This window comes from Ascidiella aspersa, chromosome 1 (genome assembly GCF_963924565.1).
Source record: "Ascidiella aspersa chromosome 1, kaAscAspe10.2, whole genome shotgun sequence".
NCBI classification, from domain to species: domain Eukaryota; kingdom Metazoa; phylum Chordata; class Ascidiacea; order Phlebobranchia; family Ascidiidae; genus Ascidiella; species Ascidiella aspersa.
The window spans coordinates 16,883,268-16,937,159 of record NC_139447.1 but is presented as its reverse complement, the minus strand read 5'-3'; the positions used below and the strand labels follow the sequence as shown (position 1 = coordinate 16,937,159).

Below are 53,892 nucleotides of genomic sequence, written 5' to 3'. Positions count from 1 at the left end.
GCGGCTGCTCTCGTACTGACGTAGGCGTTCCTGCAAAACCTTCCTTTACCGTCACGTACTCTGTGTTTCCTGACACCTCGTCCCAGACTTTCTCTTCCACCTCAGCTGCTTGTAGTTGATGTTGCAGTTTTAACATCTCCATCGCGTTCTTTTTTACGTCGTTCGTCTTCTTCGTGCTGCTGCTCCTGTTCTTGTCGTTGCACAGTTTGTTGAATCGCAAGACGCGCAAGTCGTGTTGTCGCTTTAACACGGACTCTACTGCTAATAGTAGAACTAGAACGCACGCTGCGACCGCAAACTGATTCGCTTTCCTTTGGACCCCCACTTTGGTTTCCATCGGGGGCTCCAGGGCTGGCTGTGTGCCAAGGTAAAACAACATTTGGCTTCAAACTAATGCGACGAACCCAAGTAGAAACTCGGTCGTCGAACTAATTTTTCTTTTTCTTTACGCTTGCTAAATCATCAGAAAGTTCAGGATAGGGTTGATACGCTTCTACCGTGGCCACAAAGAGCTGCTCCAGAGTAACTAACGCAACCTCAAGAGCTTCCTTGTTGCGGCTATCCTTCATCAAGCACTTTTCGACTAGGTATTGACTACTTGGTCGTTGTCGACAGTCGGCGACCACATCAGGAATTGTCAGTTTGGACAGTTTTGAATTATCCATAGTAAGGTGTTGGACTTGTATATTTCAACAGGTGAGACATGACCACCGTGCTATCTGAACTCCACTAAATCGAAACTAAACAAACTGTCATAGCATTTCAAAGTGCATACTGTCCGGTCGCTTATAGATTTATTGTACATTCACATAATTTAGCATAGCTCGCTTTCAATAAAAGAGCTTACAGCGCAGTAAAAACGGGTCTCGCAAGTAAGGCATGCATCAGTTGACTGTAGTGTTTAATCCAACAGCAGCGTGACACTATATAGCACAAGAGCGACTGCGATGGAGATTAGCTGAGTCGAATGTCGGCTAGATTTGCCAGAACGGCCACGAAAGGAAATGAGTATCTAGGTGAAATATTTAACACTTTACCAGGCGAACACGCTATAATTACAAGCACAAACAGACATGCGTCGTTTCTCTACATCATTTCCTTCCTCCCTGGAAAACGAAAAAGGTCTCGAGAAGTTCGTTGGGCCGCGCTTCTTCTTTAAAATCTTTCCAGGATCCGATCACGAGTCGACCAGCAAACGCAGAATGTGTGACATTTGTGCAATATCGATCCAGCACGTATTGGAAATCGTGGTGTTCAATAGAGCGAAAAATGTTCATGAATTCCTTGTCTGGGCGGCAAACGGACAATTCCAGGGGTAGCTGATCGTACGACACGATGCAAGTCTGAAATGGTACTTAAAAGGCACAATAAACAACAATGCAAAACACTTTTGAATAGCCTATAATGCAGAAAATGATCGTCTTAAAACGCAATTCGAATTTCAAATCGCAAAACTGAAGTTAGTTGCTTAGAGTCTTTTGCTCTAGAATACCAATTAAAAGGGGGTAAGGTGCTAATCTCAAAAACGCGAAAACAAATTACATCACCTAGTCCACATTTGATGGGTTCCCTAAATAGCAGACATTATAACCTTGGCGCAAAAGGTCATTCTAGAAAGTTACTCTCTGCATGCTAGTAACTTCATGTGGACTACATGACGGTTATCTCACACCGTCTGAAAAGTAAATGAGGCATCAAAGGCCTTAAAAATCATGGGCTTATAATACCCAGAGCATTTTCGCTTGCAGTCACAAATGAGATAAATCTCGCGTTATGTTGGGAATTGGCAACAAGGTTTGGCCTTCTGCTCTGTTTTCCTTCTTTAAATCATAACGGTTGAGTGACGCAGGAATTTCAGACAAAGTGATCAGGTTATTTTGGGTGAGATATAAAACATCAATCACCATAACACGTGACCAGAGACAGTAGCCGCAGTGGCTTTGACACTTTAGAAGTAACGACTTCTGTAAGTGTTGGTTGAGATAGAATCTATCCGTTTATTGGTTTCGAGATTAGATATCACGAGAGGTGTTCGCAGTCAACCTCGATCGTAATATTTTCACCTTAAAAACTTTACCAAAAAAGGGCCATAATTTCGCAACAATAACTATAACAGTCTTGCGTAACCACTAATTTAAAGCGTCAAACGATTTTTCTCTGCATTACGGCTAATCAAATATCAAATTGACAAGCAATAACGCTGGCCTAAACTTGTTAACAAACGTTTCAACAAATCATAACTGATCGGCGTAGCTTAAAAATACTTACAAGCGAGAAACTGCGCTAGCAAACCAAATGAATACATACTTTCTATGCAACCTGACAGTATGCGTAAAATTTAAATCAGAAGGGTTTAATTGCGTGTCCATATCTCAGTCGGGGTCTCCAATGTATATTTCTACAGGTGAGACATGACCACCGTGCTATCTGACTCCACTAAATCGAAACTGAACAAACTGTCATAGCATTTCAAAGTGCATACTGTCCGGTCGCTTATAGATTGATTGTACATTCACATAATTTAGCATAGCTCGCTTTCAATAAAAGAGCTTACAGCGCAGTAAAAACGGGTCTCGCAAGTAAGGCATGCATCAGTTGACTGTAGTGTTTAATCCAACAGCAGCGTGACACTATATAGCACAAGAGCGACTGCGATGGAGATTAGCTGAGTCGAATGTCGGCTAGATTTGCCAGAACGGCAACGAAAGGAAATGAGTATCTAGGTGAAATATTTAACACTTTACCAGGCGAACCCGCTATAATTACAAGCACAAACATACATGCGTCGTTTCTCTACACTGCCAAAAGTGCGTCGCGGACAAACGAAAAACGTATTCACAATATTGTACATATAATTTTAACATTTTTTTATTTTCGACAATGTAATAAAAACTTGCAAGAAATTTAAAAGAAATGCCGGTATACCCCTAAAAGAAATGCCAGATTCTTAAAATTACTACACACTGAGTTAATGTTTACATGGCAACACACAATTAGACCTAAAAAGCAATAAGATAATAACTTAATCGCCTGAATAAGACATAAACCTGTCGAAATATGTGCTATTTTTTTCCGAAGAGGGCCTAATAGGCAAATAACGCCTCAAACTGTAGGGAGAGGGTATGGGACGATCGGGGGCCATGGGCTTGGCATCGACCGATCTGGTGTAGACGTTTGGGCGCCCTAATTTGAATGGCGCCGTTAGGGCGCCGCTGTTTTGGCACCAGATTTTTGTTCTCTGTTTGGGGTTGTTGGTTGGTAATGGGTGGGGTTATAAAATGGGTTGGGGTTGAAATTAATAGGGGAGTTAGTGATGTACTTAGGGATGGGTTTTGGGGCTAGCAAAAATGTTGTATAGGCCTGATTCTGACCATATAGGTGTTATTCCGATGGGTTTAGGTTTTAATCAGATTTTTTTGTATTACGACTATTAGGTATTAGTGCTATTTTGATGTTATTCCGAAGGGTGTTTTATTCCGACGTTGATGCTTTCTTATTTTGGTCTTATGGCTGGAGTCCGTTTACATGTTCATCTACAACAATCCAGGGCTGCATAGTCGGCGTCGGGACTCGGCGGAGTCGATTTGTTTTGCAGGAGTCGGACTCGGGACTCGAGTAAGACCACGTAAAACTACCCCAGTCCCGAGTCCGACGTCCGCATGCCCAGTACCAAATTTTGAAACTGATATTACGACAAACTGTAAATGTTAAAGGTGGTATAGCATATGGTGAATATTTTCCAACCATGTATTGTGAGTGGATGAATTATATGACATTTCTAGAAGTGGATTGCTGAATATATCCATCGTATTTAACTACGTTAATTGGCGAAATACAGGCGTAGAGTCTGAGCCGGACTCAGGACTCGACGAAATCGCACATTTGGCCGGAGTCGGACTCGGGACTCGGGGGTCGGACATGGGTTTATATTTTTGGCTGGAGTCGGACTCGGGTTAGTTTTAACCGACTCCGCAGACGGCGAGACGAGGATGCCAGCTTTTTTTGCACAATGCGCACGCGAAAGTGTGCAATAAATGTGCGCACATTTCAAATTGCCTTGAAAAATTTGCACATTTTTGCAGAATGTGCATACATTTTATAATGTCTTTAGAAATGTGCTCACTTTTTCAGAATGTGAGATGAACGTTAAAAAAAATGTGCGCACATTTTGCGACTCCAACTCTAATTTTAACTCCAACTCAAAAATGTGCGCACAGTTTTTAAGGCAGTTTAAAATGTGTGCACATTCTGAAAAAGTGCGCACTTTATAAAACCATTATAAAACAGGGAGTCGAACCGGAACCGAACCGAAACTTTATGTACCGGTTTTGGGTCAATTTTTTTCCGAACCGTAACCGAACCTGAACCGTTTTATGTAAGATTTTTAGGAGCCGAACCGGAACTGAACCGAATAAATTGAAAGAACCTGAATCTTAAATTGTGGGCGTTGGCGAGTTACAAGGGGGCGTTTTGGGTCTTTTTTTCATTTGGGGGGTGCTGTACGCACATAAGGGGGCGTTACGTAAAAGTACTTGTCGCAAAATTTAAAAGTTCACATAAAAATAGTAACAAACAGCAGTGTGAGTAACAGTTCAGCTTAAATGGCAACTTTCCTACTGCGGCTTGTAGTAGTTCTCCGCCTATTGGTAACTTCTGGCGTAACAATTGGCTTTATTATGTAAAGTTACTGATTGTTGTTGTGTTTCACCATTTTATACGCGGCAAAATGTTTGTATATTTACGGCAGGGCTCGCCAACCGACGACCCGCGGGCCGGATTCGACAACTAGATACGAGTCCATTTCAAATACTTTTTGACTATTTTCAACTAAATACGTACGCGAAACATTTTCGAATCACCTTTCTACGTCCGATTTGTTTACGTTTTGATGCTGTATTTTGCCTATATCAGCTCTTCTTCAGCGTTGTGCCGTTGAAGGCTGCCAAGTGCGTCGCGGACAAACGGAAAACATAAAAATATTGCACATATATTTTTTAACATTTTTTTTGTGTTTTTCGTCAATGTAATAAAAACTAACAAGAAATTTAAAAGAATTGCCGGTATTTCCCAAAAAAATCGCGCTCGTTTCGCTCGCCAGTTGTGCCCCAACTTAAAAAGGTTAACAAACACTGAACCAGATTAACTATTAAAGTTATCGCGTTGTCTCGAAGTAGTTTTATTACACTTTTCACTAATAGTATGGATGACGACGTATGGACTCGAATTTTAAACCGAACAAACGTTTTTTATCGCGCTTCGCGCCAACACTTTGGTACTGCCCCCTTAAATGCAATTAAAAACGTTTTTAAGTGCAAAAAAATCCGAGGCCAGCTTGATTCACAGTTGTTCGAACATTTCAATAACACAATTCTTAGTTAACATTTTGTGCTGCCCACAGAGACCTTTTTGAGTTTGGTTGGTGCCCGCGACTAGAAAAGGTTGCCGATGCCTGATTAAAAGTCTCGGTGCAGAAAGTTTAGTTTTTCCTGGTAATGACATAACCTCGGGAAATAATGTATGTATATTAGGAATTAATCTTTTATGTTGAGCTAACAACAAAACTGGATTTCATTATGAAACTATATAGGCTATTGAATCATCAGATATATTAATTGCAGTAGCGCAAAGTACTTTGTACAAGTGTGTTTAAACCTTAACGCAATTATTGTTGTATGTAAATTATATGTTCTGTTACCTATACATGCCTTAGTTTTTTAATAGGTTACGACGTCATTAATTTAGTTCCAATTGATACACATGTTCATGTAAATTCATATAGTGAATGTTTGTTAGACAACCTAAAATATGACCAATGTGATGTTAGACAATAATTAATATAATACTTTACTGTAAAGCAATGAGGGGGCGATATGAAATATTATGGAGCCCGAGGGGGCACTAGTGTAAAAAAGGTTGGGAAACCCTGCTCTAAATAAAAGCGGTTCACTCCAGCATGACGTCACATATATAAATATTGATTAAATAAAACGCTAATTTTTTATTTTTTAGATGTTTCAACAATAAGTTGCTGTTTTTTAATACGTCACGTAACTTAGATTTAAATGACTTTACAATTCAAAGATTATTCTCTATATTTATTCACCCACATTTTTAGATTTACCGCAACTTATATTGTATCCGAACCGGAACTTTATGAACCGGTTTTGAAATAACGATGATCGAACCGGAGCTGAACCGGACTTAAAAATTTCTTGAAACCGAAGCCGGAACTGAACAGTATTTCGAAAAAATCTTTGAACCCGACTCGAACCTGAACCGGAAAAGTCAAACGGTTCGACTCCCTGTAAAATGTGCGCACGTTTCTTGCAAATTTTTGCGCACATTATGCAAAACAACGCCACGTCCCCTGTTGACCGTAGTTATCTAAACAAAACGAGTATTATTCGAACAGTGTTTTATGATGATTACACAGATTACATACCTAGCACAACATACACAAACATAAGTAATGCTAATGGTATTATTATACTTCTGGGTTAACGCGTCACTGCCAAAAATAAAATACGATTTAGGGAGATTCCCAATACTGAGAATTTTTTTATCATACCAATGCTAAAAAAAACACCAAAAGCTAGCCAGCACACTAGCTAAACGAAGAAATTTCAAAGGCAAAAAAACATATTTAACCTCATTTTTTTAGAAAAAAAATTTTACCACAACAATAAGAATGTTCTATATTTACAAAATAAAAATTAAAAAATTAAAAATTAAAAAAAATATTAATATTCAAAATTAATATTCGCAATAATTTTTAATAAAAAATAATTTACGCAACTAGAGACCAACAAAATCGCATAGCGCTTGATAATACCTTTCCAACGATGCCACACATGACTCGGTGATAGTTGAGGCCATACGCTTTTATCGTCGATAACCGATCCTAAAATTCATAAGCGATCGCGGTAATTTTTAAACGCCCGTCACTTGCCCAATTCAAAGTGCAAGTGAACGAAATTTTATCAAGACATTTCTACAAGCCTTATAATGCCATAGAAAAAAAAAAAAAAAAAAAGCACTTTGAATTGGGCAAGTGACGGGCGTTTAAAAATTACCGCGATCGCTTATGAATTTTAGGATCGGTTATCGACGATAAAAGCGTATGGCCTCAACTATCACCGAGTCATGTGTGGCATCGTTGGAAAGGTATTATCAAGCGCTATGCGATTTTGTTGGTCTCTAGTTGCGTAAATTGATTTTTGGGTCTTTTTTGGTCGGATGTTGGTGGGATGAAAAAACTCGATATTACGCATAACAAATGCTAAATTTGAAATATTTTCAACATTAAAATTTTTTACTTTTTTCTCTTTCTATGGCATTATAAGGCTTGTAGAAATGACTTGATAAAATTTCGTTCACTTGCACTTTGAATTGGGCAAGTGACGGGCGTTTAAAAATTACCGCGATCGCTTACGAATTTTAGGATCGGTTATCGACGATAAAAGCGTATGGCCTCAACTATCACCAAGTCATGTGTGGCATCGTTGGAAAGGTATTATCAATCGCTATGCGATTTTGTTGGTCTCTAGTTGCGTAAATTATTTTTTATTAAAAATTATTGCGAATATTAATTTTGAATATTAATATTTTTTTTATTTTTTTATTTTTTAATTTTTATTTTGTAAATATAGAACATTCTTATTGTTGTGGTAAAATTTTTTTTCTAAAAAAATGAGGTTAAATATGTTTTTTTTGCCTTTGAAATTTCTTCGTTTAGCTAGTGTGCTGGCTAGCTTTTGGTGGTTTATAGCTATGCTGGTTTTATAATTTTTTTTCAATACAAATTGAAGTATTTGGCGCTGGTCTAGAATCCTACCACTTTTTTTTTTAAGCGGCAGAAGGTACAGTAGCAAAATTTAGATTTTAAAATTTAAATTCCAAAGGTTACAATAAAGCTGGTTAGGCTGGCCACATTTTTCCCAAAGGTGACAGCATTTTCCCAATAAATTTGTACAGGGGGGTATTATCTTGCAAGTGACGACACCTGGTGTATTTTATTGCAGGTTTACGGTCATTTATGTTTGCATTTTGCCCGAATTTAGAATTGTGTAGTTGCCCTTGTGCTGGGTCTACCGTCTACCCTAATGATGAACACGCCGTCAGAAAAAACCAACCCTCTTCTGTACAGCGAGAGCAAAAATAAACCCCTATATGCATATATGCATGGTGCGACGCCTAGTGGAACTCTTAGCGTACCCTATATTATAAAATACTTGTCACTAGGTGGCAGCACAGAAACTCTGGTCGAGACTTGGGGTAGCCTTATTCTATTCCCAAAACGTAACTATGGGTGCTTAGAGCATTAGCCATTCTTTACAGAGTCCATTCTTTGAGGGTAATTTTGCTGGAATATATACGGCCGCTTAGCATACGAAATTGCATTGACGTGCGCAAGTCTAGAATCCTACCACAATATTTCGGCTTTTTGCCCTAATTTAGAATTGTGTAGTTGCCCTTGTGCTGGGTCTACCCTAATGATGAACACACCGTCAGAAAGAGGATTCTAGACCAGCGCCAAGTATTTAAATATAACAAAATTTCATCTTTTATTTGTGAAATCCTTTGACCAAGGTGATATGTGGAAGTAGGTGATATCTATAGAAAGAAATTCGAACTACTTTAATCCAAAGGAATGTCTCGAGCTTCAAAAGTAAGTGTTTAAGAGGTGTTTAATGTCTTATAAAATTAATTTTACTAAGTTGTGTGTTTAGAAAGTGCCATAGTAAAACATTTTTTTTAACTATTTGTTTTGAATTGATCATGACGTATATATATATATATATATATAATTTTGATTTCAAATATTATTCAGAACACTTTAAATAATTCAATTTTAGGTTTTTAAAAAGTTTACTTGAAATACAAGGTAAAAAGAATGACGAACATTAACAAAGACCTAGCATATTATTAAAATAGGAAAGAAGTTAAAACATAAGCATCCTTATCAGCGAAAAACCTTTTGCAAAACTAACTGAACATCGTACAAAAGCTCTTTTTACTAAAGTTTTAATTGGCTTGTTAAAAACTTAAAATGAATTCAATTGCTTTCAGTGCCCAAGCCACTGGTTTTATAATATAATATAACTTTAAGCCACTGCTGTAAATATTACACTTGTGTTTATTTTTACAACTTCAATTAATTTTAGACTATATTACTAATATTTTACTTACTTAAAATCCATGAAGCCAGATAAATACTTAGCGACAAGCCTTTTATTACATATTATGTTAAGTGTGTAAGCAAACTATTATTTTTAATACCAAGTTACCTGGACTGGCGATCACTTTTTAACTTTATAGGATTTGTTGTGACTTTTGGCTTGTTGAAATGCTTAAATGAAATTATCTGCCTGATAGGCAGTTTAAAAAATAATAAATAATTTATTTTGTGTGGGCAATGTCAATAGTCAGGTTCAGGTATATTGTATATTATTGTAAGGAAAACTGTTCTTAGTATCAAAACCTTTTATTTAATTTAAAAAATGAGAATTTATGAGAAAATTGTAGTGTTTTATGCAAACAACAAACTTTAAATTATTCATTTTTTTAGTTTAGTCATACTTGTTTTCATCAGTGCCAATGAAGTAGTGCTTGACAGGTGAAAACATCTTGCCAAAGTATTCAAATTATTAAGGAAACACCATATAACCTTAAAAATATATAAATATAACAGTTTTTGTTACTTAGGAAGCTGTTGTCTTTTGCATTGATGTTGGCATTGGAATGCTAGATTCTCCAGTTCCAGATACTTCTTCCCTTGCATTAGCTTTTAAGGTGGCTTCAATGCTAATTCAACGCAAAGTAAGTGTGTATAGATTATATTTTTCATATGATTTCAAGATGTATAATTTGTCCAACCTTACTGTATTGACGGGTTGTTTTTTGGGGGCAAGACCTCCCATACTGGTTTAATTAGAAAAAAGTCATAACTCGTTTTTTAAAAGTCATCATACTTGAGCTAGAGCATACATTACTAATCTTTTTAACTTTGCTGTCCTTAAAGTTCCAAAAAATAAGACTTCATTTGCAATACTAAATAAAACAATACTTTGTTTAAAAGAATCACTACTAGATAAAAAGCAATGGTTGTTTACCAGTTTTTACACTATATGACAATTGGTTAGCTTGGTCGGCTTTACCTCCAAATTTTCTCTGGTACTTATGCCATAATTGTATACCAAAGGTATTTTGCCAACTCACGATTTGACAACAGTATATTCACAGTAGATATTTGAATAAACTGTTTTTTAAATTGTTTTATTTATATATTAGATATTTGCTCAATCGAAAGATGAAATAGCAGTGGTTTTATTTGGGACCCCAGATACGTCAAATCAACTGGCTGACAATGATAGTGAATCTTACTGCAATATAAGTGTTGTTTTTCCACTTGGAGTGCCAAATTTTGACTTGCTTGAATATTTTTCTAAAGGAATTCCAGAATTAAACTCATCTGCAGATTGTATCCTTTATCTTTTAATATTAGTAGCCTAGGTCAGTAACAATCAAGGAAGAATATTACGAATCTTATTGACTTTATTACCAAAGCTTTTAAAACCATATGTTTGGTACAGCACAGGGCCTTATTTTTTAAATATATATATATTTTTTTTTTATATATATGCGTGGTACATATGCCTTATTTTTTATATTGAATGTATATTTTTTTATACACAAGCACATGTACTACAAGTTGTTTACATGCTAAAAATGCAGTATGTTCACCAATTTAAGTGCTTACGCCCACAAAAAGTTCTTAAAACTGTACACGTCTTAGCACCTGACAGTGTGTGAGATGTTGCCACTTCATAATAATCTGAGTTGCTTTTAAGACTACACACTTTGTCAATGGTAAGCATGGTCGCAATAACAGTGCAACCAATAGGTGTTTTGTCCTTAATTAACATTTTTATATAGTTTTGCCATTGTTAACTCAACAGCTGAACATAATATACCTAATTTAATATTCTTGTCAAAATTGAATATTCTAGAATTTAAAGGATTTTATTGTGAACTTTTTTTAAACCAGATACATACATCTGTTTAACTTTCTTTTATGGTCTTATATGTATTTGTAGAAACACCTGAGATTAAGTAAAACACCTGAGATTCTAGAATCTAGGGTTTCTTGGCTAAACAAGTTTGATTACATTTGTATTTTGTAATAAAAAACAAAAAGATTTAAATGTAAGACAATGGCTGTTTAAAGCCATTTCGCAAGATCGATAATAATACATAACTATATTACAAATTATATAACAAATATATATATATATATAATATATATATCAATTAAAAATAGCAAGCATTGCCAAAACATTTTCCAGATAAGCAGGGATGTGCTTGCAGAGTAAAAATATTTTGCAAGCGACTTGCTTTAGTTTTTTTTTCAGTTACACAAATGTGACAATTAATTTTTTGGATTCGTCACACTTTATTTCGAAATAAAAGATTTATACTTAAAAAAACACAACTTGATGCACTTGGTGTGGTTGGCTGAGTCTATGATGTCATCTCCTAAAAAAAACATGTCATTACAAACAAATATCCTGATCCATTCCTGCTTACAGATAGTTTATGAAAATATTCAAGTTTAGCCTTTTGATCTAATCCAGATACGTATATTTGGCCAGTCAGTTTAAAGGTTGCAAAAAACTTGAACTGACTGGCCAAATATACGTATCTGGATAAGATCAAAGGCTAAACTTGAATTTTTCATAAACTATCTGTAAGCAGGTGCAACCTTTAAACTGACTGGCCAAATATCTGGATTAGATCAAAGGCCAAACTTGAATTTTTTTTCACCCATGCTATAAAAAATACCCTGTTACTACTGCAAGTACTGAACAAATATTACCAGACAATTCTGCTGTTTATCCATTGCAATATTGGTTAAAGTTGGCCTTAGCCTAGTGCTGAAAAGTAGTAGCCAGACTCAGACTTGGTTTATTTGACTCAACTCAGAGTCCTCGGTGCGCCTGTGCAGTGGTAAGTTCAAAATCTGATATAAATGGCACAATTTGATTTCTAATACCGCAATATAAATGACAGAATTGGATTGCTATACCTTTGGATTAGAATTCTAAAGATTGTATATTTTGCTTTCCAAATTACATCTAACTGATCTTCTACTTCCTACTTGTTGATCTTTAACTTGTTGATCTTTAGTTTTGGATGCACTCACTGTATCTTTGGACATTCTGTATAACAATACCAGGTAACTATGGTTCAAAACAATTTTTTTAGTTTTATACTTTTTCACTATAAAAAATTGTTAATTTTATAACATATTTACAAGCTTGACAACAATTATATATTTTTTACCAAATTCAAGCTGTACTACCAAAGAAATAGTAAATTGTATAGTTTTTTCCCCTCAGATCTATTTTTTCCCCCTTTAATCGACAATGTTTTATGTGTCATGACATACCAATGAAAAGTAGACATAAATGCAGAAAGAAACTCGTACAGAAGAATTGATTTACAGGTTGATCTTAATATACATAAGGAAAATATTATAGCAGTATTTTTTCTGTATGTTGTTAAATAAACTAGTTTTACTCTAAAATATTCAAGTTGGCAAAACTGTTATGAACTGTTTTGAAAATGAGAGTAATTGGGATGTTTTGAAACATGACTTGTTCACTAAGGCAAATGTCATTATCACTGTTGTTAGACTGATGGTGGTTCTCGCTCCTTCTACTGCTAAATTTTTTAGTTTTAATTATTGTTTATTCTGGTCAGTTTTTCATTTGAAATATAATACACTGCTACATGCCAGACAACCTCTTCCGACCCTTGGAGGTCGCCACCGTCCATTTGGAAACCATAGGTAATGTTTGTTTTTTTTCTACCAGGGAAAAAGTTTTTTCAAAAAGGCGAATTGCTCTATTTACCAATTTTGCTCACAACTTCAGTGATGATAATGTATCTGGGATAATTAATGGATTTAAGTCGGATGATATGGATGTTGAGTTGAGTGTTATGTAAGTAATTTAAAACAATTTTTTTTGGAAACAGAACTATAAAACTGAGAGCTTATTAGAAAGTTTAGTACATTAACAGTGTGATACGTTTTGATGCTATTTGGTGTTTGACAATGGTTTTAATGAAAAACTAAAGAATGATGATAATCCTATTGATTCTAATTTTTCTAAACCAATACTATTTTTTATAAAAGTGGTCCAGATTTGTCAAATTCTGGAATGTGTGTAAACAGAAGTATTGAAAATAATCAAGAACAAAATCTGTCGCCTGGCTGTTCATCTGATATTGGTCGACATCAGTCAATAACTCATTTAAAAAAAAAGCCCAAAACAGAACAACAACTACATGGACAGCAAGTTGTAACGCTTATGTTGTCCAGAGGTGTAGTTGGTACAATTTATTCTTTCAAGTGAGTTTTGCATTCAAATTTATGAAAATAATATTTTATAATATTTTAACATGATAACATTTGAAACAGTGATATTTTAAAGACAAATATTGGTTTTGAAAAGCGATCTGTTTCATCAGCTGCTTGGAAATGTCAGTTATCATTGGGATATTGTTTGTCAATACCTTGTGTAGCATATGCCAAAACCAAAGAAGCCAAACCTACACAAACATGGAAAAAGTAATAAACTATTACGTCCCTTGATTACCTTCCAATTATGTACAAAAGGAATAATATTACATTTAAATAAATCAGTTTGTTACATAACAGATCTCTAACACAAAACTTAATTAAATGGCGTTCAACATTTTATATGTAAAAGTTTGTAAAGCTTTTTTTATTTTCTTAGATGCCATGCCCAAACTGTAAAATCAGAGGATGTTATGAGAAACCATTATTATTTTCTAGACAATGAACAAAGAACAGAAATCCCTAAACAAGATTTAGCAAAGGGTGTGTGTTTACATTAATTAGATTTAAAAAAATATAAAGTAGTGTACCTATAAGTTATCTATTTTAGGTTATAAATATGGCAAAGACATTGTACCATTCAGTGCTGAAGATGAGAAGCAATTGAAATTTATATCTGGTGAAAAGCGTTTGGCTATTCTTGGCTTTACAGACATTGGCAATGTTCCTGCATATGTTCATGTGGATGACCAAGCTCACTATGTTATACCAGAGACTGGGGATAAGGTAGAATTTTTTTGTAACTCAAAGTCCATTAAAGTTTTCTCATGGATTAAAAGATTTTGTAAAAAAACATGCAATTTGCCAAATACGATATACACCAATTTTCAAAAATAAAACCTACATTAAGCTCTTTTTGGGGTTGTCATCAATGAACGATTTTACTTACAAACGGTTCACAGTTTTTTTCCTACGTTGGATTAGCGCCTCTTTATTAAACCTGCTCAAGTTTTGGGTATGGATTGCATATTTGTTTTGAATATCACACTTAAATTCCGCTTTCGTACAGACGTATCTTTATAATGTGTTCTTCTTGTTGTAGGAAAGTATTTACAGACACAATCTGCGACAAAGCGCATAAGAACAAGCGCCTTTTTGTTTTTCAATGTAGGCTACAAGTTTTATCCAATCACAATAAACTGCAAAAAGAACAGATCACATGACATTAACTTATAATTTGTTGAACATGTTGTGTTTCATAGTGCAAGTTTCAGGGCGATCATTTTTTCAAATGCACCGGCTAAACTACAAGGCTTCAACAAACAACATTAACAACATAATATGCAATAGTTATTAATAGGCTGTTGCTCAATGGATTCTTACATTTTGTTTAACCACCAAAATTTCTGGTAAATTTAAAAAGTTATCACGTTTATTGAAAATATGATACTAGTTGTTTTCTGACATGGGCTAAAATAGGGTTGATTTATTTTACAGTCAAATGTACAACATATTTTTCGACTATAAATAATTTTACTTAGAGATCAAGGGACTTAATGTCAGTTTTCTTTTAGTCACGCCTAGCCATAAAATATAAAAAAATAGATGTCAACAAATTTATATTTTTGTTAGGATGCGGCAGTCGCTTTGTCAGCTTTAGTCTCTGGATTGAAAAACCAAAACCTTTGTGCAATTGCCAGTTATGTCTATAGAAAGGGTTCTAATCCAAAGTTGGTTGCCCTTTTTCCACGTCCAGAGGTGGATCATCATTTCATGATAATGGTGGGAATTCCATTTTCAGAGGATATCAGGTAACAACAACATGCAGATTAAAACGGAACTTATTATGTTTATAGTGGTTAGTTTCGTTTAGAAATATATATTTTAGTTCTTGTTATGCTCCATATAACTTAAACATTTGCAATAACATATCTAAGAGTACAACATATGGTTTCTTTAAATTTTCCCTCGCCGTTTGGGTAAAGAATACTACTATCACTGTTGGATTTAAACAAATGTAGGATTTCTCATTAGTCAGTTTCATTAACTACTTTGAATTTGGTTTATACATATATGCATTTATAAATATATTCAGCTTAGCTTGTAAGCCGGGGCACCCATCGTGCTGTTATCAAATTTTAAACTAGTTTGTTTCGAATTACTTACAAACAAAAAAGTGCCCAAATTAGTTTTTTGTTCAAACAAAATAGTGCCCAATTTAGGTTTTTTTTAAACTACGTTTATGAACAAAAAAGTGCCCAAATGAGTGTTTTTCAACCTAACTACGAACAAACGGTGCCAAAATGAGTTTTTTGAGCTGTGTACGAAAAAAAATGTGCCCAAATTAGTTTTGTTTGAGATATGTGGGAACAAAAATAACAAGGAAGTCTTTTCATATATTAACATTGTTTTATCGAAACAGTAAACTTAAAATTTGTAACTTCGCCAATTGCACAATGTGTCTGCCAAAGAGTTATTCTAAGTCCTGACTGCGTAAAGAGTCAATGTATTTTAGACATAAAACCAAAACTGGCTTTTTCAAAAAACATGTCGTAAATAATAAATACAATAATTTTGTTTTAAAGAGTTTTACGCTGTTACACTAAGTGATTCATTGGAACTTTTATAATTGTGGTAATTTATAATATGCAGCGACATGTTATTATACTACTAAACACCCTAATAAGCCTGGTCAATACCCAGTATTTCGTATATTGATACATACGAATTATTTTGTTATATTAAAGACTTCACCTATACATACATTCTCCCAAGATATAGTATAAGATTTTAGACTGCTAAATTAATGTTTATTATTTTAATGATCCTGGTTAAATGAAAGAATGCTCCAATTTTCATCTTTGTTACAAAACAATCAAAACCACAGCAACCAAAGCAATGGAAACCTTCTTCAAAAGTTTATAAACGAAGCCAATTTAGAAGAAAAGTTAGTTGCATAAAATTATTTAGAATTTAAAGTACATAATACTTTCATACCATTTTTATAAATAAACTCATTTGTTATTAGTTTATTACCAATAATTTTTCTTGTTAAACATGTAGTGCAATTGCTATGTACATATTATTACAATTTAAAATATTCATTTTAGCGAACAACATGATGAACTATTTAAGCCAGAAAACATGCCTAATCCGCATTTTCAACACACATTTGATTGTCTCTCTCGACGCATAAGTGAGCAAAGTGAGATGTCAAGCTTGAACACTGCTCATTTACAATGTGCATCATACAGTAATCCGACTACACGGATGCTCACTCAACAACTAAAAGCATGCTATAAACTTGAGAAACAAATAGCTGAAAATAATTCAAAACCTAAACCATCCTGGAAAAATGTGTATGTTTGTTTTCTTGCACTACATTTGACTACCCATTTTTATTTGTTTTGTTTTTGTTGCTTTTAAGATGCTGTTCTAAATTTCAATGAAATAATTTGAACTGTTTCTGAGACAGACTTCCTTAAAATTTCCGTATTAGAATATTTACATTGTCGTCACTAATTTATCTGCAACAGATACGATTTTTAAGAACTATGTGTTTTACTTCAGTGAAGCTGACCCTACATTACAAGCTGAAAAAGTTGTTGCCAGTATAATTCCACTTTCAGAAATGGTTAAAGAGGACATTCATGCTGTTGGATCTGTCTCACCACACACGGATTTTGAAATCATGTTAAGTCGAAACTTGCCAACATCCATTGTCACTAGTGGTAAACATAAAAAACACTTAAATGTTGTGAAAAAATATCGGACAATATTTAATCTTACCATTATTAGTATTTCAGCAACTGCAAGAGCAAATAGAAAAATTTGTCAAAGATCCATTTGCAAATCAGTTAAAGGAAAAGATTGTATTGTGTCTGCAATCTCTTGTTAAACATGCACAGGTTATACAATTATACATGTTTAACAAGAATCGTTTTGTAAAAATGCATATTGAATTTTTTAAATTAAACTTTATGAATTGGTTTAAAGGAAAATGAGCAAGTTAATATTGTCAATTTATTTCTGTGGAAAATAAGAAGTATTGTATTGTCTTCAAATCGAGGGTTGTGGAGTTTTATTGTGAAGAGTAACATTAAGCTTGCAGGTAAGAAAGTATAGATAACCATCATTTTTTGCTTAAATGAATGTTTTGTAACTTTATCTAAGGTAACATAGAAAACATGCCGACTGAAGCAGAACAAAACAAGTTTTGTAATTTTCAACTCGACAAAGATTTTATTGCCTCACCGTGTGCAAAGGAGCCAACAACTGATGAAGCAGATGATTTGCTTGATATGTTAGAATAATCCAAGTATAACACACTTGTAAGCAACTTTATTTTTCAACATCTTGGCTGGTGCGGATTCGGGATTTTGGTGTTTTGGGGCAAGTTACGTTGTAACGAGATGTATAAAACAAAAACAAGTGGAGCAGTAGAAAGCTGCTGATTTACTTGGAGTTGATATTATATCGATTTGCTGGGTATTAATTTGGCAATAAAGGTAATTTTCCTCAGTGTTATGATTTTGAAGTTCAATACCCAGTAAAAATTACTTTGCGTTCTAATTAGTTTTGAAAGGCTAGCCTTCGCCCAGCGCATGTATTTTTGTAATGATTTTAGGAATTGGATGTCAGAAAGAGTAATATTAAGTTTAACTAACCCATTTTTGTTGTAGAACCGGCTGCAGAATAGCTTTACGTAAGATTCAGAAAAATTCGGACTCGGTTTTAAAAAATGGGTTAGTTAAATTTAATATTACTCATTCTGACAACCAATTCCTAAAGTTTTGAGATGGTTAAAAAATAAATACATGTTCTGGGTGAAAACACCATCCTAGTGGAAACGAAAAACTAGCCTCTCAAAACTAACGATATGCGTTGCTTGTTGCACTTGAAGTAATTTTTACTCGGTATCGAACTTCGAAATTTGCACTTCTGTCCACAGTTGAGCAAAATTACCTTATTGCCAAGACGTTTTCGTTCATCGATAAACCTAGCATCTTCATATGATAGGATTAAAATATAGCTTAAAAACACCTGGGCATACTACGGCCCAGCCCACCATGTAGGCATTTGCGATAATTTGACAAACGAATCTGCGACTCTTTCCTATAGCGTGTTCTTTTTTTAAAGAAAATAAAAAAGGCGCATGTGTACTGTGGCAGTGCTTCTTTATCTCCAGATTCCATTCACCCTTGTCTCGTGATATGATAAAACTATCTCGTCTATATATAACAGCTCAAATTACTAAAATTTTCAAATTACAGGTTGTTTCGCAAGCTATCATTGATTTCTGACGGTTCACCCTTATTCACTCCTGCAAAAATTTTATTCACCTTGGGGTGAACCATTCACCTGTTTAAGAAACACTGTACTATGGCACTGCAGTAAACCAAAGTGCCGCAAAATTACTTTTATTTAATGCGTTTTGCACTTCGATCGAAAGTATTTCGTCTTTGAAATATAAATAAACCATTAGTAAAGTCTAATAACAGTGGTTCTTAACCTTTTTTGCCTACGGACTAATTTCATTTTAGCATACGTTTTCGCGGACTCCAGTATTAGGGATAATAAATAAGTTTTACGGCACTATAACAAAAATGTAAAATCCTAAGCAATTTATTTACGTAAAACCTTGCAATTTTATTTTAGCTTGAAATACGTCAAATCGTCAATATCTGTTTGGGTAAAGTTTAAACATCAATTTGTCTGTTACCTGCAAAGGACCATTTAGTTGTTTGGTATTGCTGAAAAATACAGTAGGCCTAGTAACTTTAGCAATCCAATATGTTTTCTCAGATGCTGGTATTTTGTAAACAAAAGAGTTTTTTTTACAATTTTTATTGTTTCTTTTGTAGGTATAGCGATAAACAATTATGCTTTTCTCATAGCTCTAATGTTAGCCTAAATCAGGGGCGGGCAACATACGGCCCGCGGGCCGGATCCGGCCCGCGATAGGATTTTGAGCGGCACGCAGACAGTTTCCGGTTTTACATGATAATGTTGCCCGCGGCCAAAGTCTACCGCAATCCCCAATTACTTTCTTAATACGTCAAATAATAGCGATTGTTAGTTATTCGTTAGTTTTTGTTTTGGGTTAAAATTAGAGGACTCCAGCATCGAAATAAGGACAACATCAACATCACACAGTTCTGAAATAAAACTAACACGCAGTACGAAATAAGACCAAAATAGGACTAATATCAAATAGTCGTAATACCGTCTAAATCGGAATAAGTCATAAACCCGTAGTAATAAGACCTAATTGACCAGAATCAGGCCTATAAAACATTTTACCTAGCCCCAAACCTCACCCCTAAGTACATCACTAACTCCACTCATAATTTCATTCGTAACCCATTTTCTAACCCCACCCATTACCCACCGGCCACCAATAACCCCAAACAGGTCCAGAAAATCAGGAGCCAAAACAGCGACTTTAAACCAGGGCGCCCAACATTAAAAAGCGGCCAATGCCATGGCCCCCACAGTTTCAGGCGTTTTTTTGGTCATATATAGGCCTTATTCCGAAGAATTTAGGACTTTTCCGACAGATTTGTGTCTTATTTAGACGATGTTATTATTCTGTCGTAGATATTACTGCATGTTTGGCTTTATTATATCGTTGGTGTTAATACTATGGTATTATTGATTTTTCTGCTTTAGGTATTGTTGATTTTTAGGTCTGATTGGCGATCCAAATTTAGATTTAGAGTTTACATCAATATAATTCCTTGGATTTTGCTGAGAAACGTAAAGTTTAACAAAGATTGGATGCCGAAGTACTTTTTCAAGTCGGCAAGAAAGAAAAATCAGTTGTTTACAGGGCAATAAAAGTGTTGCCGTGTTTAAAGAGTAGAACATTAGCCGCCATTATGCGACAAAACATGTAGGCCATTGCAGTATTAATATATCGATCAGGAATCCGGCCCGCCAAGTAGTTTAGTTTCCTATCCGACTGGAGAAGTTGCCCGCCCCTGGCCTAAAGCTTTATTTTCTTTCCCATATACTTTAGCCGAAGTAAATAAAAAACCATTGATCATTTACCCATAGTGAATATTGAACCAACTTGTTGAATATTTTAACGTAGCTTAATTATAATTAATGTAATTTTGCCAAACTAATTTAAACGAATACACTTTAAAATCATCCATATCAACACCAAAATGTTTCATTGTCTGATCGACAGCACATTTTTAAGGAGGGCGTCTATAAGGTTTTACTTTTGGCATCATGATACTCAAATGGTAAACTCGGTACCGTGAAGAGGCTGCAAAAAATACCAAAATATTGGAATCTGGTTTGATAGCCTAGCTATGGGCGTAGGACTGCAGTTAGTTAAAAATACCCCGAGTCCAATTCTGGACAAGTATAAAAAAAGAGGCAGCCTTTATTTAATCCATTTACGCAGCTAATCTAAAGTGGATTAGCAATCCACTCATAGGGAGACCGGGCGACAGGGATGTTCAAATTTACCTTTTTTGAAAATTCATGTTTCCTGCTTGATTCCCCATTATGTGTCACATAAAAGTCAGTTTCATGAGTTTTCAAAACAATCGGACCACATTTAGGGGATCCGCAGACACCCCGAGGTTACCAACTTCCGCTAAAATTGCTAAGCAGAGGAATCTTAAAGCCCTAAAGTTTAACAAATGTCACAGTTAAATAAATGTAGTAAGCAAAAGTTAATCAATAGATTACCTCATTTTTTAGCTAAGTTTTTTTTAGAAAATATGGGTATGGTCGCCTGTGATCCTCAACAGCCTGCAGCAAGCTTGCACGTTACTGAGGATTGTCGGTTAATATAGCAGCATAATCAGTGTTTAATTTCCCCCCTCTTTTTGCGGCATCATTCACAACTTTAACAGAACAGTACGTACAAACGACCATAATTCGTACTACTCACAATATGAGTACCATGAATCGGGAGAATGCTTCAGCCAATCACATTCCTGAGTGACTAGCGTATAAATAAACCAGGAATCAAGGCCAACCAAATCCTCTAAAGTGGTATAACTGTTGATTTTATGATGCCTAACCGGAATGCCTTGGTGAAAGTCTTCAGGTTTTGCAGGGGCAAAAAGTTTTTGGGCAATTGCTGCCTCCTTGTCGTTGGTCATTTGTGGGTGATTACCAAACAAGGAAAATATGACATTTTTTTCAACAAGATACCCAAGGTGGCGATGAAGCTTATTAAAGGCAGCCTTACCGACTTTCGTTTAATTGTAATGTGTTTCAGCATTCAATGGAGAAACTTTCGGCCATTGATTGGTGCATCACTTCCAATCCTAGCTTTAAGCCAAAATGAAACATAGAATAACGCTAAAAATGTGTTTGAACCTTAGTTTTTCTAGAACTTTACATTGTGTTGTGGCGCCTAGTATAGCCAAAGTATTTCCTGCACATTCTTTGTAGTCTTCTCTTGATAGAATAAGGTGTGTTTTTTCTTATCAATTATATCATGATTTACCTATCCTTGACAACTTCCGGAACTCTTTCTTTTACCCAGTCAATGGAAAAATTGTGTAAGGTTTTAAATTGCTTCGTTTTGTCTACGTTTTTTTTCCCGAAAGATGATTTTCCGAACTGCATTAACAACCAGTTCATAAATGTGATGCCGGCATGCAAGAAGTTTTCTCCCAATGTTATCTTCCAATACTTTTGCAGCACCATTTTACATCCACTATTGCTTGCTGTAATGTCAAACACCAATGATCGCACATTTTTAGTGAGTTTCCATAACATTATCATATCCTGTGGCTTCTGCTTAACACATAACTTTCCATTGGTTTAGCGGGTTGTCGATCTTGAGTCAACTTCCCATCCCAATGAATTACAACATGCTTTGGTGGATTTGCAAAATTTTGAATCTGTTCGCAAGGTTGAACCTATATGTGTTGTTGATCTAGAATAGATAAAACAAAATCATTTAAAGTCACCCAATATGATTTGATGAACGATGACAGCAGCATTGTCGCAGAGATGTCTGTAATTTTCAGCCTGTCTAATACTTTTGTTATTTCACCACTGTCAAGTATATTCCTTAGTGCTCTTAATGTCACATGTGCACTCAGAGGTTATGTGTGTTGCATTAGAGGTCCCAGCACCACTGAAAAAACGTTCAGCACTTTCTGTTTCAGTTTCTGTAGAAAATAAAAGCCTTTCATCGGAATTGCTGCCTTCCTCTTTTGCCAGTCTTTCCAAAACCCGCTCTCGCTGCACACAAATTGAATGATGTTGTAGGGCAGGGTTGGGCAACGTGCGGGCCTCTTGATGTGCGGCCCTCCTGTAAGCATTACATTTCCTAACTGGCCCTTGTGTTAAAAAGGTTGCCCACCCCTGTTGTAGGCTACTTGAGCACGAAGAACTTTCGTATTTCGGTGCCAAAACAGTGGCGCCCTTACGGCGCCGGTCAGACTAGGGAGTCCAAACGTAGTCGCCAAAAAGGCCGATGCCAGATCGATGGCTCCCGATCGTCCCATACTCTCTACCCACAGGTTCAGACGTTATTTGGGCCATTTAAGCCTTCTTTCGGTGAATTTAGGACTTATTCCGATAAATTTAGTCCTTATTCCAAAAAATTTAGGGCTAATTCCGATGAATTTAGGACTAATTCCAATGAATTTAGGCCTTATAAAAATTTCGATGAATTTAGGCCTTACGATTTTGAGCTTATGCTGTACTGGATATTACTGCGTATTTGGCTGTATTATGTCGTTGGTCTTAATACTATGGTTTTATAGATGTTTTTGCTGTGTTCCCATCTTATAGGGGTGCCGCAATCTATTTTTTATTTTTGAGGGGTGCCGATATAGTCATATAAGGCTGAGAAACGCTGATCTAAAGTCTACCACAGTTTTTCTAGCCTAATCTATTCTATATAACCGTGTTGCCATAAAGAAGTAGGCCTATTTAAGAACACTACACAGTGCGTCTATTTCGTTAAAGCTTTAGGTTGGAAAGGTGTTACTTACAATACAAAGACGTTAAGAATTTATCGAAATATATTGCTAAACTGGATAAATTTGGAGCCTTTGTTTAAAAGATCACATAAAATGCGGACAAAAATACTTTCGGAAACGCAATATAATTACCGTTTATCTAGTTTAAAGTGTCGTGTCGTCCTAAAAACTACTTTTTTAGTTGGCAGAGCGAATTACGTCCACATTTCGTTTAAATTGAGTGCGATGAGACGAATTTTAACATCTTCTATAAAAGTAGAACGGTTCGACTACAAAAAACTCCAGGGTCAGCCCCTGGCTATTTAATATATAATTGAAAGCATATATATACTTTTTAGACAAAATGCATAAGAGTTTTTACCAGTTTTCTACATGTTAAGTAATTACCACTGCAAAAAGCGCGATAGTTTGCGAAATCAAGCTAAATTTGGAGTGCAAAATGTAAAAGGGCTCTTTGTTGCACATGTCCGTGAAAATTTGCTAACCTCATCTTATAGCCGATGATTATAAACACTAAACGTTGCAATTAATATCTAACCAAAAATACTGCTAGGGATAGCATAACATTTTCGTCAGGTAGGCTAAAAAATAGATTTTTTTCTTAATTTTGAATAGTGGGGGGAAAATGTACAGTATATACATCAAATGTTTGTTGTAACTGCCAAACAAGTCTTAAGTTACCCTACTTCGAAGAAATCATTTTTTTTGTGTGATGAATCTACAAAAGTTTGTGTTCGGCATCTGCATTACAAGTGGGAAAGATAGAGCATGGGAAAAATGGTTACCCACCCGGTAATATTAAGACCAAGGTTGTTTTTTCTCTTCATTTTAACTAAATGTCATTACAAAACTTTTAGAATGGTAAAAACTGTAAAAAATTAGGTTGGCAATTGATGTCAATTTACTGCACTGTGTTTTGGTCCTTGAGAATTTTGTGCTTTCATCAACTTGGTAATTACTGTAAATGATACATCACTATGAACTATATTTTTAGTATTGACTAAACAAAGAGTTTTAAGCAGTCATTGAAATGAAAAGTAACAGCATAATATATTAGCAAAACAAATTCACATAGTTAACAAGTCTATCAACCAGGAAACTCAAATGATTATGCCTTATTATTTTTACACTTACAAACGTCAAAGCTTGAATATAATAGCACATATTGAAACAACATCTCTAGGTATTTGACTTTAAGTTTTGTAATTAGCTTATTTTAATCTTTTCTTAAAGGAAATTTATGAGTTTTCACACCATCTTTATCTATAATTTCAATAAGTACACAATCTCCAGTAGTTATATCACGTTCAGCAGCTGAAATAAAACAGTCAATACATAGTTGCATTGCCCTTTGTTTCGATAATGGTGGAGAAACCTGGTTTTCCATATTCTTGTTACCGATTTGGTTATCTAGGAGAGGTTGAAGTAATTCATTAGCTGCACCAGCTGCTCGGTATTGCTCCCTTTCATAACTTCCGACTGGATCATAGCTGTACACACAACCTTTTCCATCAGCATCCAAGCCAGCAACAATGTTGTACACGTAGTAGGGGAAAAATCTTTTGTTGTAAAGCATCTTTGAAATCATAGCAGCAATTGCTGGAGTGCTAGTTAACTTTCCATGTTCATGTTCATACATCTCAATGCGTGACTTGATTCTTTTTTTCAAAGTTAGGATATCACCCTCGAATCCAGATTGGGCCAACACAGTGGATTGTGTTAACTGAATAGATTTCGGATGATCCCGTGTGTGAATCATAAATCCTTGACTAAGTCTGGTATCTGAAGCTACGATTGCAAAGTCATCACCAGATATTGCCAATATATTACCTCCATTAAAGGCATATGGATCAAATCGATTTTCCTTAGGTTGTACTAATAAATTTGCACAGCTAGTCATGACGAGATTCTTTTATATTTAATTGAAAATTCTAAAAATATTTTTGTGTTTGAATAATGAAAATCAAAACATAGTTTTTGTTTAGTTAATACAAAATGTATTACAAAAACTATAAAGTCAACATGTGGGGATTTAGAATTTAAATATTAAAAAAATCTTGAAACATCTAACTGAACACCAGTTCGAGATCGTCCAGTTTGGTTTGGTCAGGCCAAGGTGTTTCCATTGAGAAAATAAAAAAATAACAGTAATTTTTTTTACCCACTGTTTTTTAAATTATTAAACACTCCACTTTTTGCGATAATGGTTAAGATTAGTTGTAGATCCCTGCAAACTTCTGAGATGGTTTATAGTAATTATCATATTAAATTCTCCTAGTTTTGAATTTTGTAATGTATACTGGATATGGATTTTTTTTTAGTATACATGACTATCTAATCCAGTAATACTAAAGTTTAGGAACCACAAACATGCTGATTAAGGAGGGGGATTTTTAATTTTTAAGAATGTGAAGAAAATGTGAAACTTTTCCACAAGTTTTTGTTAAAAATCATCACAAAATTGCACTAATTTGTTTATTTTCGCACCATTTTCCAAAGTTCAAGGTAATTTGCCTGTACCTCCGGTTAATAATTATATATGGATTTAAACTACTTTTTAGGGCTGGTCTAGAATCCTACCACATGTTCGTCCAGGGATTTATTTTACTAACATTATTTGGGTTAGGGTGCGAGTTAGCGTTTGGGTGCAACTAGGTCAAGTATTATTATATACATTATTTAATATTAATACTTAACCCACCAAAAACCCAAACCATTCCCCTAAACCAAATAATATGCCTTGTGGTAGGATTCTGAACAAGCGCCGTTTTTCTTGGTAAACAGCCTTTTCTAGTTTTTTGTGCATATTCAGTGCGGGGCAATTAGATTAATTGTTCCTCTATTTTGTTTGTGTCACAAAATTTTCAGTTTTAGAAACTTGCGACTGGTATGCCCATATTGTGTACCACGAAAGCGTGGTTAGATGTGCGAATTTGGAAGTTCGGTTGGTGCCTTGTGGACGAGCCGGCTAAAGTACCATAATTATCCAAAAGTTTGCCGTGCATTTTCTACAAAACAATAGTGTCATAAATTGACAATCGCTAGTAATGCACATAAAAAGCGGACAAAAATACTTTCGGAAACGCAATATAATTACCGTTTATCAAGTTTAAAAGTGTCGTGTTGTTCTAAAAACTACTTTTTTAGTTGGCAGAGCGAATTACGTCCATATTTCGTTTAAATTGAGTGCGATGAGACGAATTTTAACATCATCTTTAAAAGTAAAATGGTTCGACTACAAAAAACTCCAGGGTCAGCCACTGCACTGGGCACTAGGGTTCCTCTTCGGGAATGTTTCAACGGGAAATTCCCGGGATTTCCCGCGAATTAGCAATCCCGAATCCCGGGAAATTTTTTTTATAATCCCGGGTATTCGGCAACCTAGCAAAACTTTAAAAATATTGCCGTTTTTGACTAATATAAAGAAAAAAATAGTACCAACCATGTTAACGTCGTTGCCTGAGTTGTTTTATTTGCGCTTACCAGCGAAAAAACGAATTAAATTTATTCTAACTAAAAAATGCGTCATGCATGCACAAATAAGGGTCCTGGACTCGTATTAGAGAAGGTCTGGCGCTCCTTCAGTTATGAACGTATAAATTAATAAAAAAAAACGGTCTTTAAATACCGCTTACCACAAAGCAAATGTTTTGGGTTAGAATGCGGGTTAGCGTTTGGGTGAGGGTGGGTCAAGCGTTATTATTAATAATAAACATGATAATACTTGACCCACCCTCACCCAAACGCTAACCCGCACCTTAACCCAAACAATATGCGTTGTGGTATGCGGTATTTCTTTCTTTTGTTTTTTTTGCATAACTTTCCACGTACATAAGTGAAAGAACGCATAAAAATGAGCTTAATTAAATGTTTGAAGCTAAAATAAAAAAAATACAAACCTCAAAATGACGTAATTTTATGTATAATTTTTTCGTCGGGATCCCGGGATTCCCGGGAAGTTTCATTTTTCAATCCCGTTTCCCGGGAGTGAAAAAATCCGGGAAAAAGAGGAACCCTACTGGGCACTGGCTATCTAATATATAAATGTATATACTTTTTAGACAAAATGCTTAAGAGTTTTCACCAGTTTGCTTCATGTTAAGTAATTACCACTGCAAAAAGCGCGATAGTTTGCGAAATCAAGCTAAATTTTGAGTGCAAAATGTAAAAGGGCTCTTTGCCGGCTAAAGTACCATAATTATCCAAAAGTTTGCCGTGCATTTTCTACAAAACAATAGTGTCATAAATTGACAATCGCTGGTAATGCACCACAAGACAATAGGAAAATACCATTGGACTACCACTTTTTAAATGGATACTGGATAGTTGAACTGTAGGATTTAGTTTAAGAATCACTGGTCTGACATGACCATGACAAGCATCTGCTTCACGGTGACCATTTTTGGTCTGAAGAAAACCCAAATTTATTTATCTTTCGAAGAGTAAAAAGTTTAATTAGTTGCAAAAATATAATAAAAACAAAATAAGGTATAATTTTGTATTAACCTTTTTTTTTTTATGAATGTCGCCTATAATATATATATATCAAATTTCGTATATACAATTAGTCAATTACTCTTGCATTGCATTTGATTCTTATAAAAAACTATATTAAAATCGTGAGTGGCAATTATTCCTGCGGTACTTTTTAGCATAACCTGTACTTTTTAGCTGGGCTGTGGAGTCGGAGTCGGTTTGTTTTGCTGGAGTCGGACTCGGGACTCGAGACTCGAGTTAGACCACGTAAAACTACCCGAGTCCCAAGTCCGACATAAGCATGCGCAGTACCAAATTTAAAAACTGATATGACCGCCAACTGAAAATTGTAAAGGTGGAATAGAATATGGTGGAACATTTTCCAACCATGTATTGTGAGTAAAAGTTATATGACACCCCTATAAGTGGATTACTGAATATCCAAGTTGTTTTAGTTACGTAAATTAGCGGAATACAGGCTGGCTGTATAGTCAGGGTCGGACTCGGGACTCGACGAAATCGCACATTTGACCGGAGTCGGACTTGGGACTCAGGAGTCGGGTCTTTTTAACCGACTCCGCAGCACTGCTTTTCACACTGTAAAATGCACATTATGACTGTTTAGTCGACCAATTAAATACAGACTTTCTACACTTATTTTACAGTTGTGCGCGCCGTTGTGCACTTTCGTCATACAGTAGGTAAACGCAAGAAGGTGGGTGTCGATGCTCGAAAATCATTACATCAGGCTTTAAATTTGCATGGTTTTCTTTTACAGCGTTCAATACAGTGTCTTCTAATAGCCTTAGCTATTCTTTAATTGTAAATGGGCGTTCAATTTTTCCAAACAGACTTCCACTTATGGCGATTTGCTATAGGCCCTACGTGTAATAACGTTTTCCGATATATTCCCCGCGTTACAGTGTTTCTATAAAAATATATCCTATTTAAGGCGTGTTCTGTGACCAGCGTTATCTCTTACGTGCGCCACTGGCCAACTGAGCAGAGATCAATTTAAAAATGTGCGCACATTTTGAAGGCATTTTAAAATGTGTGCACATTTTTTGCACATTTTGGCGTTCAAAATTTTGCGCACATTGTGCAAAAAATGTTCGCATCCCCGTCTACCAAAATAATACGACTAATCCCATTTAAACAAAACCTAGATATTCAAAACACGACTTAGATTGGCGCAAAACGCCAAAATCCACTTACGTCAGTGCTTCCCAACCTTTTTCAGTTCGCGACCCACTTTTAATGCAAGCTTTATTGTGCGACCCACAGTGAGATATGACCAAATTGTTTAACAATAATTTAAAACGCAATTGGAAATAAGATTAACAGTTACATAAAACCTGCATCTTTACTCCTGGCGTAGCCTACGTACTAAAATAGTCAATGCGACAAAACACATATAATTGTTACGTATTTGTTACATTGTTGCGTAAATGTTACGTAATCATTAGACAATAATTTCCTAAACTAATAGAAAACTGTAACATTTCGCCATCCACCTGAAATAGCTTTGCAACCAACTGGTTGGGATCTGGGAATTAGCACTGATTTACGTTGTAAATTTTGCAAAAAAATCAGTTCGGTGGGGGCAATGGCAGAATCAGGAAACGTTTCTTTCAGCAAAGATGACGTACAATTGATAAAAAGTTATTGCGGTGCTTAACAATGTAAATAATTTTCTCGCATTTCACTCGTGAATTTACATTTTCTCTTTGTCATTTTGTACAGTAAAACAACTGCGTAAAACTCTGCTTGAAACCTTTAAACGAGATGATGTTTATTATAGCAAATAGCAATTAGTCTAATAAACTGCACTTTTACCAGGTAAAAAAAAACTGTGTGTTTGCCAAATAATTAGTTTCGAACACCCCTTACTTAAAGTATGTTATAACAATAGATGTAGCCGTAGGTCCTATTGGTTTTATCTCAGTTTCATATTTTGTGAAAAAAATATATATAATCTTGCTTGTTTAGGTTTTGCCATTATTAAACTTGCAGTATAAAAATGAATAAACATGGTAATGGTTAAACTCACCAAAACTAACTAAAATAGAACGCAATACACAGAAGTATTATAAATTGTCGTTTTATTTGAAAAGAAACTTTATTCTTTGTTTGGCAACCCCTTAATTGTTCTTCCTTTTATTGTTGTGTCATTTTTTCACGCTATTTTTTAATTTCAAAGTTCTGCACCTGCCTTTCGTTTCACTGTTGCCTTTCTTGCCACTGCCTTATATTCTTTTCCCTGTTGTTCAAGTTTTAGTTTGTTTTTCGTTATATCTATTTTTACGAAGGTACCTCATGTGTTAACCTACAATTGTTGTATGCAATAACACCCCTATTTTATTTTGTTTTTGAAATAAGTAAAGTAAAAAAATTCGTAACGGTTTTATTGTTCCCAGTCATATTTTATAAAATACATTAACATGAGATGATTGTATTGCCAATGCCATGGAAGTTCTCCGTTTGGTGAATGAAAATATTGCTTAAATAAGCCACGAAAGCCCAATACTTGGGATGCAGGTCTTTACATGGACGTAAGAATGCGCTGCAACTTGTTCCATATCACAGAAAAAAAATGCTGCTTTCACAACTTTGTCGACTTGTTCTGGTTGCAGACATTTTCGAAAACCCGCCATTTAGCAGCCATCATTCCAAATGCACACTCAACACTTTTTCTCTCTCTAGATCAGTGGTTCTCAACCTTTTTTCTTTCGTGGCCCATTTACGTTGCAAAAAAACTCTGTGGCCCAATAGAACTTTATGAAAAAAATACCGTACTTTGAAATAGGTTTAGAACAAAACACAGCAGAACATATTTCAAAAGAAATTATTTATTCAACCGTGTATTAGTGAGATACTTGCGGCTGAACAATAAATTTACATCCCTTTTTAATTCCTCCCCAAGCCATTATTCCTGTAAAATTAAATATAATGACACAAATGAAACTAAATCTAGCTTTTTAAATTGCTCTGTGGCCCACCTCAAATGTTCTTATGGCCCACCAGTGAGCCATGGCCCACTGGTTGAGAACCGCTGCTCTAGACTAACAAGCGTTGAACACGCGTTTTTCTTCATCCAGAGCCATTCTCGGGTAAGGTCGCATAAGATTTTGTAGCATAGGGTATGCTTCGTCTCCGACCAACACACATGGAAAGTCATTTTCGGTTTCTCCTGGCTATGGGCAATTTCCGGGATGTTCAATGAATTTTTATTCATCCTTTGCCCAAACATAGAAGTGCGAAAAACCCCACCATCACTATTTCTTCCGTGATCCCCTACTTCGATAGAAGAAAAACAACCGTCGGCATCTGCAATTGCTTGCAATACAATTAAATTACAACTTTTATAATTGTAAAATTGCGATCTAGCTCGTACAGGACATTTGATGCGGACATGTTTGTCATCGATAGCACCAATGCAATTCGGGAAATTCCAAAGTTCCAAATATCGACGGGCATTCTCCAACCAGATTTCTTCGGTCACTTCTGGCATGTATAATGGCTGCGAAACGTTTCAAATTGCGTTGCATACCTCCGGAATAATTCGGGCAATTGTAGAATGTCCAATACGAAATTGATAATGGAGACTTTAGAAGCTGTCTTCAGTTATCAAATATCTATAGCAGAGACATATTTGAAAAAAATCTGTAATCATCATTTTATACTACAGCCCAAAAAAGTCTTACCTCAAAGTTAGCGTACCTCTTTCAGTTGGTGATATCGCCGCCCGATAATTCGTATCTTTCTTTTCGATGTCTGATTTTAACATCTTAACTAATTCAAAAAACTATTTAGAAGACATCCTTGCGTAATTTTAAAACTTGTCTTCATGTTTTAGTAAAGTGCGAAAAAGTGTTTGGAAATAACCCTCTTCATACCTTTTTTCACAAATAGGGTGCACCCAGTACTTTTTTTGTCGTGTAAACTGCCGATTGCGTTTCCAAATCCATATTATTGCCAAAATTTCCATTTCAGTTGCCTCCGCCATAATCACGACTGGATAATATAGCCTAGCTTAGACCAGTTAAAGTTTCGCGCGCTTTGTCGGTGGGGATTAGACACAGTCGCTTTCAGGCACGCGACAAGTCATCAGTCAGACATGTTTCGTCGCGTCGTGTCTGAAGTCCGGTGGGGATCCAGCCTTACAATAATCCTTCGATATTGTGAATGTATTGGCGATATATATATTATACTTGCCTGACATATGGCTACAGGGGCGTATCCCGAAAATCAAACAGGGGGTCATAAATTTCCAACTTAAGGAATTCCCCTATTTTTCGGTTTATCGTTAAATGAGTCATAACTGTCAGGCAACACAAACACTCCATAATGGCCAACTAAAATCAGATAGAACGCCTTTCCGACGCCTTGCACCACACAGTATGTTCGGTAGAGAAATTCGCCCGTATATGCGACATTATGCGAACGCCCGTATATGCGACCTTGCCAAATATGAGCTATTTACTACAGCACTTGATTAGTGTGACGTCACGATAAAGACATGATATGACGTTAAAACTGTCAGGAACACAAACACTTCATAATGGCCATTGGCCAACTAAAAACTGATAGAACACCATTTCGACGCCTTACACCACACAGTATGTTCGGTAGAGATATTCGCCCGTATATGCGACATCGGCTACTCTAGGAATGCACTAATTTCTAACGGATCGGATGGTGTGATTTATTTTGGTAGAATCATGTTTAGACTATCAGCAGCGCTATTTCCTAAGTTCCATGTATGGGCCTGTAACGCGAAATTTGGTCCGGGGCCGAAACTGATCCGGTCGGATCAATTTTGGCGTTGGAACAGCCGCTAAAACAGGTCCGGCTAGGCCAAAACTGGTCCGGCCTTCAAAATCCCTTATTTATCCTTAATTGTTATTATCGTTGTTGTTTTATACTATAATAATAAGAAGCCCTTGGTGGCCACTTGCCCCAAAGGCAAAAAAAATGATACTGATAGCAGTAATGACAACAACCTAAAATACTAATACTAATAATAATTAACGTTCTATATTTTATTATTAATCATTATTGAATAGGCCCAAGACGTTTTCAGTTTGTACATAATATCTAAGATCTTAGACAGAATATAAAATTACTGGAGGGCGCTATTAGTTTTAAACTAACTGAACAATAGAATATCTTAAAACCATACGTGTCTATACTGGGAAAACGTGAGTGCGTGGTTAAGTACTAAACTACGAATATCGTGTATTTTTTCCCGCGATCAATTACTTTTTGGAGTGCACAAAAACGAACCGTGCAAAACATTTGTGAATTGTGTCCTTTTATGCGCGCGATATGTTATTTATCAATGTAAATATGCCGACACTGTCCCGACTATGTTACGCTTTTTACTGTTGCTATCTTCTGTGCGAACTTCCGAGCGATATTCGGCTTTAAGAAAAGGAAGTATGACGATACACAAAATTAAATGGTCGTTAGCTGCTTGAGAGCTTTACTGTTTTGATTTGTTTTTCTTGTCCGTTTTTTTTTCGCTATTTATTTTATTAATAAAAAAAAATAAAAAATAAAAATGTCTTAAAACCATTCCAAGTCTGGCGCTCGTGGAGTGCGGAGACAAAAATGGCAAGCAGAGCAAGTTACGCTCAGGCAGTGAATAAAAATGCGGCCAGCTTTAAGAGGCCGAATTGCTTAAGTATGAGGATAGTTAATTTATTGAAAAGAGACGAAATTCTGAATCTTATAAAAAGTATCGATTATCCGCTGAAGAAATTAGTTGAGATTGCAGAAATGCGAGGCCAAAACGTCGACATAACTTGCACCAATAGACAAAATGTTTTGGAACTTTACACAAAGCCATGCGCAGCAGAATCAGTAAAATTTGTTAAACTATACGAAAATGACAAGATTAACATCGCAGTTGGCTGGGTGCCTATCCCTTTACCCAGTGAACTCATAGCAGAGGAAATATCGGCAAAATAAGGAAAAGTTGAAAAGGTGACACACAGGAAGGACAAGGTTGGGTTGCTAACCGGAATGAGAATCTTGACAATGAATTCAACGGACGTGGAAGAAAACCCTTTACCAAGTTATATTAAGATGGCGGACTGTGAATTTTACGTAACATATCATGGGCAAGTGTTCACTTGCAAGTATTGTGACGAGAAAGGTCACAAACAAGCAAACTGTTTCAAACGTCAAAAAGATTTTCCTCGGCTAGTAAAAAGACAAGAAGAGCACAAGCAACCCAAAGCACACGGAGAGACAAACGATAACGCAGATGCCCCCCAATCTAGCGCTGGCGTCAACAACGCTGATAACAATCCACACTTTACAACAGCCGTAAGCAGCATTGTTATCGATGCTGATAAGAACTCCCCAGACTTCAACTCTGAAAACAACGCCAACATCAAGTTAAGCACACCGAAGCTTACCAACAACTGGTCAAGGAAAAGGCTGCAACGAAGCCCAGACGAGCTTCCTAACAGCAAATCTATTAGCCTATGTGCGACCAGAATTTCGCTGACATGCCCTTGCTGCCAAGCTGAAGCTGTGGTTTCGGCTCAGTCGAAAACTTTCGTTTGCTGGAGTTGTTCCAACAAGTATTCCGTAGCAATGAAGTGCTGCACGGACGAGTTATTTCTGGTCGAAGAGGGTAAAGAAACATGTCAATGTCCTTCATGCGAAGGGACATTGAGACGTATGCCGTGCTGCGATGAGCTCCAGCCAGAATACAAGACGAAGGAAGATGTGCTTGAGTGCATACAGTGCGAAAGGTACTCTGTTGTCTGTAATTGTTTTACTGTTAACTCGCTACCTAAGGTTACCATGTGTAAAGCGTGTAGTAATACCCATTGCAAGTATAAAATAGTCAACTGTAGTTGCGGGAAAAAGCATTCCTGTCTTATGGGTCCCAATAAAGCGTTTAGATGTGAATGTGGCATGGAGTACGAATGGGACATATATATTGGTGTCGAACGCGTTTAAATACTATTTTTATGTCTTTAAATATTATTTTACACAACGTTCGAGGTTTAAACATTGCTATGAAAAGAAAAGCGATTTTTAATTTTTTACGTCGTAAAAAGTGCCACGTTGCCCTTTTGCAGGAAACCCATGGTAGTGCTAAGCACGAAAAGTTATGGGGTATGGAATGGGGAGGGGAAGCGTTTTGGGCGCACGGCACCTCAAACAGTAGAGGGGTGGCAATACTAATCGACAAAAACCTATCCTATTTCGTCTCAGGCACACGGGTAGACCAAGAAGGTCGATACTTAATGGTTGAAATTACAATAAATGCAACCCCAATAGTAATTGTTAATGTTTACGCGCCGAATAAGGACGATCCAGAATTTTTCATCAATTTATTCGCCGTACTTGACAGCTTTTCCGATGCCCCAATAATCATGGAAGGGGACTTTAATCTAGTTCTGGACAATGTCCTAGATCAAAATGGAAGTAAAAAACATCGTAACCGAAAAGCAAGAGAAAGTCGTTTGCAATATATGACACATTACAAACTAACAGATATTTTTCGCCACAAATTTCCAACCGTTAAAAAGTTTTTAAGGCTTCAGAAACTACCAGCGGCATCATCGCGTTTAGATTTCTTTTTAATTGACGGATCTCTCGTCGAAAACGTTAAAAATGTAGACATAGTCCCCGGTATAATGTCCGACCATAATATGGCAACTCTAGGGGCTGACATTAACCCAGCACCACGCGGTAGAGGCTACTGAAAATTTAATACATCACTATTAAATGACCAGCGTTACAAGGATAAAATAAGAAAGGTAATCACTTATTATAAAGCAGAAAACCATATAGGCGAAACTGACCCACATGTAAGATGGGACGCCTTGAAAGCAGTTGTTCGGGGAGAAACTATTAGATATGCGGCCGAACTAAACCGAAGGCTAAATATTAAGTAAATCGATTTGGAAAAAGTGATTGGCGAGACGCAAGACGCTATTTTAAAGAACTCTGAAACAGAATTAGGCCCCTTGCACGAAAAATTGTTCAAACTTAAATCGGAACTCGACCAACTAATGCTGCGCCAAACTAAAAGCGCCATAACGCGAAGTAGGGCTCGCTGGGCAGAGGAGGGCGAGTAAAATACAAAATACTTTTTAAATTTGGAAAAATACATTGCGAAAGAAAGGGTATTAACAGACTTTTTGTAGATGATGAAATAATAACTGACCAAAACAACATTTTGGACGGCCTAGTTGACTTTTACAAGTAACTCTACAAATAAAACGGAGATCTATTGAACAAAACCTTAATCGCCTCAAAATTAAAAACACTAAATCTCGCAAAAATTGAGGCAGAACAATCAAAACTATTAGAAGCGGAAACAACAGAAGCGGAATTATTCACTGCTCCCTGCAACATGGGTAAAAATAAATCCCCTGGGCTAGACGGTTTTCCAGCAGAGTTTTATATCACCTTTTGGGACAATATCAAATGCGTTTATATGGCAGCTTGGCGACATACAGTAAATTCAGGTAGGCTATCAGCTTCTCAGTCAAAAGCAGTGGTAACTCTACTTCCAAAAGCTTATAAAGATCATCTTCAACCGGGAAATTTTAGACCGATAACGCTTTTGAATGTAGACTACAAAATTGCTTCAAAAGTAGTTAACACCAGGATCCGAGGGGTACTAAACGACATTATCTCGCCTGCGCAAAATGGTTTTATTCCAAAACGATATAGGCACTAATATTCGTCTTTTGTTCGATATCATTGACTGCGCCGACTATTACGATATACCTGGCGCGATACTGTCTTTAGACATGTTCAAGGCCTTTGACACGGTAAACTGGGACTTCATATATACAGCCTTAGCTGCTTTCGGGTTCGGGACAAGATTATTAAATTGATCGAATGTTTTTACCAAAATCCTTCGAGCGTAATTGTTAACAACAACTTTTTATCAAAATCGTTTAACGTTGAACGTGGCGTACGCCAGGGAGACCCTCTCTCTCCCAACTTTATTTGTCCTGTGCATTGAATGCCTTGCCGCTGCGTTAAAACAGGGCCGCCAAAACGGCATCACAATAAATGGCAAAGAATTTAAAGTGTCCCTATTTGCTGACGACACTACAATATTTCTATCAGGTAGTGATCAGGATTTTACAGAAGTCTTTCGGATTATCGACGACTTCGGCGAAATGTCAGGCTGCAAGGTCAACATGTCCAAATCAAACGCCTTTTTTATCGGAACAAATCGTGAAAACTGTCACAAACCCATGGAACAAAGTGGACTTCTATGGCCATCAGGTACTATCAAATACTTAGGCGTTGAAATTTCCACTAGCTCGAGTAACGACGCCGATCTAATTGAAAAAAACTTCACACCACTTCTGAAAAAAAAAAAATATATATAGTATCAAATATTTGGTCCGCAAGGGGTCTCTCTCTTCTCGGAAAAATAACAGTTATCAAGACCCTCATGATTGGAAACAACATTTTACACTGGCTGCGGTGCTGCTACAACAACCCATCATGTAAAATCACAAACAATAACTTTCTATCCCGGGTATTCGGAATCGAACGTGGTGTGAGGCAAGGCGACCCACTCTCCCCTACCCTTTTTGTACTGTGCATAGAGTGCCTGGCCTCAGCACTACGCGCTGATGAATTTGTTGGTATTAAGCTTTTTAATAATGAGTTTAAAGTATCTCTACTTGCAGATGACACCTTGGTATTCCTTAAGGGTGATCAGGTAGATTTCGACAGAGTTTTTAATGTTCTCGACGAATACGGCCTAATGTCAGGTTGTAAAATTAACATGAATAAATCACTTGCGTTTTACGTCGGGCCCGGGCGACAGATTAGGACGGAGCGACCTTTTTCAGATAAAGGGTTAGCTTGGCCTGCAGAATCATTTAGGTATTTAGGCATAGAAGTTCCAATCATGTCACGAGATGATCTTTTTAAACTAAATTTCGGTAACTTCTTAAGCAATATAGGTACAATACTTAATGTATGGTCGTCACGAGGGCTCACCCTTTTAGGGCGAATATGTATTCTCAAAAGCCTGGTTATCCCATCACTAATTTATAAAGTCAGCGTCATCCCGATCAACCTTCCAAAAAACTTCCTGCATAAACTCAAAACAAAACTTTTTCAATTTATTTGGGGCTCTAAATGGGAGAGGATAAAACGAACAAAATTGTGCGCTAGCGTTGCTCAAGGTGGCGCTAACATGATCGATGTGGATGCCTACATCCTCGCGCTGAGTATGAAATGGGTAACAAAACTATTCGATGACAGTTATAAGGCGCCTTGGAAAAAACTGGAAAGAAGTAGTATAAGCAACAATGAAATAGAATGTTGGCTTCGCGGAAGCCAGTCTGCCCTCTCTCAAAAAGCCCGAAAACTGATTCCTTTGCAAACTATCAGAAAAACAATTGCGGACTGCAAACAGTTGATTAGCATAATGTTTACAAATCTAAGGGACGGTAGACCGTTGTGGATTAACGACCAGGTTCAATACCGTAAACAAACCTTTTTTATAAAGACTATGATTAATGCTGGCATATTGGATTACGCGCATCTTATCAACAATACAGATCATTACATGTCTTACGATAACCTCGCCCAATATTACAGCTTTTCCACCAACAATAATGATTATTTAGAACATTTAAAACTAATTTCGGCTATCCCTGGAAAATGGGACTTGAATGAACCTAGTAACATATCCATGATTGACAACAAGTTGCAGACTTGTACCAAATTTCTCTTAAAACTTGATACAGTTAAAAAAATTTATTCACATATTAAAGATGCTGGCTTGTCCCCCCCAGTCAAACAGCAAATCAAGTGGGAACAGATCTTGCAAGTTTTACCAAACCGAATCCCTTGGGACAAACTTTACCAAATTAACTACGACTGTACCGTGGAAAACAAACTTAGAAGTTTTCAGATAAAATTAAACCTTAGGGCCATCGTCACCAATGGCGCCCTGTGCTCATTTGGAATTAAAGACTCAGATAAATGTGTTTTCTGCTGCGATGCATTAGAAACTGTAGCGCACGTGTTTTATTTTTGTACCAAAGTAGTAACTTTCTGGGAAGAAGTAACTGCCTGGATCTCGGCGAAACTTCTTATTGATTTACGCCCTGACCCTGTTCATATGTTGTTTGGTGTTGTGGCGGATCAATCTGAAACCCTTTTGAATTGTTTGTTGTTGTGTTCGCGTTTCGTAATTTACCGCTGTAAGTACGCCGAATCCGTGCCGAATTTCAATATGGTCCTAAATATGGTTAAATCTGTTCAGAAGTCGGAACATCTTATCGCCATTCGGAATTGTAAAATTAACGACTTTCTTTGCAAGTGGCAAGGGCTATTTTAACGCTCACTTCATGTTACTCCGAATCCCCAACTGTATTTTAATGCCTTCCTGCTAGTTCGTCGCTTTCTGACATGTGTTTTATCTCGCCTCTTTTTTTTTCTTTCGCACTCGCTTTATTGTGTCGCTATATAATAATAAAACTTGTCAAGTAAAAAAAAAAAAAAAAAAAAAGACCCTCATGATTCCAATCTTAACCTTTAAAATGAGTGTTGTCCCGGTTAATAAACCCAAATGCTTTATCTCAAAAGTTAAACGAATCCTCTTTACATTCTTATGGGGGTCTAAATGGGAGAGGGTGAAAAGAAAGACTTTGCGTGCGAGTATTGCAAATGGGGGAACAGGAATGATCAATATAGATAATTAGTTGTTAGCCTTACATACGAAATGGATCTCTAAACTACTTGACGAAAACGCGGAAGCTGATTGGAAACAAATCGAAGGCCCCTTTATCCAAGGTAACAGATTAGAAGCGCTTCTTAATGGGAACATAGGAACAAACAATGCAATCACAAGGCGTATACTTCCTATGCGAACGTTACGTTGCGCGATAACGGCGTGCAAACAACTCTTGGAAATTATAGATCCAAAGTCAAACAGCCGTCCGCTTTGGCTAAACAAAAAAGTAAAATTCCTCTCAAATGTTTTTTTATGCCATCACTTATAGATTCCAATATAATTTTTCACCAGGATTTATTGAATAGAAACGGCGAGTATCTACAATATGACACATTAGTAAATAAATTTAGCTTTACACCTAACAACACAGATTTTGTCCAATTCATAAAATTAATATCGAGTCTCTCAGAAGAATGGGATTCGGGTAGCGCAACAACGTCCCTTTCGTATAGAACCCCAACATTAAAATTATTTATCCAGCAGTATAACTCCACCAAATCGGTTTACGAAAAAATACAAACAACAATTCTCTTTCCTCCAAAAGCTCAATTAAAATGGCACTGGACCTTAAATTGCGGGAGTGCACGTCTGCCATGGGAGAAAATTTACCGCAACCTCTACAATTCAACAATCGAAAACAAACTGAGAAGCTTTCAGATAAAGTTTAACTTGGGCGCAATTGTTACAAATGACTCCTTTTATTCGTTTGGTAAAACCGAATCTAACCAATGTACTTTTTGCAAAAAGGCCACGGAAACCCTGTACCACTTGTTTTATTTGTGTCCTGTTACGTGCCTATACTGGGAAAACGTGAGTGCGTGGTTAAGTACTAAACTACGAATATCGTGTGTTTTTTCCCACGAGCAATTACTCTTTGGAGTGCACAAAAACGAACCGTGCAAAACATTTGTGAATTGTGTCCTTTTATGCGCGCGATATGTTATTTATCAATGTAAATATGCCCATGTCCCGACTATGTTACGCTTTTTACTGTTGCTATCTTCTGTGCGAACTTCCGAGCGATATTCGGCTTTAAAATGAGGAAGTAAGACGATACACAAAATTAAATGGTCGTTAGCTGCTTGAGAGCTTTACTGTTTTGATTTGTTTTTCTTGTCCGTTTTTTTTTTCGCTATTTATTTTATTAATAAAAAAAAATATATATATATATATATATATCTTGAAAGCCGATTAGAGTTTCTTTATAATTAGTGTTTCGATGATTTTTTTTCGTTTGTACGGTTATATTTAGTATATTTACTTTAAGCATAGTTTACTTTAACCATTTGACCTGTTTGCAGGCTTCTTATCAGATTTTAAAGAATAAATAAGGGATTTTAAAGGCCGGACCAGTTTTGGGCGCTCTTTCACTTATGTACGTGAAAAGTTATGCAAAAAACAAAACAATACCGCATACCCCAACGCATATTGTTTGGGTTAGGGTACGGGTTAGCGTTTGGTTGAGGGTGGGTCAAGTAATATTATGTTTATTATTAATAATAACTTGACCCACCCTCAATCAAACGCTAACCCGCACCCTAACCCAAACAATATGTGTTGTGGTATGCGGCATTTGAAGAAAGTTTTTTTTTTATTAATTTTTACGTACAATAGTGAAAGAGCGCCCAGTTTTGGCCTAGCCAGTGTTTTAGCGGCTGTTCCAACGCCAAAATCGATCCGTCCGGACCTGATCACGTTTTGCAAGCACGTTTCTGGCCACCTGCAATACTAAACGAAGATCGGGTTTGCTGGGCCTGGGTGTTATTATGCCACGATAAGCGCAACATTTGAGCCGAGCGGTGTGCCGAATCATGTCAATTACACACTACATGGTTTTAGAATATGCCTATAAAGAATAATTTTGCGGTAACAGGACCAAAACGGTCCCCCAAATTTCTCCAGCGGTTTCCCAAATTTTGGACTTGCAACTTTTTGGTATTTAAATGAAACACTTGCGGTCTCTTAAAACTATTTAGCGGTCACCCAAACCAAACCTTAAAAAAAACCTGTCCAGAGCTATATGTCAATATGTGAAATCATCTCTTTTGTGGCCAGATTTAATAACCAATACATAGCCACTTCAAACTAAACAACTAATTATTAGCGTTTAATGTATAGCCAGTCTGCATTTCATGGCACTTTACTAGGTTGGAAATCCGGCGCTTAATCGATTTGGTACATAGAAAGTAACGCAAAAAACGATCTGCAAATACTGCATACCGCAACGCACATTATATGGATTAGGGTGCGAGTTTAGGTAATAATACTTACCAAGTATAATAATATTTACCCACCCACACAAAAAATCCGGTGTCAACACTAATTTCTTTGAAAAAAATATTGTGTGTGCAACTGTCACAGAATGCAGTCTGGGTGTAGATTCATGGGGTGTACAAGCCATGTCAAAACTATACTATTTGCCTGTCTAAGTGTCTGAAAAAAAGTTTTTCAAACCTTATACCTAGGGATGTTCAAAGTAGAATATCGAATCCTTGGATTCGAATCCTGATGAGATTCGAATCCAATTCTGCCGTTTATTTCGGGTAATTGGAACCAATATAATTTAATGTTTTACCGCCCCTTGTTGCGCCTAATTGCACAAACGCGTGTGGTAAGTTGGCCTGTCGCTGCGGCGACTAATTCATAGTGATTGCTTTAAATGTAATCTGCTAGTGCAGCGTCAGCGTTTTTTCGCGCGACCAATTACTTCGCGTCTCGCGATAACGTTCGTTCGTCTAATACAGGGATGTCCAACCTGCGGCCCGCGGGCTACATTGCGGCCCGTCTGAAATTTTTGTGCGGCCCGCAAGTCTTCTTGACTCCCAAGTAGTATTGTAAACGTTCAATATTGGCCTAATTAAAATGTACCAGTCAGCTTTTAGGGGCGCACTAATCGTATAGCATGGGTAAAAAAATATATATATGTAACTCGAAAGTCCCGTTTTAACTCTAAAGAGCAATACTTAATCTTGAAACGTAATAGGTTCTGCGTCCCATTAAATTATTTCAAGTGTTAATGCGGCCCACTATAATAAAATGTTGGACATCCCTGGTCTAATAATTAGGTGTCAATCAAGCATTATTGGGCGAGCGACTTACGCATAATTTCAGGTGGGGAGTTCATAATTTTCCTAAATGCATTAAGTTGAAAAAGTAACATTACGTTGTAAGAGGTGCTGGATGTCGACCTAATTCGCTATAGGGTTACTTAAAGTCAACTTTAGGCCAATATTCAGCGAGGTTATACAGTTAAGGCCCGTTTACACTACAGCTGCACTGAGCTGCGCTTGTGCGCACAATGTGCACTTGCTATATGTGCACCGCATTCGAAGGTGCACATTGTGCGCACAATGTGCACTTGTCATATGTGCACGAACCAAAATGTGCACATTGTGCGCACAATGTGCACTTGTTATATGTGCACCGCATTCGAAGGTGCACATTGTGCACTTGCGATATTTGCGCCAAATGTACATTAAATCTGCATCTAATGTGCACCTCACTTGAATTTGATGTGCTTTTAATGTGCCGGTTCGGCAAAGGTGGCTAAAAAGTTGCACACTCTTTTTTCCGTGGTCACTTTTTCCACCGCGTGTGATGGTATTGTTGTTTTGTTCCCTAATTGCTTTTGTGCTAAATGTGTGCCGTGACGCCTTCAATTTTCTGGTTTTATAAAATAAACTTTTGTGTTGAAGTTTTTTAAATTCGATAGAGCCGCCAATTACGAGGTCGATAGAGCCGCTAATTACGAAAGTTATTTTTAGGATTCATTGATCATTTAAAAACAAACACAAACAATCTAAGCAGACGTAACGCTATTCAATGTTCAACTAATTCTAACCAATTTTTTCTAAGTTAACAAAATTAAAATGCAATATTGCAGTTGAATTAGATTAAAAATGGTCAAACATAGATCTTTAAATACAAGAAGTGTTGCCTTACGATTAAAAGGTCCTATCAATATGCAATTGGGTAGGGGTGCCCAAAACGTGACATTTTTTCCGATAACCAATATCGTGAACAAAAAGTATCACAATCCGATACCCAATGACGTCATAACCATGCCCACATAAGCAGAGTAGTTAAAAATTACGAACGATTAAAAATACTTTTACGGGTTTTAAGGCTAAATTTGCAGGTTTAGTTACACCCAGTTGTTAACTTATTTGTTTGGTAAATTTAACCCATATAATCGAAAATCCATACAATTGGGACTCAATTAAAAAAAAAAAGAATTATAAAAAGAATCGATCGAAAAATAACATGCATAATAAATCCACTCCATTTAATCGGAAATCCGAACTCAAATAGAAAATATATCATAATAAAAAGAATGGCATGAAAAATAACATGTATTACTTGATCTTTTTCATACAAAAACATCATCGGAAAAATCGTTTAATATGAAGTTATTTATTTTTCTGTATAACGTTCACTGATACATTGTAAGTTGCACATTGAGCGATAGTACTCAATGTGCACTTAATCGTCACATATCGCAAGTGCACATTGTGCGCACAATGTGCATATTTCGGTTTGCGTACATATCACAAGTGCACAATGTGCACCGAACCGTGCACATATCGCAAGTGCACATTGTGCGCACAATGTGCACGTTTTGGTTTTGAGTCCTGTTGCGAGCTGGGCGTAAAAATCGCTCCAAACGTAACGTTTATCTATAGCTGCACTGTGCTTGAGTTTAGCAAAGCGTGAAACGCTCGCCACAATAGAATTTAAATGCAAATTACGCTTTGCTCAGCTCGGTGCAGCTGTAGTGTAAACGGGCCTTTATGCACAGCGTAATTGTCAAGTATTCGTTATGTCAATAGTAATTTATTTTTTTGCACTACATTATTTGGGTGGTACTAAATACCGAATGGTACCGAATGGTACCGAATGGTACCGAATGGTACCGAATGGTACCGAATGGCACCGAATGGTACCACATGGGATCGAATGCTAACGAATGCCAACCAAACTAAACGTCTGTTTTACTCCTAAATCTGATTTAATTTTACACTGAAGCATATCTTGTCGCATGAGAGTATTTTGAAACGTATGAGACCTAAGGAGGGTTGCAATGAACATGGTACCGAATGAAACCCAATGGAACCCATTGTAACACGAAATACCGAATGGACTCCAATGGAGCCCAAAACATTCCAATAGGACCTAATGTAGCTCGTTCGAGCAAATGAAACTCGTAGGAGAATTACCGTACTAAATACCGAATGGTACCGAATGGTATCGAATGGTAACGAGTGGAACCCAATGGAATCCAATGGAACCCAATACAACTCATAGGAGAATCACTCAATACCGAATGGTACCGAATGGAACCCAATGGTACCGTATTGAACCCAATAGAACCCATTGTAACTCGTAATAGAAACACTAAATACCGAATGGTACCGAATGGCAACGAATGGCAACGAATGGTACCGAATGGTACCGAATGGAACCGAATCGTACTGTATTGAATCCAATAGAACCCATTGTAACTCGTAATAAAAACACTAAATACCGAATGGTACTGAATGGCACTGAATGGCACCGAACGGAACCCAATAGAACCCAATAGAACCGAACGGAACCCAATAGAACCCATTGTAACTCGTAATAGAAACACTAAATACCGAATGGTACCGAATGGTACCGAATGGTACCGAATAGCACCGAACGGAACCCAATAGAACCGAACGGAACCCAATCGAACCCATTGTAACTCGTAATAGAAACACTAAATACCGAATGGTACCGAATGGTACCGAATGGTACCGAATGGTACCGAATGGTACCGAATGGTACCGAATGGTACCGAATGGTACCGAATGGTACCGAATGGTACCGAATGGTACCGAATGGTACCGAATGGTACCGAATGGCACCGAACGGAACCCAATAGAACCGAACGGAACCCAATATAACCCATTGTAACTCGTAATAGAAACACTAAATACCGAATGGTACCGAATGGAACCGAACAGAACCCAATAGAACCGAACGGAACCCAATAGAACCCATTGTAACTCGTAATAGAAACACTAAATACCGAATGGTACCGAATGGTACCGAATGGTACCGAATGGTACCGAATGGTACCGAATGGCACCGAATGGCACCGAATGGTACCGAATGGCACCGAATGGCACCGAATGGCACCGAATGGTACCGAATGGCACCGAATGGCACCGAATGGCACCGAATGGCACCGAATGGTACCGAATGGTACCGAATGGTACCGAATGGTACCGAATGGAACCGAATGGCACCGAATGGAACCACATGGGATCGAATGCTAACGAATGCCAACCAAACTAAACGTACAATGGGTTCTATTGGGTACCATACGGTACCATTCGGTACCATTCGGTATTTAGTGTTTCTATTACGAGTTACAATGGGTTCTATTGGGTTCCGTTCGGTTCTATTGGGTTCCGTTCGGTGCCATTCGGTTCAATACATTCGGTACCATTCGGTATTTAGTGTTTCTATTACGAGTTACAATGGGTTCTATTGGGTTCCGTTCGGTGCCATTCGATACCATTCGGTACCATTCGGTACCATTCGGTATTTAGTGTTTCTATTACGAGTTACAATGGGTTCTATTGGGTTCCGTTCGGTTCTATTGGGTTCCTTCGGTGCCATTCGGTACCATTCGGTATTTAGTGTTTCTATTACGAGTTACAATGGGTTCTATTGGGTTCTATTGGGTTCCGTTCGGTGCCATTCGGTGCCATTCGGTACCATTCGGTATTTAGTGTTTCTATTACGAGTTACAATGGGTTCTATTGGGTTCCGTTCGGTGCCATTCGGGCCATTCGATATTTAGTGTTTCTATTACGAGTTACAATGGGTTTTATTGGGTTCAATACGGTGCCACTCGGTTTCATTCGGTACCATGTTCATTGCAACCCTTCTTAGGCCTCATACGTTTTAAAATACTCTCATGCGACAAGATATGCTTCAGTGTAAAATTAAATCAGATTTAGGAGTAAAACAGACGTTTAGTTTGGTTGGCATTCGATCCCATGTTGTTCCATTCGGTGCCATTCGGTGCCATTCGGTGCCATTCGGTACCATTCGGTACCATTCGGTTCCATTCGGTACCATTCGGTATTTAGTACCACCCCATTATTTGACTGCATAACAGATCATTTTAGTCTAAAAAATAAGCACAAAAACCAAACAATGCTTTAAAAACAGGACCGAATTGCTTAAGACTTCTGTGTGCAGTGTTTCATTGTACTCACTATTGGAAAAAATATAAGTTTTGGCAAAAACCTGGACAGTGGACATATTACAGTTTCAACAAAGTCTGCTTTAAATGACAGTGTTAAGAATGTTAAACATATGGGAGATCTTTTTTATTATAATGTACACATGTTAGCAAAAAATCCCTTCCCCAAACAAAATCGAGGTTAAATAATTTAATAAAAATATACTAGGATTCAATATTCGGGATTCGTTATTCTAGATTCAAAACCTATTATTCTAGAATACCTTGGTAGTCTACTTTGAATATCCCTACTTATACCTCCAGCAGCTAGAATATGTCACTGACCCCTTTGAAAAATGTTTGGCAATTTATACCTAATATATGCAACTTATTTAAGTGCTTTGCGCTGATGCTTTCCCTCCATGTGTTTGCTTAATTTCTTTAGCGCACACAACATTGACTGGGAACAGCAAGTCTCCCCAAGGTTTTTGCCTTATGACGTCACGCAATGAAGTCATCTAATTATTTTTGATTAGTGCCTTTATGTATTTCCATTTTTTAGGCATTTTAATTTTTGATGTATACAAAGTTATTAATATGATGTTAAAGGTGTAAAAAATTTTTTACCGAAAACTGGTTAGGTTTATATTGCCTACACAATATGCATCCATTGGCTCGTCAAATTTTGTGTACAACTTGCAAAGTTGTTATTCTTTCACACAGGTTCAAAATGCTTATTTCAATAATATTTGTTTTGGAGAGAATGTGTTTTGCAGTCATTGGTTAAATAAAGAGGTTTAAAATGTCATTAAAACTTAAGCTTTTAATACCAAGGTTGCATTTTATAGCACATAATTTAACACCAAAACTGATATCGTGTAACAATAGTGCCTGTATAATAATGGATGATCAACCTCCTAATAAAAAGTCATGTGACCATAATGGTGACAGCACAACTAAAATTGGAACACACAATGGTACTTTTCACTGTGATGAAGTTCTTGCTTGCTTTTTACTACAGCAATTGCCACAGTACCAGGTAACTTCTAAGTTCTGTTTTATTATACTTTAATTTTGGTTGAAAACCTATTACTTAAAAGGTAATTTAACAAAAGTCTAAATAAAGTAATCACTCTAAACGTTATTTTCATTTAATATTCTTGAATGGAACATTATGTCTACCTATAACCATGATTGTAATAGAAAGCTGTCATTGTACGGACTAGGGATCCAACCTTACTAAAAGAATGTGATATTGTTGTTGACGTGGGCGGATTGTATGATCCTGAAAAAAATTTGTTTGATCACCATCAAAGGTTTATTTTGCAATACTCTTTTTTTATACACTAATCATATGAATTAAAAAGGAAAACATTACTTTTAGGTCATTCAATGAAAGTTTACATAGCATCCTTAATAAAAAGTGGACAACAAAGTTGAGTAGTGCTGGTTTAATATACAGTCACTTTGGAAGGCAAGTAATAGAAATAATAATTGGTGAACCTATTGATGAAAATACACTGTGTTTATTATTTGACAAAGTAAGTTTTTGTATACATTGTTCCATGCCTTTAATAAAGTAAGCATATTACATAAGCAGTTTTGAAACTAAAGCTAGTAATCCTATTTTATTTACCTATTTTAAAAAAAATATGTTTCTATAAAATTAATTTAATATCAACATCCCTTTGTAATATTCTTTATATTTTCTGCATAACAAGATGTATGAAAACTTTGTTGAAGAAATTGACGCAATTGATAATGGAATCGACCAGTTTCCTGGGCAACCTAAATACAAAGTGACAAGCAATATCAGTTCAAGGATTTCCCACCTTAATCCAAACTGGAATGAAACTGATGTTGATGAATTGGTATAAATGTGCTACAAGTCTAAAATTTTATAGTATTTTGGCCACTTAAAGCAGCAAATTATTTAGGTTCTGATGAACCTTAGTTTGTATTATATTTACAACAAAACCGAAAGACTATGATTGATTACAAATTGTATTTTGACATGTTTTCCAAAAGTAGAGACACATAACCCTCTTCTTTTCAGGTCTAAATATTTGAGCCATGTGGACCAGATAGGTAACAACTACATAAGTCAAAGTATAATATCGGTTTATCACAAATTAGAATCCAAATTGGATCCAATTTTGCAGTTTGTATCTGATAAAATGCTACAATTTATTCATTTTATTGCAAAAGGTTGGGACTAATTGTACATATGCAAGTAGAAAGTTTGTATTAGGGCCTGTAGCGGTGGCAAAACAGATACTATAATTGCTTTGACAGTAGCCAACGGAGTGCGGCATCAGTGTTTATTTGGGCGACCAAGTAACCTTCACCTTATTATTATCTGTCAATCGAATTTTATTATGTAATGCCAGTTGCAGAGATTTCACAACTTCAAGGTAAACTTTACTCCAATATTCAGTGAGGTTATTCGGCAGTGTGATTGTCAAGTAACAGTAACAGATTACTTGTTAGAATGTTAATCATATATAATTTAACTTTTGATTACAATATGTACAATATGGTCAAGTTAGCAAATAGTTGTTTCTGTCACCTTTTCTGTATATTATGGTTATCCCACCCTAAATGATGAAAGGTAAATAATTTATAAAAAATATACTAGGATTCAATATTCTGAATTCATTATTCAAGATTCGTAACCTATTATTATAGAATACCTTGGGATTCTACTTTGAAAATCCAAAAAAATAACAAATATAATGAAGCGTTAAAAGTATATTAAAGGGTCCACATTTGTTTGACAAAGCTTTTAGTTATTTTATAAGGCGAGTCCAGTGGTTCCCAACTGTGGGTGTTGGGATAAGAGTTGTCAGTTGTGCTGTTGGAAAATATTGTGTCTTTTCATGACACATCACTAAGTTGTGCATATCTAAATTGTTCCTACTAGCAAAACTCAAAACATTATAAAAATATTGAATGATTTTGCTTCATATTTATCAGTCTGTTGTAATTCATGACCTAAAAATACACATGATGTTAATGTATTTATATAATTCGCTTTTTATACAAGTTCATTGCTAATGTTATAAGTACACCAGGAGCCTTAAAAAATTGACAGGATCAGTAATTCAATGATGCACACAGGGTCAGGCTAGAAAACCAACAAGCATTGAAACACATATGTGTACAAGTACAACCATTGTGATCTATCCCTTTTAAAGTTGATACCACAGGCTATAGTTTTGTTTCTAACCCGATTTTGCTTGCATTATAAATCGACTGATAAGTTTAGTCGATTAAGACTTCCCGGTCTACTATGATACATAAGTTAGTCGCTCAAAAAACTTCTTCAGAAGGGCTACATTACACTCATATGTGTATGGATCTTTCATTGATTTAATCTTAAAAGGGGGTAAATATTTATCCATTGATGTTATGTACAGGTGCGGTTTCACAAAGCAATTGAGACAGTTGGAGCTGAATTTAGCAGCAAGTTAAGAGACTTTTTTGATGTATGGCTTCCAGCAAGATCTATAGTGAAATCTTCCCTGGATAAACGGTACCAGGTAAACTTACTTATTGTAAGTGATTTAATGTAAAACCTTAAAAATAATTTGGACTTTAGTAATAAAATTGTTATGTTGCACTCATTTGAACACCAACTACTGTACATGAATGACTAACTTATGTATATTTCATCATAGATTGACCCAAGTGGTGAAATAATATTACTGGAAAGATTTTGCCCATGGAAGGAACACCTATTTTTGTTAGAAGAGTCTGAAAATATTACCACAATGATAAAATATGTTCTTTACCAAGATAGTTCTAATAAATGGCGCATTCAGTGTGTGCCCGCTGGACGCAACACATTTGAAAACAGGTTAACTTAACACAATAATTTAATTATAAGATTTTGTTTATAGTTAGTATATTGGTTTCAACCAGGGATTCTTAAACTGGGTCCATGAACCCCTTGGGGGTCTATGAGCGTCAAAATTAAAATAGTAGTGTTTAGTGTATATTTAAGAAGTGATTATTTTATCAAAAAAAACAACGTTAAATTAAAAATAAAACAGTTTTGCACGGAATGTATTAGGACTTTTTTTCACTCTCACATTTTGGACTGAAATCAGCAGATTTATGCAGTCTATTTCTATTGTGACATAAATTTATGACGTAATTTTTGAAATTTTTTGGCCTACCGTGTTCCACGCGAGGCAAAAAAAAAATTTAGGAGTCCGCGGTAAAAAGTTTAAGAAGCCCTGGTTTAACTGAAGAAAAACTGTCTTTGCAGGCTTTCACTTCTTCAAGAATGGAGAGGCCTGCGTGATGATGAGCTATCTGCAAAATGTGATATAAAAGGTTGTGTTTTTGTCCATGCTACAGGCTTTATTGGGGGTAATTCAACTTATGAGGGTGTCTTAGAAATGGCCAGACGATGTTTATCAACACAAAAAACATAATAATTTGCCGATTGACCTGTGACATTTGTGGATAGTGAAAAGTCCAAAGAAGTTCAAAAGTCTGGGGTGGTTTGTTACCCTGGCTTCTCAACTCTGTTTCTGTTGCCGAATTTTACGAAGCTATTTTACCACGTTTTGGCCAAAAATATGTGTTCGTTTTGAACAATAGTAGTCTATGTTGAATCTATCTTGACACACTTGTTTGTAACAGTGGTTGCCTCTGAATAATAATGTGAATTGTATGAGTGTGACATAATAAAGCTGGTTTTCTCTAGAAGTGCAACGTATATCTATATATATATATAAATTTGAAAGTTTGTCGGTCGGTCTTCCACACAATAACACATGTTCGCCGCTTGGTCGCTGACGAGATTGTATGGAGACAGACAGCTCCCTTTTTAAAAGCGAGACGCCGGTCGAGAGGGTAAAGAGAACAAACGTACTGGAGACTCCCCACCGTGCGCTCGCTTCTCTACGGGACGGGTCGTATACGAACATACTTTGAATAAACATCGAGAAACCTGCCAGATATCGTACAACAAACCTTCCCAACAATATTGTGATAGTGTTTGAGGCCAAAGCCTAAGGGCTTCTTACAATGTGTTTAACCACGCAATACTTGTCAGAGTTTGAAAAAAAGTTAATTGAAGCAGTTTACCGATAAACATTTTTTATTTTCAATGGGGATTTTTTTCACGTATGACGCAGTTTAGCACCGGGATTATGTAATTGAATTAAATACCACGCTATCAAACAAGTATAAACAATTGCTGCTACAACCTAAATTTTTACGTTTTAGAGTTATTCTCAAGTAACAAATGTCTCTTTTTTTCGATAGTTAAAATATTTATGACATGCTTAGCCAAGTGTTGTGTGCTATAGTCGACTATTTAGTCGCACCATTTCAAAAACATCCTACCTTTGTTGCATGTTAAAAGGGCGCGCGTGCGACTTAACGCAAATCCCTTTGACGTAAAAGGGTAAAACGTTTCTAAACATTAATAGGGCAATGACCTGCGTGACCGTAACAATCAAGTCGAGTACATTTAGTAAAAATAAAATTTCATGTGGCAAAGTTTAAACTTATATATTTAATCTTTTTTCAGTTTGTTTAACCACGTAAAAGATAGTCTTAAGTTCTTAAAATATTGCGTTTATTCCAGCGTTTTCCTTACAGCAACCCTACCTGAGTATAAACTACGCAACGCAGCATTTGGACTAAATTTGCAAAATATCGCGTTAATTGCAGCGGTTTTGAAGCAAATTTATTTTTCAAGCGGGATTTTCTTTCGTTGGATGCAGTATGGTACCTACCAGGATTACCTATTTTGCTTTTCCCTTAATTTGAACAATTGCTGCTTCGACTTTACGTTTGTTATAGAGATTTTCGATCGATATATGTCGTCACGGGTTTTCGTTACGTAAAACATGCGAGACGTTTTTAGGCAAGGTTGTATGTTCATTAAAAAAACATACAAAGTTGTAATTTGGTTTTACGTTAAATAACCTAATATTTTTTTTTAAATCATCGGCTATAACATGCGGCTTCAGCAAGCTTATACAATGCTGGTAACACGTAAATCAGTGATTAAATGGTCACAGCGCGTTCGCGCCTTTCCTTTAGTGTTCTATTTCAGACACAAAACTGCTTTTTAGGTTATACGTTAATTTTTTATTTTTACACTGTTTTAACCAAATGCAAAAATTAATGGGAATCTACGGAGACAAAGAATTAGATCTTTATCTAACTATTTTAGGAATTTGTTGTACGATATCCATGTAAGTTTCCTGACGTTTATTCAAAGCATTTTAGAAAACGTTTTACCATGAACAAAAAGGATCATGGTATCCGGCAATCTACTCGCCGTTGTAGCTATAACGCAATAGCTGATACTTCAGCATACTTCAGCGACGTCTAGAATTATTAATTTTTATCTACAGTTTTTTCAATTTTTTACTTCTGCAGTATAAAATGGCTAACGCACTCTCGTTTTAATTATTAACCCTAATGAGGTCAGCTGGTATCTGCTGCCGAAACGTCGGTTTATACTTCGTTTACACCAGAAGAGCGATTTCTATCTATTGTTTATTCAAAGTATGTTTAGGATACGACCGTGTGGTAGCAATATTTTTTCGACTTGCGTGATATTCAAGCAAACACGTTATTTCGGTACCAAACGGCGACAAATATAAGTAAAATTCTTAATTCTCAAACTGCTTCACCGAATACGATAATTTGTGTATTACAGTTTTGCGTGTTTAATCTAAATGAAACAACTCATTATGCTATACGGGCTCGTTATCACTTTTGCATATTACGCTGAAGGCTACAGGTCCGCGTAAAATTGCAATGTCTCAATTTACAAATTAGTGCAACCAAAAAGTAATGTTACGGATAGCGTAAAAAAACTCTAGTCAGATGCCTAATAAAACGAAAAAATATTTTTTAATGGCATGACATTTTTACTTATGCCTAAACGTTGCACTAAGTTGCGCTACACGTTTAAAAAGGTTTAACTAAATGCTTCCCTTTGTTACGCTGCAATAAACGCGAACTGTGCTAACTCTGCCCAAATTTTGCATGGGTAAAAACACTGTTAAAAGTGATCGAGCCCAAATCACTATCAAATTATTAGGAGGTATAAGTTTGTTATACGATATATGCTTCTTATTAC

At 36.3% G+C, this 53,892-nt stretch overlaps 3 protein-coding genes and 1 pseudogene across 4 annotated transcripts; 2 read left to right on the top strand and 2 right to left on the bottom strand.

The window, feature by feature from the left end:
- The first annotated feature begins 8,112 nt into the window (after positions 1-8,112).
- LOC146168101 (DNA repair protein Ku80-like) lies at positions 8,113-18,852 on the top strand. Of its 2 annotated transcripts, XM_083384226.1 has the most exons (17): positions 8,113-8,668; positions 9,706-9,819; positions 10,291-10,480; positions 12,187-12,235; positions 12,876-13,004; positions 13,199-13,414; positions 13,484-13,633; positions 13,803-13,906; positions 13,974-14,149; positions 14,996-15,174; positions 16,206-16,310; positions 16,474-16,722; positions 16,934-17,094; positions 17,162-17,271; positions 17,360-17,474; positions 17,537-17,694; positions 18,637-18,852. In XM_083384226.1, exons 1-16 carry the CDS (start codon positions 8,651-8,653, stop codon positions 17,674-17,676), a joined length of 2,205 nt encoding a protein of 734 aa, XP_083240352.1. In that variant the 5' UTR covers positions 8,113-8,650; the 3' UTR covers positions 17,677-17,694; positions 18,637-18,852. The 2 variants fall into 2 exon arrangements, with proteins under 2 accessions (XP_083240352.1, XP_083240345.1); XM_083384219.1 differs by having other exon boundaries at positions 17,537-18,852.
- Positions 18,853-21,082: 2,230 nt separating this feature from the next.
- LOC146168100 (uncharacterized) lies at positions 21,083-23,821 on the bottom strand (annotated as a pseudogene).
- Positions 23,822-24,309: 488 nt separating this feature from the next.
- On the bottom strand, positions 24,310-25,287 carry LOC146168099 (proteasome subunit beta type-1-like). Its single transcript, XM_083383301.1, has one exon. It carries the CDS (start codon positions 25,229-25,231, stop codon positions 24,548-24,550), a length of 684 nt encoding a protein of 227 aa, XP_083239427.1. The 5' UTR covers positions 25,232-25,287; the 3' UTR covers positions 24,310-24,547.
- A 22,325-nt stretch (positions 25,288-47,612) lies between these two features.
- Positions 47,613-51,491, top strand: LOC146168098 (MYG1 exonuclease-like). The gene is made up of 7 exons (XM_083389023.1): positions 47,613-47,814; positions 47,979-48,091; positions 48,160-48,316; positions 48,497-48,646; positions 50,195-50,317; positions 50,456-50,634; positions 51,049-51,491. The coding sequence occupies exons 1-7, from the start codon at positions 47,677-47,679 to the stop codon at positions 51,215-51,217; spliced, it is 1,029 nt and encodes a 342-aa protein (XP_083245149.1). The 5' UTR covers positions 47,613-47,676; the 3' UTR covers positions 51,218-51,491.
- Positions 51,492-53,892: the final 2,401 nt, after the last annotated feature.

What these genes read in the sequence shown, in the direction of transcription:
- LOC146168101 (XM_083384226.1), top strand. An exon ending in CCATTTTCAGAGGATATCAG is followed by an intron (nt 15,175 to 16,205) that starts GTAACAACAACA and finishes GTTAAATGAAAG; the next exon opens with AATGCTCCAATTTTCATCTT. An exon ending in AAACCATCCTGGAAAAATGT is followed by an intron (nt 16,723 to 16,933) that starts GTATGTTTGTTT and finishes GTTTTACTTCAG; the next exon opens with TGAAGCTGACCCTACATTAC.
- LOC146168099 (XM_083383301.1), bottom strand. Translation starts at nt 25,231, where the DNA reads ATGACTAGCTGTGCAAATTTATTAGTACAACCTAAGGAAAATCGATTT.
- LOC146168098 (XM_083389023.1), top strand. Translation starts at nt 47,677, where the DNA reads ATGGATGATCAACCTCCTAATAAAAAGTCATGTGACCATAATGGTGAC. An exon ending in TTGTTTGATCACCATCAAAG is followed by an intron (nt 48,092 to 48,159) that starts GTTTATTTTGCA and finishes CATTACTTTTAG; the next exon opens with GTCATTCAATGAAAGTTTAC. An exon ending in TGTGTTTATTATTTGACAAA is followed by an intron (nt 48,317 to 48,496) that starts GTAAGTTTTTGT and finishes CTGCATAACAAG; the next exon opens with ATGTATGAAAACTTTGTTGA.